The sequence below is a fragment of the Oncorhynchus keta genome, unplaced genomic scaffold (assembly GCF_023373465.1).
Source record: "Oncorhynchus keta strain PuntledgeMale-10-30-2019 unplaced genomic scaffold, Oket_V2 Un_contig_4240_pilon_pilon, whole genome shotgun sequence".
Classification (NCBI taxonomy): domain Eukaryota; kingdom Metazoa; phylum Chordata; class Actinopteri; order Salmoniformes; family Salmonidae; genus Oncorhynchus; species Oncorhynchus keta.
The window spans coordinates 16,330-86,321 of record NW_026287663.1 but is presented as its reverse complement, the minus strand read 5'-3'; the positions used below and the strand labels follow the sequence as shown (position 1 = coordinate 86,321).

The 69,992-nt window shown below is 45.6% G+C and overlaps 2 protein-coding genes and 2 long non-coding RNA genes across 5 annotated transcripts in view; 2 read left to right on the top strand and 2 right to left on the bottom strand.

The window, feature by feature from the left end:
• Nucleotides 1-17,507: 17,507 nt before the first annotated feature.
• On the top strand, nucleotides 17,508-46,810 carry LOC127924534 (UPF0606 protein KIAA1549L-like). The gene is made up of 7 exons (XM_052509234.1): nucleotides 17,508-17,652; nucleotides 19,417-19,547; nucleotides 20,569-20,801; nucleotides 24,260-24,392; nucleotides 42,455-42,846; nucleotides 43,784-43,950; nucleotides 46,542-46,810. The coding sequence occupies exons 1-7, from the start codon at nucleotides 17,508-17,510 to the stop codon at nucleotides 46,808-46,810; spliced, it is 1,470 nt and encodes a 489-aa protein (XP_052365194.1).
• Nucleotides 46,811-47,829: 1,019 nt separating this feature from the next.
• LOC127924532 (uncharacterized) lies at nucleotides 47,830-50,161 on the top strand. 2 transcript variants are annotated; one of them, XR_008118117.1, is made up of 3 exons: nucleotides 47,830-49,289; nucleotides 49,589-49,699; nucleotides 49,767-50,161. It is a non-coding gene; the product is annotated as an uncharacterized LOC127924532 (long non-coding RNA). The 2 variants fall into 2 exon arrangements; XR_008118116.1 differs by having other exon boundaries at nucleotides 49,488-49,699; nucleotides 49,767-50,151.
• A 2,899-nt stretch (nucleotides 50,162-53,060) lies between these two features.
• LOC127924533 (uncharacterized) lies at nucleotides 53,061-53,516 on the bottom strand. Its single transcript, XR_008118118.1, has 2 exons — nucleotides 53,394-53,516; nucleotides 53,061-53,127 (listed from the first exon to the last, which is right to left on the bottom strand). It is a non-coding gene; the product is annotated as an uncharacterized LOC127924533 (long non-coding RNA).
• A 16,321-nt stretch (nucleotides 53,517-69,837) lies between these two features.
• The window catches only part of si:dkey-7i4.24 (uncharacterized), an 8,638-nt gene continuing 8,483 nt past the window's right edge, over nucleotides 69,838-69,992 (bottom strand). The window contains exon 6 of the mRNA XM_052509232.1: nucleotides 69,838-69,992. This exon is cut by the window's right edge and continues 702 nt beyond it. The gene's annotated coding sequence lies outside the window, so the exon portion shown is untranslated.

Here is a 69,992-nt window from a genome sequence, read left to right as displayed (position 1 = left end):
ACTGTTACAGGACAGCACTGTCTGTCTCTATTATGACTGTTACAGGACAGCACTGTCTGTCTCTATTATGACTGTTACAGGACAGCACTGTCTGTCTCTGTTATGACTGTTACAGGACAGCACTGTCTGTCTCTATTATGACTGTTACAGGACAGCACTGTCTGTCTCTATGATTATTACAGGACAGCACTTACAGGACAGCACTGTCTGTCTCTGTTATGAGCACTGTTACAGGACAGCACTGTCTGTCTCTATGATTATTACAGGACAGCACTGTCTGTCTCTATGATTATTACAGGACAGCACTGTCTGTCTCTATTATGACTGTTACAGGACAGCACTGTCTGTCTCTATGATTATTACAGGACAGCACTGTCTGTCTCTATTATGATTGTTACAGGACAGCACTGTCTGTCTCTATTATGACTGTTACAGGACAGCACTGTCTGTCTCTATTATGACTGTTACAGGACAGCACTGTCTGTCTCTATTATGACAGCACTGTCTGTTACAGGACAGCACTGTCTGTCTCTATTATGACTGTTACAGGACAGCACTGTCTGTCTCTATTTGACTGATTATTACAGGACAGCACTGTCTGTCTCTGTTATGACTATTACAGGACAGCACTGTCTGTCTCTATGATTATTACAGGACAGCACTGTCTGTCTCTATGATTATTACAGGACAGCACTGTCTGTCTCTGTTATGATTATTACAGGACAGCACTGTCTGTCTCTATGATTATTACAGGACAGCACTGTCTGTCTCTATGACTGTTACAGGACAGCACTGTCTGTCTCTGACTATTACAGGACAGCACTGTCTGTCTCTATTATGATTATTACAGGACAGCACTGTCTGTCTCTGTTATGACTGTTACAGGACAGCACTGTCTGTCTCTATTATGACTGTTACAGGACAGCACTGTCTGTCTCTGTTATGACTGTTACAGGACAGCACTGTGTCTGTCTCTATGATGACTTACAGGACAGCACTGTCTGTCTCTATTATGACTGTTACAGGACAGCACTGTCTGTCTCTATTATGACTGTTACAGGACAGCACTGTCTGTCTCTATTATGACTGTTACAGGACAGCACTGTCTGTCTCTATTATGACTGTTACAGGACAGCACTGTCTGTCTCTATTATGACTGTTACAGGACAGCACTGTCTGTCTCTATGATTATTACAGGACAGCACTGTCTGTCTCTATTATGACTGTTACAGGACAGCACTGTCTGTCTCTATGATTATTACAGGACAGCACTGTCTGTCTCTATGATTGTTACAGGACAGCACTGTCTGTCTCTGTTATGACTGTTACAGGACAGCACTGTCTGTCTCTATGATTATTACAGGACAGCACTGTCTGTCTCTATGACTGTTACAGGACAGCACTGCCTGTCTCTGTTATGACTGTTACAGGACAGCACTGTCTGTCTATGTTATGACTGTTACAGGACAGCACTGTCTGTCTCTGTTATGACTGTTACAGGACAGCACTGTCTGTCTCTGTTATGACTGTTACAGGACAGCACTGTCTGTCTCTATTATGACTGTTACAGGACAGCACTGTCTGTCTCTGTTATGACTGTTACAGGACAGCACTGTCTGTCTCTGTTATGACTGTTACAGGACAGCACTGTCTGTCTCTGTTATGACTGTTACAGGACAGCACTGTCTGTCTCTATTATGATTATACAGGACAGCACTGTCTGTCTGTCTCTATTATGATTATTACAGGACAGCACTGTCTGTCTCTATTATGATTACAGGACAGCACTGTCTGTCTCTATTATGACTGTTACAGGACAGCACTGTCTGTCTCTATGATTATTACAGGACAGCACTGTCTGTCTCTATGATTATTACAGGACAGCACTGTCTGTCTATGATTATTACAGGACAGCACTGTCTGTCTCTATTATGATTGTTACAGGACAGCACTGTCTGTCTCTATGATTATTACAGGACAGCACTGTCTGTCTCTATGATTATTACAGGACAGCACTGTCTGTCTCTATTATGACTGTTACAGGACTGCACTGCCTGTCTCTATTATGACTGTTACAGGACAGCACTGTCTGTCTCTATTATGACTGTTACAAGACAGCACTGTCTGTCTATGATTATTACAGGACAGCACTGTCTGTCTCTATGATTATTACAGGACAGCACTGTCTGTCTCTATGACTGTTACAGGACAGCACTGTCTGTCTCTATGACTGTTACAGGACAGCACTGTCTGTCTCTGTTATGACTGTTACAGGACAGCACTGTCTGTCTCTATTATGACTGTTACAGGACAGCACTGTCTGTCTCTATTATGACTGTTACAGGACAGCACTGTCTGTCTCTATGATTATTACAGGACAGCACTGTCTGTCTCTATGATTATTACAGGACAGCACTGTCTGTCTCTATGATTATTACAGGACAGCACTGTCTGTCTCTATGATTATTACAGGACAGCACTGTCTGTCTCTATGATTATTACAGGACAGCACTGCCTGTCTCTATTATGATTATTACAGGACAGCACTGTCTGTCTCTATGACTGTTACAGGACAGCACTGTCTGTCTCTGTTATGACTGTTACAGGACAGCACTGTCTGTCTCTATTATGACTGTTACAGGACAGGACAGCACTGTCTGTCTCTATTATGACTGTTACAGGACAGCACTGTCTGTCTCTATTATGACTGTTACAGGACAGCACTGTCTGTCTCTATTATGACTGTTACAGGACAGCACTGTCTGTCTCTATTATGACTGTTACAGGACAGCACTGTCTGTCTCTATGATTATTACAGGACAGCACTGTCTGTCTCTATTATGACTGTTACAGGACAGCACTGTCTGTCTCTATGATTATTACAGGACAGCACTGTCTGTCTCTATGATTATTACAGGACAGCACTGTCTGTCTCTATTATGACTGTTACAGGACAGCACTGTCTGTCTCTATGATTATTACAGGACAGCACTGCCTGTCTCTACAGGACAGCACTGTCTGTCTCTATTATGATTATTACAGGACAGCACTGTCTGTCTCTATGATTATTACAGGACAGCACTGTCTGTCTCTATTATGACTGTTACAGGACAGCACTGTCTGTCTCTATTATGATTATTACAGGACAGCACTGTCTGTCTCTATTATGACTGTTACAGGACAGCACTGTCTGTCTCTATTATGACTGTTACAGGACAGCACTGTCTGTCTCTATTATGACTGTTACAGGACAGCACTGTCTGTCTCTATTATGATTATTACAGGACAGCACTGTCTGTCTCTATTTTGATTATTACAGGACAGCACTGTCTGTCTCTATTATGATTATTACAGGACAGCACTGTCTGTCTCTATTATGATTATTACAGGACAGCACTGTCTGTCTCTATTATGATTATTACAGGACAGCACTGTCTGTCTCTGATTATTACAGGACAGCACTGTCTGTCTCTGATTATTACAGGACAGCACTGCATGTCTCTATGATTATTACAGGACAGCACTGTCTGTCTCTATTATGACTGTTACAGGATGCACTGTCTGTCTCTATTATGATTATTACAGGACAGCACTGTCTGTCTCTGATTATTACAGGACAGCACTGTCTGTCTCTATTATGATTATTACAGGACAGCACTGTCTGTCTCTATTATGATTATTACAGGACAGCACTGTCTGTCTCTATGATTATTACAGGACAGCACTGCCTGTCTCTATGATTATTACAGGACAGCACTGTCTGTCTCTATGATTATTACAGGACAGCACTGCCTGTCTCTATGATTATTACAGGACAGCACTGCCTGTCTCTATTATGATTATTACAGGACAGCACTGTCTGTCTCTATGACTGTTACAGGACAGCACTGTCTGTCTCTGTTATGACTGTTACAGGACAGCACTGTCTGTCTCTATGATTATTACAGGACAGCACTGTCTGTCTCTATGACTGTTACAGGACAGCACTGTCTGTCTCTGTTATGACTGTTACAGGACAGCACTGTCTGTCTCTGTTATGACTGTTACAGGACAGCACTGTCTGTCTCTGTTATGACTGTTACAGGACAGCACTGTCTGTCTCTGTTATGACTGTTACAGGACAGCACTGTCTGTCTCTGTTATGACTGTTACAGGACAGCACTGTCTGTCTCTGTTATGACTGTTACAGGACAGCACTGTCTGTCTCTATTATGACTGTTACAGGACAGCACTGTCTGTCTCTATGATTATTACAGGACAGCACTGTCTGTCTCTGATTATTACAGGACAGCACTGTCTGTCTATGATTATTACAGGACAGCACTGTCTGTCTCTATGATTATTACAGGACAGCACTGTCTGTCTCTATGATTATTACAGGACAGCACTGTCTGTCTCTATGATTATTACAGGACAGCACTGTCTGTCTCTATGATTATTACAGGACAGCACTGTCTGTCTCTATTATGACTGTTACAGGACAGCACTGCCTGTCTCTATTATGACTGTTACAGGACAGCACTGTCTGTCTCTATTATGACTGTTACAAGACAGCACTGTCTGTCTCTATTATGACTGTTACAGGACAGCACTGTCTGTCTCTATTATGACTGTTACAGGACAGCACTGTCTGTCTCTATTATGACTGTTACAGGACAGCACTGCCTGTCTCTATTATGACTGTTACAGGACAGCACTGTCTGTCTCTATTATGACTGTTACAGGACAGCACTGTCTGTCTCTATGATTATTACAGGACAGCACTGTCTGTCTCTGTTATGACTGTTACAGGACAGCACTGTCTGTCTCTATGATTATTACAGGACAGCACTGTCTGTCTCTATGACTGTTACAGGACAGCACTGTCTGTCTCTGTTATGACTGTTACAGGACAGCACTGTCTGTCTCTATGATTATTACAGGACAGCACTGTCTGTCTCTATTATGACTGTTACAGGACAGCACTGTCTGTCTCTATTATGACTGTTACAGGACAGCACTGTCTGTCTCTATTATGACTGTTACAGGACAGTACTGCCTGTCTCTATTATGACTGTTACAGGACAGCACTGTCTGTCTCTATTATGACTGTTACAGGACAGCACTGCCTGTCTCTATTATGACTGTTACAGGACAGCACTGTCTGTCTCTATGATTATTACAGGACAGCACTGTCTGTCTCTATTATGACTGTTACAGGACAGCACTGTCTGTCTCTATTATGACTGTTACAGGACAGCACTGTCTGTCTCTATTATGACTGTTACAGGACAGCACTGTCTGTCTCTATTATGACTGTTACAGGACAGCACTGTCTGTCTCTATTATGACTGTTACAGGACAGCACTGTACAGGACAGCACTGTCTGTCTCTATTATGACTGTTACAGGACAGCACTGTCTGTCTCTATGACAGGACAGCACTGTCTGTCTCTATTATGACTGTTACAGGACAGCACTGTCTGTCTCTATGATTATTACAGGACAGCACTGTCTGTCTCTATTATTATTACAGGACAGCACTGTCTGTCTCTATGATGACAGCACTGTTACAGGACAGCACTGTCTGTCTCTATTATTATTACAGGACAGCACTGTCTGTCTCTATTATGACTGTTACAGGACAGCACTGTCTGTCTCTATTGATTATTACAGGACAGGACAGCACTGTCTGTCTCTATTATGATTATTACAGGACAGCACTGTCTGTCTCTATGATTATTACAGGACAGCACTGTCTGTCTCTATTATGACTGTTACAGGACAGCACTGTCTGTCTCTATTATGATTATTACAGGACAGCACTGTCTGTCTCTATTATGACTGTTACAGGACAGCACTGTCTGTCTCTATTATGATTGTTACAGGACAGCACTGCCTGTCTCTATTATGACTGTTACAGGACAGCACTGTCTGTCTCTATTATGATTATTACAGGACAGCACTGTCTGTCTCTATTATGATTATTACAGGACAGCACTGTCTGTCTCTATTATGATTATTACAGGCACTGTCTGTCTCTATTATGATTACAGGACAGCACTGTCTGTCTCTATTATGATTATTACAGGACAGCACTGTCTGTCTCTGATTATGATTATTACAGGACAGCACTGTCTGTCTCTATTATGATTATTACAGGACAGCACTGTCTGTCTCTGATTATTACAGGACAGCACTGTCTGTCTCTATTATGATTATTACAGGACAGCACTGTCTGTCTGTCTCTATTATGATTATTACAGGACAGCACTGTCTGTCTCTATTATGATTATTACAGGACAGCACTGTCTGTCTCTATTATGATTATTACAGGACAGCACTGTCTGTCTCTATTATGATTATTACAAGACAGCACTGTCTGTCTCTATTATGACTGTTACAGGACAGCACTGTCTGTCTCTATTATGACTGTTACAGGACAGCACTGTCTGTCTCTATTATGACTGTTACAGGACAGCACTGTCTGTCTCTATTATGACTGTTACAGGACAGCACTGTCTGTCTCTATTATGACTGTTACAGGACAGCACTGTCTGTCTCTATTATGACTGTTACAGGACAGCACTGTCTGTCTCTATTATGATTATTACAGGACAGCACTGTCTGTCTCTATGATATTACAGGACAGCACTGTCTGTCTCTGTTATGACTGTTACAGGACAGCACTGTCTGTCTCTATGATTATTACAGGACAGCACTGTCTGTCTCTATGACTGTTACAGGACAGCACTGTCTGTCTCTGTTATGACTGTTACAGGACAGCACTGTCTGTCTCTATGATTATTACAGGACAGCACTGTCTGTCTCTATTATGACTGTTACAGGACAGCACTGTCTGTCTCTATTATGACTGTTACAGGACAGCACTGTCTGTCTCTATTATGACTGTTACAGGACAGTACTGCCTGTCTCTATTATGACTGTTACAGGACAGCACTGTCTGTCTCTATTATGACTGTTACAGGACAGCACTGTCTGTCTCTATGATTATTACAGGACAGCACTGTCTGTCTCTGTTATGACTGTTACAGGACAGCACTGTCTGTCTCTATGATTATTACAGGACAGCACTGTCTGTCTCTATGACTGTTACAGGACAGCACTGTCTGTCTCTGTTATGACTGTTACAGGACAGCACTGTCTGTCTCTATGATTATTACAGGACAGCACTGTCTGTCTCTATGACTGTTACAGGACAGCACTGCCTGTCTCTGTTATGACTGTTACAGGACAGCACTGTCTGTCTATGTGACTATTACAGGACAGCACTGTTATGACTGTTACAGGACAGCACTGTCTGTCTCTGTTATGACTGTTACAGGACAGCACTGTCTGTCTCTGTTATGACTGTTACAGGACAGCACTGTCTGTCTCTATGACTGTTACAGGACAGCACTGTCTGTCTCTGTTATGACTGTTACAGGACAGCACTGTCTGTCTCTGTTATGACTGTTACAGGACAGCACTGTCTGTCTCTATTATGACTGTTACAGGACAGCACTGTCTGTCTCTATGATTATTACAGGACAGCACTGTCTGTCTCTATTATGATTATTACAGGACAGCACTGTCTGTCTCTATTATGACTGTTACAGGACAGCACTGTCTGTCTCTATTATGACTGTTACAGGACAGCACTGTCTGTCTCTATGATTGGACAGCACTGTCTGTCTCTATGATTATTACAGGACAGCACTGTCTGTCTCTGATTATTACAGGACAGCACTGTCTGTCTCTATGATATGATGATTATTACAGGACAGCACTGTCTGTCTCTATGATTATTACAGGACAGCACTGTCTGTCTCTATTATGATTATTACAGGACAGCACTGCCTGTCTCTATTATGACTGTTACAGGACAGCACTGTCTGTCTCTATTATGACTGTTACAGGACAGCACTGTCTGTCTCTATTATGACTGTTACAGGACAGCACTGTCTGTCTCTATTATGACTGTTACAGGACAGCACTGTCTGTCTCTATTATGACTTTACAGGACAGCACTGTCTGTCTCTATTATGACTGTTACAGGACAGCACTGTCTGTCTCTATTATGACTGTTACAGGACAGCACTGTCTGTCTCTATTATGACTGTTACAGGACAGCACTGTCTGTCTCTATTATGATTGTTACAGGACAGCACTGTCTGTCTCTATGATGACTATTACAGGACAGCACTGTCTGTCTCTATTATGACTGTTACAGGACAGCACTGTCTGTCTCTATTATGATTATTACAGGACAGCACTGTCTGTCTCTATTTTGATTATTACAGGACAGCACTGTCTGTCTCTATTATGATTATTACAGGACAGCACTGTCTGTCTCTATTATGATTATTACAGGACAGCACTGTCTGTCTCTATGATTATTACAGGACAGCACTGTCTGTCTCTATTATGACTGTTACAGGACAGCACTGTCTGTCTCTATTATGATTATTACAGGACAGCACTGTCTGTCTCTATTATGACTGTTACAGGACAGCACTGTCTGTCTCTATTATGACTGTTACAGGACAGCTCTGTCTCTATTATGACTGTTACAGGACAGCACTGTCTGTCTCTATTATGATTATTACAGGACAGCACTGTCTGTCTCTATTATGATTATTACAGGACAGCACTGTCTGTCTCTATTATGATTATTACAGGACAGCACTGTCTGTCTCTATTATGATTATTACAGGACAGCACTGTCTGTCTCTATTATGATTATTACAGGACAGCACTGTCTGTCTCTATGATTACAGCACTGTCTGTCTCTACAGGACAGCACTGTCTGTCTCTATTTGATTTACAGGACAGCACTGTCTGTCTCTATTATGATTATTACAGGACAGCACTGTCTGTCTCTATGATTATTACAGGACAGCACTGTCTGTCTGTCTCTATTATGATTATTACAGGACAGCACTGTCTGTCTCTATTATGACTGTTACAGGACAGCACTGTCTGTCTCTATTATGATTATTACAGGACAGCACTGGACAGCTGTCTCTCTATTATGATTATTACAGGACAGCACTGTCTGTCTCTATTATGATTATTACAGGACAGCACTGTCTGTCTCTATTATGATTATTACAGGACAGCACTGTCTGTCTCTATTATGATTATTACAGGACAGCACTGTCTGTCTCTATGATTATTACAGGACAGCACTGTCTGTCTCTATGATTATCTGTCTGTCTCTATGATTATTACAGGACAGCACTGTCTGTCTCTATGATTATTACAGGACAGCACTGTCTGTCTCTATGATTATGACTACAGGACAGCACTGTCTGTCTCTATTATGATTATTACAGGACAGCACTGTCTGTCTCTATTATGATTATTACAGGACAGCACTGTCTGTCTCTGATTATTACAGGACAGCACTGTCTGTCTCTATTATGATTATTACAGGACAGCACTGTCTGTCTCTATTATGATTACAGGACAGCACTGTCTGTCTCTGACAGGACAGCACTGTCTGTCTCTATTATGACTGTTACAGGACAGCACTGTCTGTCTCTATTATGATTGTTACAGGACAGCACTGTCTGTCTCTATTATGATTATTACAGGACAGCACTGTCTGTCTCTATTATGATTATTACAGGACAGCACTGTCTGTCTCTATGATTATTACAGGACAGCACTGTCTGTCTCTATGACTTATTACAGGACAGCACTGTCTGTCTCTATGATTATTACAGGACAGCACTGTCTGTCTCTATTATGACTGATTATTACAGACAGCACTGTCTGTCTCTATGATTATTACAGGACAGCACTGTCTGTCTCTATTATGATTATTACAGGACAGCACTGTCTGTCTCTATTATTATTACAGGACAGCACTGTCTGTCTCTATGATGTTACAGGACAGCACTGTCTGTCTCTATGATTATTACAGGACAGCACTGTCTGTCTCTATGATTATTACAGGACAGCACTGTCTGTCTCTATTATGATTACACAGGACAGCACTGTCTGTCTCTATTATGATTGTTACAGGACAGCACTGTCTGTCTCTATTATTACTGTACAGGACAGCACTGTCTGTCTCTATTATGACTGTTACAGGACAGCACTGTCTGTCTCTATTATGATTATTACAGGACAGCACTGTCTGTCTCTATGATTATTACAGGACAGCACTGTCTGTCTCTATGATTATTACAGGACAGCACTGTCTGTCTCTATGATATTACAGGACAGCACTGTCTGTCTCTACAGGACAGCACTGTCTGTCTCTATCTCTATTATGGACAGCACTGTCTGTCTCTACAGGACAGCACTGTCTGTCTCTATTATGACTGTTACAGGACAGCACTGTCTGTCTCTATGATTTACAGGACAGCACTACAGGACAGCACTGTCTGTCTCTATTATGACTGTTACAGGACAGCACTGTCTGTCTCTATGATTATTACAGGACAGCACTGTCTGTCTCTATGACACAGGACAGCACTGTCTGTCTCTGTCTATGACTGTTACAGGACAGCACTGTCTGTCTCTATTATGATGTTACAGGACAGCACTGTCTGTCTCTATTATGACTGTTACAGGACAGCACTGTCTGTCTCTATTATGACTGTTACAGGACAGCACTGTCTGTCTCTATTATGACTGTTACAGGACAGCACTGTCTGTCTCTATTATGACTGTTACAGGACAGCACTGTCTGTCTCTATTATGACTGTTACAGGACAGCACTGTCTGTCTCTATTATGATTATTACAGGACAGCACTGTCTGTCTCTATGTCTGTCTGTCTCTATTATGACTGTTACAGGACAGCACTGTCTGTCTCTATTATGACTGTTACAGGACAGCACTGTCTGTCTCTATTATGACTGTTACAGGACAGCACTGTCTGTCTCTATTATGACTGTTACAGGACAGCACTGTCTGTCTCTATTATGACTGTTACAGGACAGCACTGTCTGTCTCTATTATGACTGTTACAGGACAGCACTGTCTGTCTCTATTATGACTGTTACAGGACAGCACTGTCTGTCTCTATGATTATTACAGGACAGCACTGTCTGTCTCTATTATGACTGTTACAGGACAGCACTGTCTGTCTCTATGATTATTACAGGACAGCACTGTCTGTCTCTATGATTATTACAGGACAGCACTGTCTGTCTCTATTATGACTGTTACAGGACAGCACTGTCTGTCTCTATGATTATTACAGGACAGCACTGCCTGTCTCTATTATGATTATTACAGGACAGCACTGTCTGTCTCTATTATGATTATTACAGGACAGCACTGTCTGTCTCTATGATTATTACAGGACAGCACTGTCTGTCTCTATTATGACTGTTACAGGACAGCACTGTCTGTCTCTATTATGATTATTACAGGACAGCACTGTCTGTCTCTATTATGACTGTTACAGGACAGCACTGTCTGTCTCTATTATGATTGTTACAGGACAGCACTGCCTGTCTCTATTATGACTGTTACAGGACAGCACTGTCTGTCTCTATTATGATTATTACAGGACAGCACTGTCTGTCTCTATTTTGATTATTACAGGACAGCACTGTCTGTCTCTATTATGATTATTACAGGACAGCACTGTCTGTCTCTATTATGATTATTACAGGACAGCACTGTCTGTCTCTATTATGATTATTACAGGACAGCACTGTCTGTCTCTGATTATTACAGGACAGCACTGCATGTCTCTATGATTATTACAGGACAGCACTGTCTGTCTCTATTATGACTGTTACAGGATGCACTGTCTGTCTCTATTATGATTGTCTGCACTCTGTCTGATTATTACAGGACAGCACTGTCTGTCTCTATTATTATTACATTGTCTGTCTCTATTATTACAGGACAGCACTGTCTGTCTGTCTCTATTATGATTATTACAGGACAGCACTGTCTGTCTCTATTATGATTATTACAGGACAGCACTGTCTGTCTCTATTATGATTATTACAGGACAGCACTGTCTGTCTCTATTATGATTATTACAAGACAGCACTGTCTGTCTCTATTATGACTGTTACAGGACAGCACTGTCTGTCTCTATTATGACTGTTACAGGACAGCACTGTCTGTCTCTATTATGACTGTTACAGGACAGTACTGCCTGTCTCTATTATGACTGTTACAGGACAGCACTGTCTGTCTCTATTATGACTGTTACAGGACAGCACTGTCTGTCTCTATGATTATTACAGGACAGCACTGTCTGTCTCTGTTATGACTGTTACAGGACAGCACTGTCTGTCTCTATGATTATTACAGGACAGCACTGTCTGTCTCTATGACAGGACAGCACTGTCTGTCTCTATTATGACTCTGTTATGACTGTTACAGGACAGCACTGTCTGTCTCTATGATTATTACAGGACAGCACTGTCTGTCTCTATTATGACTGTTACAGGACAGCACTGTCTGTCTCTATTATGACTGTTACAGGACAGCACTGTCTGTCTCTATTATGACTGTTACAGGACAGTACTGCCTGTCTCTATTATGACTGTTACAGGACAGCACTGTCTGTCTCTATTATGACTGTTACAGGACAGCACTGTCTGTCTCTATGATTATTACAGGACAGCACTGTCTGTCTCTGTTATGATTATTACAGGACAGCACTGTCTGTCTCTATGATTATTACAGGACAGCACTGTCTGTCTCTATGACTGTTACAGGACAGCACTGTCTGTCTCTGTTATGACTGTTACAGGACAGCACTGTCTGTCTCTATGATTATTACAGGACAGCACTGTCTGTCTCTATGACTGTTACAGGACAGCACTGCCTGTCTCTGTTATGACTGTTACAGGACAGCACTGTCTGTCTATGTTATGACTGTTACAGGACAGCACTGTCTGTCTCTGTTATGACTGTTACAGGACAGCACTGTCTGTCTCTGTTATGACTGTTACAGGACAGCACTGTCTGTCTCTATTATGACTGTTACAGGACAGCACTGTCTGTCTCTGTTATGACTGTTACAGGACAGCACTGTCTGTCTCTGTTATGACTGTTACAGGACAGCACTGTCTGTCTCTGTTATGACTGTTACAGGACAGCACTGTCTGTCTCTATGATTATTACAGGACAGCACTGCCTGTCTCTATTATGATTATTACAGGACAGCACTGTCTGTCTCTATTATGACTGTTACAGGACAGCACTGTCTGTCTCTATTATGACTGTTACAGGACAGCACTGTCTGTCTCTATGATTATTACAGGACAGCACTGTCTGTCTCTATGATTATTACAGGACAGCACTGTCTGTCTATGATTATTACAGGACAGCACTGTCTGTCTCTATGATTATTACAGGACAGCACTGTCTGTCTCTATGATTATTACAGGACAGCACTGTCTGTCTCTATGATTATTACAGGACAGCACTGTCTGTCTCTATTATGACTGTTACAGGACTGCACTGCCTGTCTCTATTATGACTGTTACAGGACAGCACTGTCTGTCTCTATTATGACTGTTACAGGACAGCACTGTCTGTCTCTATTATGACTGTTACAGGACAGCACTGTCTGTCTCTATTATGACTGTTACAGGACAGCACTGTCTGTCTCTATTATGACTGTTACAGGACAGCACTGTCTGTCTCTATTATGACTGTTACAGGACAGCACTGTCTGTCTCTATGATTATTACAGGACATCACTGTCTGTCTCTGATTATTACAGGACAGCACTGCCTGTCTCTATTATGATTATTACAGGACAGCACTGTCTGTCTCTATGATTATTACAGGACAGCACTGTCTGTCTCTATTATGACTGTTACAGGACAGCACTGTCTGTCTCTATTATGACTGTTACAGGACAGCACTGTCTGTCTCTATGATTATTACAGGACAGCACTGTCTGTCTCTATTATGATTATTACAGGACAGCACTGTCTGTCTCTATTATGATTATTACAGGACAGCACTGTCTGTCTCTATGATTATTACAGGACAGCACTGTCTGTCTCTATTATGACTGTTACAGGACAGCACTGTCTGTCTCTATTATGATTATTACAGGACAGCACTGTCTGTCTCTATTATGACTGTTACAGGACAGCACTGTCTGTCTCTATTATGACTGTTACAGGACAGCACTGCCTGTCTCTATTATGACTGTTACAGGACAGCACTGTCTGTCTCTATTATGATTATTACAGGACAGCACTGTCTGTCTCTATTCTCTATTATGATTATTACAGGACAGCACTGTCTGTCTCTATTATGATTATTACAGGACAGCACTGTCTGTCTCTATTATGATTATTACAGGACAGCACTGTCTGTCTCTATTATGATTATTACAGGACAGCACTGTCTGTCTCTATGATTATTACAGGACAGCACTGCATGTCTCTATGATTATTACAGGACAGCACTGTCTGTCTCTATTATGACTGTTACAGGACAGCACTGTCTGTCTCTATTATGATTTACAGACAGCACTGTCTGTCTCTGATTATTACAGGACAGCACTGTCAGGACAGCACTGTCTGTCTCTATTATGATTATTACAGGACAGCACTGTCTGTCTGTCTCTATTATGATTATTACAGGACAGCACTGTCTGTCTCTATTATGATTATTACAGGACAGCACTGTCTGTCTCTATGATTATTACAGGACAGCACTGCCTGTCTCTATGATTATTACAGGACAGCACTGTCTGTCTCTATGATTATTACAGGACAGCACTGCCTGTCTCTATGATTATTACAGGACAGCACTGCCTGTCTCTATTATGATTATTACAGGACAGCACTGTCTGTCTCTATGATTATTACAGGACAGCACTGTCTGTCTCTGATTATTACAGGACAGCACTGTCTGTCTCTATGATTATTACAGGACAGCACTGTCTGTCTCTATGATTATTACAGGACAGGACAGCACTGTCTGTCTCTATGATTATTACAGGACAGCACTGTCTGTCTCTATGATTATTACAGGACAGTCTGTCTCTATTATGATTATTACACTGTCTGTCTCTATTATGATTATTACAGGACAGCACTGTCTGTCTCTGATTATTACAGGACAGCACTGTCTGTCTCTATTACAGGACAGCACTGTCTGTCTCTATTATGATTATTACAGGACAGCACTGTCTGTCTCTATGATTCTTACAGGACATCACTGTCTGTCTCTGATTATTACAGGACAGCACTGCCTGTCTCTATTATGATTATTACAGGACAGCACTGTCTGTCTCTATGATTATTACAGGACAGCACGGTCTGTCTCTATGATTATTACAGGACAGCACTGTCTGTCTCTATGATTATTACAGGACAGCACTGTCTGTCTCTATGATTATTACAGGACAGCACTGTCTGTCTCTATGATTCTTACAGGACAGCACTGTCTGTCTCTATGATTCTTACAGGACAGCACGGTCTGTCTCTATGATTATTACAGGACAGCACTGTCTGTCTCTGATTATTACAGGACAGCACTGTCTGTCTCTATGATTATTACAGGACAGCACTGTCTGTCTCTATGATTATTACAGGACAGCACTGTCTGTCTCTATGATTATTACAGGACAGCACTGTCTGTCTCTATGATTATTACAGGACAGCACTGTCTGTCTCTGATTATTACAGGACAGCACTGTCTGTCTCTATTATGATTATTACAGGACAGCACTGTCTGTCTCTATGATTCTTACAGGACATCACTGTCTGTCTCTGATTATTACAGGACAGCACTGCCTGTCTCTATTATGATTATTACAGGACAGCACTGTCTGTCTCTATGATTATTACAGGACAGCACTGTCTGTCTCTATGATTATTACAGGACAGCACTGTCTGTCTCTGATTATTACAGGACAGCACTGTCTGTCTCTATGATTATTACAGGACAGCACTGTCTGTCTCTATGATTATTACAGGACAGCACTGTCTGTCTCTATGATTATTACAGGACAGCACTGTCTGTCTCTGATTATTATAGGACAGCACTGTTGTCTCTATTATGATTATTACAGGACAGCACTGTCTGTCTCTATGATTCTTACAGGACAGCACTGTCTGTCTCTATGATTCTTACAGGACATCACTGTCTGTCTCTGATTATTACAGGACAGCACTGTCTGTCTCTATTATGACTGTTACAGGACAGCACTGTCTGTCTCTATTATGACTGTTACAGGACAGCACTGTCTGTCTCTATGATTATTACAGGACAGCACTGTCTGTCTCTATTATGACTGTTACAGGACAGCACTGTCTGTCTCTATTATGACTGTTACAGGACAGCACTGTCTGTCTCTATGATTATTACAGGACAGGACACTGTCTGTCTCTATTATGATTATTACAGGACAGCACTGTCTGTCTCTATGATTATTACAGGACAGCACTGTCTGTCTCTATGATTATTACAGGACAGCACTGTCTGTCTCTATGATTATTACAGGACAGCACTGTCTGTCTCTGATTTTAAACAGGCAGCACTGTCTGTCTCTATGAGGACAGCACTGTCTGTCTCTATTATGATTATTACAGGACAGCACTGTCTGTCTCTATGATTCTTAATAGCAGGACAGCACTGTCTGTCTCTATGAATATTACAGGACAGCACTGTCTGTCTCTGATTATTACAGGACAGCACTGTCTGTCTCTATTATGATTATTACAGGACAGCACTGTCTGTCTCTATTATGACTATTACAGGACAGCACTGTCTGTCTCTGAATATGACTTTTACAGGACAGCACTGTCTGTCTCTATTATGAGCTTATTACAGGACAGCACTGTCTGTCTCTATGAGATTTTACAGGACAGCACTTCTGTCTCTATTAAACAGGCTCTAATATCTGTCTCTGAATATGAGCTTTTAAACAGGCACTGTCTGTCTCTATGATTATTACAGAGCTTTTAAACAGGCTCTAATATCCTCTGAATGGCAGAGCTTTTAAACAGGCTCTAATACCCTCTGAATGGCAGAGCTTTTAAACAGGCTCTAATATCCTCTGAATGGCAGAGCTTTTAAACAGGCTCTAATATCCTCTGAATGGCAGAGCTTTTAAACAGGCTCTAATACCCTCTGAATGGCAGAGCTTTTAAACAGGCTCTAATACTCCTCTGAATGGCAGAGCTTTTAAACAGGCTCTAATATCCTCTGAATGGCAGAGCTTTTAAACAGGCTCTAATACTCCTCTGAATGGCAGAGCTTTTAAACAGGCTCTAATATCCTCTGAATAGCAGAGCTTTTAAACATGCTCTAATATCCTCTGAATAGCAGAGCTTTTAAACAGGCTCTAATATCCTCTGAATAGCAGAGCTTTTAAACAGGCTCTAATATCCTCTGAATGGCAGAGATTTTAAACATGTGGAGGGATGGGAAGGGGTGAGGAGAGGAGAGAAGGGAGGGTTGGGATGGGAAGGGAGGGGTGGGATGGGGAGGGGTGGGATGGGGACGGGCGGGATGGGATAACTGTTCTCCAAGCCAAACAATCGCAGAATTCACAGCCGCTCCTGTTGCTATGGTTACCTGCAGCAGGTTGCCGAGCGAGGACGGTTCCGTCATCAGCAACGAATCAGAGAAGCTCAACTCTGGTCGGGGCTCGGCGGCTCAGAAAGTCACAGCACAGCAGAAATTGACAAAGGAGGAGACACGCAAGAAGAACGGTGAGACCAGTACACACACACACACACATACACACACACATGCACATTTATGCAGACTCCCCTGTCTGCATACATACTCTCCTGTCTGCATACATACTCTCCTGTCTGCATACATACCTTCCTGTCTGCATAAACACTCTCCTGTCTGCATACATACCTTCCTGTTTGCATACACCCTCTCCTGTCTGCATACACACTCTTCTGTCTGCATACATACTCTCCTGTCTGCATGCACACTCTCCTGTCTGCATGCACACTCTCCTGTCTGCATGCACACTCTCCTGTCTGCATGCACACTCTCCTGTCTGCATGCACACTCTCCTGTCTGCATACATACCTTCCTGTTTGCATACACCCTCTCCTGTCTGCATACACACTCTTCTGTCTGCATACATACTCTCCTGTCTGCATGCACACTCTCCTGTCTGCATGCACACTCTCCTGTCTGCATGCACACTCTCCTGTCTGCATGCACACTCTCCTGTCTGCATGCACACTCTCCTGTCTGCATGCACACTCTCCTGTCTGCATGCACACTGACAGAAGTGTAATATTAGACCATGTTAGCTGTACTTTACATCACAGATTCACCTGTACCCTCTCTCTCGCTCTCGCTCTCTCCACTCTCTCTTCATTCTCTCTCTCTCACACACACTCCCTCTCTTTTTAAAGCAGTAAAGGTATCCACTCAGCAGTAACAAGAGAGATGGACCTGATGAATATGTATGAGATGCTCTGCTGACATGATACAGTCTGTCAGTGGCTCAGTCACACACACACACACACACACACACACACACACACACACACACACACACACACACACACACACACACACACACACACACACACACACACACACACACACACACACACACACACACACACAGAGAGAGAGAGAGAGAGACACACACACACAGAGAGAGAGACACACACACACACAGAGAGAGAGAGACACACACACAGAGAGAGAGAGAGCGAGACATACACACACAGAGAGAGAGACATACACACACAGAGAGAGAGAGAGAGAGACACACACACAGAGAGAGAGAGAGACACACACACACACAGAGAGAGAGACACACACACATACACAGAGAGACAGATACATATAGGTCATGCTCCAAACGTCTCTGGTTCCTCTCTCACCTGACGAGCATGTCTCACCCTACTGCAGTTTGACTGCTCTGCCTCACAATACATTTTGTTTATGGCTCAAAGGAAAGAAAAGGTCTGATATGTTGATTGCCTGTCCATTAGTCCACTGTGGCTGATGTTTTCAGAATACATTTTGTCTTCAGTGATGTTACAGAACAGTTGAATCAGTTATCTACAGTAGTCTTGGAAGGTCATGTTAATCGGATTAAAATACAGCCACTTATGAATTGGCCTGGACTTTCTAGATTAGTATTATCTTAATGGAATGATCTGAATAATTTAGCAGCTAAGTTAAAAGCTGGAATTGAATGGACTTCTCCTGATGTTGGATAAGGAGAGAATGCCCAGAGTCAGTCAGTCTTCATCTATCACAGAGACGTGATTCCTGTTCCTCTCCGTCTCAGTGATGGACTGCTTCTGTCTGCAAGTTGGTCTGTGACAAACGTCACAATGTAACCCGTAGCCAGGCAAGGTGACTGCTGTCCTTGGAGGTGTGTGTGTATGTGAGAGAGAGGGAAGGTGTGTGTGCTTATGGCCCATTAGGCGAGAGTCCAGAGACTTTTTCTTTGTGGTGAGTGTATTAACTCCTTGTTCTTTGTTCAGATCCCTACGACACCTCGTTTGGTTCCCTGCAGCTTATTTCCATAAAGCCCATGACTGCTCCGCCCACCTATTCACACCCCGCCTCCTCTGACCGCAGCCAAGACTCAGCCATCCTCAATGGAAATGGAGAGGTGAGACACACACACACGCGCACTCGCGTACACACACACACACACACACTTTTTACATGTCTGTGCTTTCCCTCCCTCCCTCCCTCCCTCCCTCCCTCCCTCCCTCCCTCCCTCCCTCCCTCCCTCCCTCCCTCCCTCCCTCCCTCCCTCCCTCCCTCCCTCCCTCCCTCCCTCCCTCCCTCCCTCCCTGCCTGCCTGCCTGCCTGCCTGCCTGCCTGCCTGCCTGCCTGCCTCCCTCCCTCCCTCCCTCCCTCCCCTGCCTGCCTGCCTGCCTGCCTGCCTGCCTGCCTGCCTGCCTGCCTGCCTGCCTGCCTGCCTCCCTCCCTCCCTCCCTCCCTCCCTGCCTGCCTGCCTGCCTGCCTGCCTGCCTGCCTCCCTCCCTCCCTCCCTCCCTCCCTCCTGCCTGCCTGCCTGCCTGCCTGCCTGCCTGCCTGCCTGCCTGCCTGCCTGCCTGCCTCCCTCCCTCCCTCCCTCCCTCCCTCCCTCCCTCCCTCCCTCCCTCCCTGCCTGCCTGCCTGCCTGCCTGCCTGCCTGCCCTCCCTCCCTCCCTCCTCCCTCCCTCCCTCCCTCCTCCCTCCTCCCCCCTCCCTGCCTGCCTGCCTGCCTGCCTGCCTGCCTGCCTGCCTCCCTCCTCCCTCCCTCCCTCCCTCCCTCCCTCCCTCCCCTCCCTGCCTGCCTGCCTGCCTGCCTGCCTGCCTGCCTGCCTCCCTCCCTCCCTCCCTCCCTCCCTCCCTCCCTCCTGCCTGCCCTCCTCCCTGCCTGCCTGCCTGCCTGCCTGCCTGCCTGCCTGCCTGCCTGCCTCCTGCCTGCCTCCCTCCCTCCCTCCCTCCCTCCCTCCCTCCCTCCCTCCCTCCCTCCCTCCCTCCCTGCCTGCCTGCCTGCCTGCCTGCCTGCCTCCCTGCCTGCCTGCCTGCCTGCCTGCCTGCCTCCTCCTGCCCTGCCTGCCTGCCTGCCTGCCTGCCTGCCTGCCTGCCTGCCTCCCTCCCTCCCTGCCTCCCTCCCTCCCTCCTCCCTTCTCCAGGTGAACCTAGCTCTGAAGCAGAAGTCCGACATAGAGCACTACAGGAACAAGCTGAGGCTGAAGGCCAAGAGGAAAGGGTACTATGACTTCCCCTCAGCGGACGGCAGCGGGAGGGGTAGCAGGGCGCTGGCAGAGAGGCAGAGACACGGACATGAGAGGGCACCTGGTGAGCATGGCCCACCACTGGAGCCTGATGAAGACCGAGCATCCACCTACGTCAAGTCTAGCAGGAGGTGAGATGGGGGAGGGTGTGAGGGGAAAGAGGAGGGGATGGGGATATATGTTGAGTTGTAGGTGGGTAGTTTGATAGTCCCTCCTCCAAAGCTTTTCAAGGACATTGATTGGCACTCTGAATCTGTCTGTCACGCAGCCTCATTGACCAGTTGTCTGTCTGCAGTTCCATGCCCTCATCTAACCCTCCCTCTCTATAAATGCTCCCTCAGCACAGCAGTCTGTCTGTCTAATTGTTTCATTATCATCTTTCTGTGATCCAGAGGAGGGTCTCATCAGGCCTCTTTAATCAGACTAATCCCCTCCTGTCTCTGGGATTGTGCTGGGCTCTGGCCCCTGGTCCTCTGGTTTTCTGCTCCTCCAGTCTGGAGATAAGAGGATTTGGTGTACTTGTCTCAGAGCAGGGGAGCCCATAAGGGGCTCCCCATTGGGACGGCTCTGCCCTGCTCTGTCGTGCCATCATTTGCTACTGATGTAGACAGAGAGAGAATAGTTGTGGTTTGTTATGGATGCCGATGAGGGAAAAACACATATGCGTACATAACACACAGACACGCACACAGACACGCACACAGACACGCACACAGACACACACACACACACACACACACACACACACACACACACACACACACACACACACACACACACACACACACACACACACACACACACACACACACACACACACACACACACACACACACACACACACACACACACACACACACACACTGTACAGGAGGAGAAAGGAAAGGCAGATGTTGGTTGTTTAGGTGATGGTTTTGTGATTTTCATTGCTCTGTTTCTCTGGAGAACCAAACTTCATATTCACTGCTTGTTACCCTCCTCGTCCTGTCTCCTCTCTCCTGTGTCCTGTCTCCTCTCTCCTGTGTCCTGTCTCCTCTCTCCTGTCTCCTCTCTCCTGTGTCCTGTCTCCTCTCTCCTGTGTCCTGTCTCCTCTCTCCTGTCTCTTCTCTCCTGTGTCCTGTCTCCTCTCTCCTCTCTCCTCTCTCCTGTCTCCTGTGTCCTGTCTCCTCTCTCCTGTGTCCTGTCTCCTCTCTCCTGTCTCCTCTCTCCTCCCCCTGTGTCCTCTCTCCTGTGTCCTGTCTCCTCTCTCCTGTCTCCTCTCTCCTGTCTGCTCTTTTCTGTCTCATCTCTTCTGTCTCCTCTCTTCTGTCTCCTCTCTTCTGTCTCCTCTCATCTCTTCTGTCTCCTCTCTTCTGTCTGCTCTCTTCTGTCTCCTCTCTTCTGTCTCCTCTCTTCTGTCTCCTCTCTTCTGTCTCCTCTCTTCTGTCTGCTCTCTCCTGTCTGCTCTCTCCTGTCTGCTCTCTCCTGTCTGCTCTCTTCTGTCTCCTCTCTTCTGTCTCCTCTCTTCTGTCTCCTCTCTCCTGTCTGCTCTCTCCTGTCTGCTCTCTCCTGTCTCCTCTCTTCTGTCTGCTCTCTCCTGTCTGCTCTCTCCTGTCTGCTCTCTTCTGTCTCCTCTCTTCTGTCTCCTCTCTTCTGTCTCCTCTCTTCTGTCTCCTCTCTTCTGTCTCCTCTCTTCTGTCTGCTCTCTCCTGTCTGCTCTCTCCTGTCTGCTCTCTCCTGTCTGCTCTTTCCTGTCTCTATCATCTTTGGTTCTGGTGAAGTTTCCCATAGAGACATGTTTGACAGACTCTCCAGTCATGGTCAGCCTGCTGATAGGACTGTGATGAGTGATGAGATAGCACTCCCAGAGCATGTTCACTGATCTGCATCACTGCATCTTGTTCAACAGAATGAAAAATATGTATCAATATTATCATACATATTACCTCCTCTCTAAGACGTCCTCAGTATGATGCCGTTTTAGGAGTTTCAGCATTGGCTGGCAGGGATAAGTGATTGAAAAACACACAATTATGTCAAATCAATCTGACAGAGGAGATATTATGTTCAGGAGATATTATATTCAGACTTACACTACCGTTCAAAAGATGGGGTCACTTAGAAATGTCCTTGTTTTCCATGAAAACATACAGTACATGAAATGAGTTGCAAAATGAATAGGAAATATAGTCAAGATGTTGACAAGGGCTTCTTCCCTAAATAGTTCTTGCATAGTTTGGACCTGTGCTTTAGGTCATTGTCCTGTTGTAGGAGGAAATTGGCTCCAATTAAGCACCGTCCACAGGGTATGGCATGGAGTTGCAAAATGGAATGATATACCATTCCTTCTTCAAGAACCCTTTAACCCTGAACAGATCTCCCACTTTATCAGCACCAAAACACCCCCAGACCATCACATTGCCTCCAGCATCCTTTCATTTTTTCTACGTCTCTCGAATATTCTTCTTTGTGATCTGAACAACTCAAACTTAGATTCGTCTGTCCATAACACTTTTTTTTCTCCAATATTCCTCTGTCTAGTGTCTGTGTTCTTTTGACCATCTTAATCTTTTCGTTTTATTGGCCAGTCTGAGATATGTTTATTTCCTTTGCAACTCTGCCTAGAAGGCCAGCATCCCAGAGTCACCTCTTCACTGTTGACGTTGAGACTGGTGTTTTGTGGGTACTATTTAATGAAGCTGCCAGTTGAGGACGTGTGAGGCGTCTGTTTCTCAAACTAGACAATCTAATGAACTTGTCGTCTTGCTCAGTTGTGCACCGGGGCCTCCCACTCCTCTTTCTATTCTGGTTAGAGCCAGTTTGCACTGTTCTGTGAAGGGAGTAGTACACAGCGTTGTATGAGTTGTATCAGTTTCTTGGCAATTTCTCGCATGGAATAGCCTTCATTTTTCAGAACAAGAATAGACTGACGAGTTTCAGAAGAAAGTTATTTGTTTCTGGCCATTTTGAGCCTGTAATCGAACCCACAAATGCTGACGCTCCAGATACTCAACTAGATACTCAACTAGTCTAAAGAAGGCCAGTTTTATTGCTTCTTTAATCAGAACAACAGTTAACAACAACATAATTGCAAAAGGGGTTTCTAATGATTAATTAGCCTTTTAAAATGATAAACTTGGATTAGCTAACACAATGTGCCATTGGAACACAGGAGTGATGGTTGCTGATAATGGGCCTATGTAGATATTATGTAGATATTCCATAAAAAATCTGCCGTAATAGTCATTTACAACATTAACCATGTCTACACTGTATTTCTGATCAATTTGATGTTATTTTAATGGAACGAAAAATGTGCTTTCCTTTCAAAAACAAGGACATTTCTAAGTGACCCCAGACTGTTGAACGGTAGTGTGGCTGGAAAGGCCTATAGAATATAATATTGAATTGATTCATGATGACATTGTTGCTGCTGATGATGGTGAGGTTGATGGCGAAGAAGACGATGACCACGACGATGATAATGAAACCAGGAGTTTCTCCTAGTTAACTGTATTGTCTAAGGCGGTTTGTTGCACTCATTTGATTAACACATTCCTCTTCTTATTGGCTGATTGATTTGAGCTCTGTAACACTCTGTGATTGGCAGACACTCTCAGGTGAGGCAGCGGACCTATCGGAGCAGGCAGAGCCTGAACAGCCCGAGTACCGGAGGAACAGAGATGGACCTGCTGGTTATGAGGGAGAGACCCAGGAGAGGCATCAGGAACAGTGGCTATGACGTGAGTCCCACTCCCCTGACCCTGGTCCTGACCCTGGTCCTGACCCTGGTCCTGACCCTGGTCCTGACCCTGGTCCTTACCCTGGTCCTGACCCTGGTCCTTGGTCCCGACCCTGGTCCTGACCCTGGTCCTGGTCCTGACCTGGTCCCGACCCTGGTCCCGGTCCTGACCCTGGTCCCGACCCTGGTCCTGACCCTGGTCCTTACCCTGGTCCTGACCCTGGTCCTGACCCTGGTCCTGACCCTGGTCCTTACCCTGGTCCTGACCCTGGTCCTGACCCTGGTCCTGACCCTGGTCCTTACCCTGGTCCTGACCCTGGTCCTGACCCTGGTCCTTTCCCACTGGCCCTATCTGAACTGGTGTTCTGGGTCTCAGAAGCAGACTGGGGTTCAAACACTATTTCAAATCTTTCAGTTACTTTGAGCATTTGCTCTAGCATGATGGGTTTGGAGTGGCAGATGGGAGGAGTTTGGAATGGCAGATGGGAGGAGTTCGGAATGGCAGATGGGAGGAGTTTGGAATGGCAGATCGGTGAGGTAAGGAATTGCAGAAGGTTGGGGTTTGGAATTGCAGATGGGTGGGGTTGGAATGGCAGATGGGTGAGGTTTGGAATGGCAGATGGGTGGGGTTGGAATGGCAGATGGGTGAGGTTTGGAATGGCAGATGGGTGAGGTTTGGAATGGCAGATGGGTGAGGTTTGGAATGGCAGATGGGTGAGGTTTGGAATGGCAGATGGGTGGGGTTGGAATGGCAGATGGGTGAGGTAAGGAATTGCAGAAGGTTGGGGTTTGGAATTGCAGATGGGTAGGGTTGGAATGGCAGATGGGAGGAGTTTGGAATGGCAGATCGGTGAGGTAAGGAATTGCAGATGGGTGGGGTTGGAATGGCAGATGGGTGAGGTAAGGAATTGCAGAAGGTTGGGGTTTGGAATTGCAGATGGGTGGGGTTGGAATGGCAGATGGGAGGAGTTTGGAATGGCAGATCGGTGAGGTAAGGAATTGCAGATGGGTGGGGTTGGAATGGCAGATGGGTGAGGTAAGGAATTGCAGATGGGTGGGGTTGGAATGGCAGATCGGTGAGGTAAGGAATTGCAGATGGGTGGGGTTGGAATGGCAGATGGGAGGAGTTTGGAATGGCAGATGGGAGGAGTTTGGAATGGCAGATGGGTGGGGTTGGAATGGCAGATGGGAGGAGTTTGGAATGGCAGATGGGAGGAGTTTGGAATGGCAGATGGGTGGGGTTGGAATGGCAGATGGGAGGAGTTTGGAATGGCAGATGGGTGGGGTTTGGAATGGCAGATGGGTGGGGTTGGAATGGCAGATGGGTGAGGTAAGGAATTGCAGATGGGTGGGGTTGGAATGGCAGATGGGAGGAGTTTGGAATGGCAGATGGGAGGAGTTTGGAATGGCAGATGGGTGGGGTTGGAATGGCAGATGGGTGAGGTAAGGAATTGCAGATGGGTGGGGTTGGAATGGCAGATGGGAGGAGTTTGGAATGGCAGATGGGAGGAGTTTGGAATGGCAGATGGGTGGGGTTGGAATGGCAGATGGGTGAGGTAAGGAATTGCAGATGGGTGGGGTTGGAATGGCAGATGGGAGGGGTTTGGAATGGCAGATGGGAGGAGTTTGGAATGGCAGATGGGTGGGGTTGGAATGGCAGATGGGTGGGGTTGGAATGGCAGATGGTTGGGGTTTGGAATTGCAGATGGGTGGGGTTGGAATGGCAGATGGGAGGAGTTTGGAATGGCAGATGGGTGAGGTTGGAATGGCAGATGGGTGGGGTTTGGAATGGCAGATGGGAGGGTTTGGAATGGCAGATGGGTGGGGTTGGAATGGCAGATGGGAGAGGTTGGAATGGCAGATGGGTGTGGTTGGAATGGCAGATGGGAGGGGTTTGGAATGGCAGATGGGAGGAGTTTGGAATGGCAGATGGGTGGGGTTGGAATGGCAGATGGGAGGGGTTTGGAATGGCAGATGGGAGGAGTTTGGAATGGCAGATGGGTGGGGTTGGAATGGCAGATGGGAGGAGTTTGGAATGGCAGATGGGTGGGGTTTGGAATGGCAGATGGGTGGGGTTGAAATGGCAGATGGGTGAGGTAAGGAATTGCAGATGGGTGGGGTTGGAATGGCAGATGGGAGGAGTTTGGAATGGCAGATGGGAGGAGTTTGGAATGGCAGATGGGTGGGGTTGGAATGGCAGATGGGTGGGGTTTGGAATTGCAGATGGGTGGGGTTGGAATGGCAGATGGGTGGAGGTTTGGAATGGCAGATGGGTGGAGTTTGGAATGGCAGATGGGTGAGGTTTGGAATGGCAGATGGGTGGGGTTTGGAATGGCAGATGGGTGGGGTTGGAATGGCAGATGGGTGAGGTTTGCAGAATGGGGTTTGGAATTGCAGATGGGTGGGGTTGGAATGGCAGATGGGTGAGGTTTGGAATGGCAGATGGGTGAGGTTTGGAATGGCAGATGGGTGGGGTTGGAATGGCAGATGGGTGAGGTAAGGAATTGCAGAAGGTTGGGGTTTGGAATTGCAGATGGGTGGGGTTGGAATGGCAGATGGGAGGAGTTTGGAATGGCAGATCGGTGAGGTAAGGAATTGCAGATGGGTGGGGTTGGAATGGCAGATCGGTGAGGTAAGGAATTGCAGATGGGCAGGGTTTGGAATGGCAGATGGGAGAGGTTTGGAATGGCAGATGGGCAGGGTTTGGAATGGCAGATGGGAGAGGTTTGGAATTGCAGATGGGAAGTGTTGGAATGGCAGATGGGTGGGGTTTAGAGTGGCAGATGGGCGAGGTTGGAATGGCAGATGGATTGGGTTTGAAACAATGTTATTGATTCCATTGTGTCAGCCAGCTAAAGTATTTGAAATGATTTCAAATAGTATTTGAACCCAGGACTGTGCCAGATACAGGCTTGTGAAAAACTATTGCCCCTTACGAATTTTCTCTTGGACTTGAAACCCACAAATGTTGCTGAGTTAAAGCAGTCCTGCATGCAACTATGTTTATTTTGTTATTTGTAAACTCAGGTTCCCTTTATCGAACATTAGTTTTTTGCTGAAGATCTGACAACATTCAGTATCAAAAATATGCAAAAATAGAGAAAATGTAAAAGGGGGCAAATCCTTTTTCCTGCCACTGTCTCTGTAGCTTACATGTCAACAGTCGTTAAAACCACTCATCTTACAGGTCATTTACTATCCAAACATAGCTAACATCCCCAGGTGACTGGAGACAACAGCTTCCTGTTGCAAACAAACAAACAAACATATGTACCTGCACGCTCCAAATGTGTTGTATGGTGCTGCATGTTTCACAACAGACACATCACTGGGTAGTGAACTGTCTGTTTGTAGTACCTCTGGCAGGGTACTGTTGCAGTCAAGGCAGTTTTCTTAAGGTGTAGAGGTGAGTTCCATTCAACATCACAACATATTGCAATCCTGAATGCACCCCTAATAGAGGTCTCCAGGGGTCAAAGTCTCAGATAGGAACTGGACTGTCCACATACAGGTGTGGTTGAAGTTAAGCACATCAGACTGCAGTGGTGGAGTTGCTTAATGGTTGATAGTGGTAGATTCATAAGGTGTTCTTTATAGTTGTGGTTTACCTTTCAGACATGTTCCTCTCCTCTCCTCTCCTCTCCTCTCCTCTCCTCTCCTCTCCTCTCCTCTCCTCCTCTCCTCTCCTCTCCTCTCCTCTCCTCTCCCTCTCCTCTCCTCTCCTGTGATACTGTGGTGTGATACTGTTGCTGCTAAAGAGCAGCTCCCTGCAGTCATGTTTCAGATCACTACTTAACAAACACCACAAAGAGAACGAGGTAGTTTTACAGTAAGCTCCTACTTTACAAACAGAACAGCATAGTGTCTTTCTCTCATTTACTTTATCTAATCATCTCAGACATTGGTTTTAACAATAACCACATATTACAGCTAATAGAATATGTATCACATTTACCACAGACAGTTGGACTCTTTGAGTCTATTGTCAATATCCTCTACATAGAGAAGCATCATTTCCTCCCAAGCAACCTGTCTTCATACTTCTCTTCCTCTAGTCCTCCCTCCACTGTTCTGCTCCCTGTCTTCCTCCACCTCCTCCCTCCACTGTTCTGCTCCCTGTCTTCCACCTCCCTCCCTCCACTGTTCTGCTCCCTGTCTTCCTCCACCTCCTCCCTCCACTGTTCTGCTCCCTGTCTTCCTCCACCTCCCCTCCACTGTTCTGCTCCCTGTCTTCCTCTATGTCCTCCCTCCATTGTTCTGCTCCCTGTCTTCCTCCACCTCCTCCCTCCACTGTTCTGCTCCCTGTCTTCCTCTATGTCCTCCCTCCACTGTTCTGCTCCCTGTCTTCCTCTATGTCCTCCCTCCACTGTTCTGCTCCCTGTCTTCCTCTATGTCCTCCCTCCACTGTTCTGCTCCCTGTCTTCCTCCACCTCCTCCCTCCACTGTTCTGCTCCCTGTCTTCCTCTATGTCCTCCCTCCACTGTTCTGCTCCCTGTCTTCCTCTATGTCCTCCCTCCACTGTTCTGCTCCCTGTCTTCCTCCACCTCCTCCCTCCACTGTTCTGCTCCCTGTCTTCCTCTATGTCCTCCCTCCATTGTTCTGCTCCCTGTCTTCCTCCACCTCCTCCCTCCACTGTTCTGCTCCCTGTCTTCCTCTATGTCCTCCCTCCATTGTTCTGCTCCCTGTCTTCCTCTATGTCCTCCCTCCACTGTTCTGCTCCCTGTCTTCCTCTATGTCCTCCCTCCACTGTTCTGCTCCCTGTCTTCCTCCACCTCCTCCCTCCATTGTTCTGCTCCCTGTCTTCCTCTATGTCCTCCCTCCACTGTTCTGCTCCCTGTCTTCCTCCACCTCCTCCCTCCACTGTTCTGCTCCCTGTCTTCCTCTATGTCCTCCCTCCACTGTTCTGCTCCCTGTCTTCCTCCACCTCCTCCCTCCACTGTTCTGCTCCCTGTCTTCCTCTATGTCCTCCCTCCACTGTTCTGCTCCCTGTCTTCCTCCACCTCCTCCCTCCACTGTTCTGCTCCCTGTCTTCCTCCACCTCCTCCCTCCACTGTTCTGCTCCCTGTCTTCCTCTATGTCCTCCCTCCACTGTTCTGCTCCCTGTCTTCCTCTACCTCCTCCCTCCACTGTTCTGCTCCCTGTCTTCCTCTATGTCCTCCCTCCACTGTTCTGCTCCCTGTCTTCCTCCACCTCCTCCCTCCACTGTTCTGCTCCCTGTCTTCCTCTATGTCCTCCCTCCACTGTTCTGCTCCCTGTCTTCCTCCACCTCCTCCCTCCACTGTTCTGCTCCCTGTCTTCCTCCACCTCCTCCCTCCACTGTTCTGCTCCCTGTCTTCCTCTATGTCCTCCCTCCACTGTTCTGCTCCCTGTCTTCCTCTATGTCCTCCCTCCACTGTTCTGCTCCCTGTCTTCCTCCACCTCCTCCCTCCACTGTTCTGCTCCCTGTCTTCCTCCACCTCCTCCCTCCACTGTTCTGCTCCCTGTCTTCCTCCACCTCCTCCCTCCACTGTTCTGCTCCCTGTCTTCCTCTATGTCCTCCCTCCACTGTTCTGCTCCTGTCTTCCTCCACCTCCCTCCACTGTTCTGCTCCTGTCTTCCTCTATGTCCTCCCTCCACTGTTCTGCTCCCTGTCTTCCTCTAGTCCTCCCTCCACTGTTCTGCTCCCTGTCTTCCTCTATGTCCTCCCTCCACTGTTCTGCTCCCTGTCTTCCTCCACCTCCTCCCTCCACTGTTCTGCTCCCTGTCTTCCTCCACCTCCTCCCTCCACTGTTCTGCCCCTCTTCCTCCACTGTTCTGCTCCCTGTCTTCCTCCATGTCCTCCCTCCACTGTTCTGCTCCCTGTCTTCCTCTATGTCCTCCCTCCACTGTTCTGCTCCCTGTCTTCCTCTATGTCCTCCCTCCATTGTTCTGCTCCCTGTCTTCCTCCACCTCCTCCCTCCACTGTTCTGCTCCCTGTCTTCCTCTATGTCCTCCCTCCACTGTTCTGCTCCCTGTCTTCCTCTATGTCCTCCCTCCACTGTTCTGCTCCCTGTCTTCCTCTATGTCCTCCCTCCACTGTTCTGCTCCCTGTCTTCCTCTATGTCCTCCCTCCACTGTTCTGCTCCCTGTCTTCCTCTATGTCCTCCCTCCACTGTTCTGCTCCCTGTCTTCCTCTATGTCCTCCCTCCACTGTTCTGCTCCCTGTCTTCCTCTATGTCCTCCCTCCACTGTTCTGCTCCCTGTCTTCCTCTATGTCCTCCCTCCACTGTTCTGCTCCCTGTCTTCCTCTATGTCCTCCCTCCATTGTTCTGCTCCCTGTCTTCCTCTATGTCCTCCCTCCATTGTTCTGCTCCCTGTCTTCCTCTATGTCCTCCCTCCACTGTTCTGCTCCCTGTCTTCCTCTATGTCCTCCCTCCACTGTTCTGCTCCCTGTCTTCCTCCATGTCCTCCCTCCACTGTTCTGCTCCCTGTCTTCCTCCACCTCCTCCCTCCACTGTTCTGCTCCCTGTCTTCCTCTATGTCCTCCCTCCACTGTTCTGCTCCCTGTCTTCCTCTACCTGTCCTCCCTCCACTGTTCCTCCTCCCTCCACTGTTCTGCTCCCTGTCTTCCTCTATGTCCTCCCCCTCCACTGTTCTGCTCCCTGTCTTCCTCCATGTCCTCCTCCCTCCACTGTTCTGCTCCCTGTCTTCCTCTATGTCCTCCCTCCACTGTTCTGCTCCCTGTCTTCCTCTATGTCCTCCCTCCACTGTTCTGCTCCCTGTCTTCCTCCATGTCCTCCCTCCACTGTTCTGCTCCCCTGTCTTCCTCTATGTCCTCCCTCCACTGTTCTGCTCCCTGTCTTCCTCCACCTCCTCCCTCCACTGTTCTGCTCCCTGTCTTCCTCCTGTCCTCCCTCCACTGTTCTGCTCCCTGTCTTCCTCTATGTCCTCCCTCCACTGTTCTGCTCCCTGTCTTCCTCTATGTCCTCCCTCCACTGTTCTGCTCCCTGTCTTCCTCTATGTCCTCCCTCCACTGTTCTGCTCCCTGTCTTCCTCCACCTCCTCCCTCCACTGTTCTGCTCCCTGTCTTCCTCCACCTCCTCCCTCCACTGTTCTGCTCCCTGTCTTCCTCTATGTCCTCCCTCCACTGTTCTGCTCCCTGTCTTCCTCCACCTCCTCCCTCCACTGTTCTGCTCCCTGTCTTCCTCCACCTCCTCCCTCCACTGTTCTGCTCCCTGTCTTCCTCCACCTCCTCCCTCCACTGTTCTGCTCCCTGTCTTCCTCTATGTCCTCCCTCCACTGTTCTGCTCCCTGTCTTCCTCTACCTCCTCCCTCCACTGTTCTGCTCCCTGTCTTCCTCTATGTCCTCCCTCCATTGTTCTGCTCCCTGTCTTCCTCCCTCCTCCCTCCACTGTTCTGCTCCCTGTCTTCCTCCACCTCCTCCCTCCACTGTTCTGCTCCCTGTCTTCCTCCACCTCCTCCCTCCACTGTTCTGCTCCCTGTCTTCCTCTATGTCCTCCCTCCACTGTTCTGCTCCCTGTCTTCCTCCACCTCCTCCCTCCATTGTTCTGCTCCCTGTCTTCCTCTATGTCCTCCCTCCACTGTTCTGCTCCCTGTCTTCCTCTAGTCCTCCCTCCATGTTCTGCTCCCTGTCTTCCTCCACCTCCTCCCTCCACTGTTCTGCTCCCTGTCTTCCTCTATGTCCTCCCTCCACTGTTCTGCTCCCTGTCTTCCTCCACCTCCTCCCTCCACTGTTCTGCTCCCTGTCTTCCTCCACCTCCTCCCTCCACTGTTCTGCTCCCTGTCTTCCTCTATGTCCTCCCTCCACTGTTCTGCTCCCTGTCTTCCTCTATGTCCTCCCTCCACTGTTCTGCTCCCTGTCTTCCTCCTGTCCTCCCTCCACTGTTCTGCTCCCTGTCTTCCTCCACCTCCTCCCTCCATTGTTCTGCTCCCTGTCTTCCTCCACCTCCTCCCCCTCCACTGTTCTGCTCCCTGTCTTCCTCTATGTCCTCCCTCCACTGTTCTGCTCCCTGTCTTCCTCCACCTCCTCCCTCCACTGTTCTGCTCCCTATGTCCTCCCTCCACCTCCTCCCTCCACTGTTCTGCTCCCTGTCTTCCTCCACCTCCTCCCTCCACTGTTCTGCTCCCTGTCTTCCTCCACCTCCTCCCTCCACTGTTCTGCTCCCTGTCTTCCTCCACCTCCTCCCTCCACTGTTCTGCTCCCTGTCTTCCTCTATGTCCTCCCTCCACTGTTCTGCTCCCTGTCTTCCTCTATGTCCTCCCTCCACTGTTCTGCTCCCTGTCTTCCTCTATGTCCTCCCTCCACTGTTCTGCTCCCTGTCTTCCTCTATGTCCTCCCTCCACTGTTCTGCTCCCTGTCTTCCTCTATGTCCTCCCTCCACTGTTCTGCTCCCTGTCTTCCTCCACCTCCTCCCTCCACTGTTCTGCTCCCTGTCTTCCTCTATGTCCTCCCTCCACTGTTCTGCTCCCTGTCTTCCTCTATGTCCTCCCTCCACTGTTCTGCTCCCTGTCTTCCTCCACCTCCTCCCTCCACTGTTCTGCTCCCTGTCTTCCTCCATGTCCTCCCTCCACTGTTCTGCTCCCTGTCTTCCTCTATGTCCTCCCTCCACTGTTCTCCACCCTGTCTTGCTCCCCTCCCTCCACTGTTCTGCTCCCTGTCTTCCTCCACCTCCTCCCTCCACTGTTCTGCTCCCTGTCTTCCTCCACCTCCTCCCTCCACTGTTCTGCTCCCTGTCTTCCTCCACCTCCTCCCTCCACTGTTCTGCTCCCTGTCTTCCTCCACCTCCTCCCTCCACTGTTCTGCTCCCTGTCTTCCTCTATGTCCTCCCTCCACTGTTCTGCTCCCTGTCTTCCTCTATGTCCTCCCTCCACTGTTCTGCTCCCTGTCTTCCTCTATGTCCTCCCTCCACTGTTCTGCTCCCTGTCTTCCTCTATGTCCTCCCTCCACTGTTCTGCTCCCTGTCTTCCTCTATGTCCTCCCTCCATTGTTCTGCTCCCTGTCTTCCTCCACCTCCTCCCTCCACTGTTCTGCTCCCTGTCTTCCTCTATGTCCTCCCTCCACTGTTCTGCTCCCTGTCTTCCTCTATGTCCTCCCTCCATTGTTCTGCTCCCTGTCTTCCTCTATGTCCTCCCTCCACTGTTCTGCTCCCTGTCTTCCTCTATGTCCTCCCTCCACTGTTCTGCTCCCTGTCTTCCTCTATGTCCTCCCTCCACTGTTCTGCTCCCTGTCTTCCTCTATGTCCTCCCTCCATTGTTCTCCCTGTTTCTCTATGTCCTCCCTGTCTGCTCCCTGTCTTCCTCTATGTCCTCCCTCCACTGTTCTGCTCCCTGTCTTCCTCTATGTCCTCCCTCCACTGTTCTGCTCCCTGTCTTCCTCTATGTCCTCCCTCCATTGTTCTGCTCCCTGTCTTCCTCTATGTCCTCCCTCCACTGTTCTGCTCCCTGTCATACTCCACCTCCTGCCTCCACTGTTCTGCCCCTTCTCTACCTCCCGTGGGAGTGAAACATAGCCTCCCTGCAGTAACCGTAACAACCGTGTCAACCTGCAAAAAATCTGGTGCTAGAGTGTTCGGTCAGCTCCTTGCAGAAGGACTGGCTCTATTGATTACAGTGGGAACGCTTGCTCTGCGGGCCATATCACTGCGGAACAGTGGGTACGCTTGCTCTGCGGGCCATATCACTGTGGATCAGTGGGAACGCTTGCTCTGCGGGCCATATCACTGTGGATCAGTGGGAATGCTTGCTCTACGGGCCATATCACTGTGGATCAGTGGGAACGCTTGCTCTGCGGGCCATATCACTGCGGAACAGTGGGAACGCTTGCTCTGCGGGCCATATCACTGCGGATCAGTGGGAGCGCTTGCTCTGCGGGCCATATCACTGCGGAACAGTGGGAACGCTTTTCTGCGGGCCATATCACTGCGGAACAGTGGGAACACTTGCTCTGCGGGCCATATCACTGTGGATCAGTGGGAGCGCTTGCTCTGCGGGCCATATCACTGCGGAACAGTGGGAACGCTGCTCTGCGGGCCATATCACTGTGGAACAGTGGGAACGCTTGCTCTGCGGGCCATATCACTGCGGAACAGTGGGAACGCTTGCTCTGCGGGCCATATCACTGCGGAACAGTGGGAACGCTTGCTCTGCGGGCCATATCACTGTGGATCAGTGGGAACGCTTGCTCTGCGGGCCATATCACTGCGGAACAGTGGGAACGCTTGCTCTGCGGGCCATATCACTGCGGAACAGTGGGAACGCTTGCTCTGCGGGCCATATCACTGTGGATCAGTGGGAACGCTTGCTCTGCGGGCCATATCACTGCGGAACATTGGGAACGCTTGCTCTGCGGGCCATATCACTGTGGATCAGTGGGAACGCTTGCTCTACGGGCCATATCACTGCGGAACAGTGGGAACGCTTGCTCTGCGGGCCATATCACTGTGGAACAGTGGGAACACTTGCTCTGCGGGCCATATCACTGCGGAACAGTGGGAACGCTTGCTCTGCGGGCCATATCACTGTGGAACAGTGGGAACGCTTGCTCTGCGGGCCATATCACTGTGGATCAGTGGGAACGCTTGCTCTGCGGGCCATATCACTGTGGATCAGTGGGAACGCTTGCTCTGCGGGCCATATCACTGTGGATCAGTGGGAACGCTTGCTCTGCGGGCCATATCACTGTGGAACAGTGGGAACGCTTGCTCTGCAGGCCATATCACTGCGGAACAGTGGGAACGCTTGCTCTGCGGGCCATATCACTGCGGATCCACGTCTCCGCCTGTCCGTGTTGCTCGGGAACTGATTTATGAGGCGGCTGCGCCAGGTCTCCTGTGGCTGCTGCCTTCCATTCGCACAGGAAGTAGGGCACCCTCAGATCCAACTCATTTATCACCCTGAGAGAGAGTGGGATGGAGGAAGAGAGAGGCTGGAGGGAGAAAGCAAGGAGGGGAGAGGTGGATATAGAGAGAGCAGAGCGAGCACAGAACGGGAGTGAGAGAGAGAGAGAGAGAGAGAGAGAGAGAGAGAGAGAGAGAGAGAGAGAGAGAGAGAGAGAGAGAGAGAGAGAGAGAGAGAGAGAGAGAGAGAGAGAGAGAGAGAGAGAGAGAGAGAGAGAGAGATAGAGAGAGATATATATATATATATATATATATATATATATATATATATATATATATATATATATATTTATATATTCACTTTGTATGTTGACTACCTCACTTGCTTTGGCAATGTTAACACATGCTTCCCATGCCAATAAAGCCCTTGAATTGAATTGAATTGAATTGAGAGAGAGATAACAGTAGGCTAACACACAGACCTCCAGTAGTTTACCGCAGTGCTTAATTACTTCTACAGTGATTTGCCGGATTGTTTATCGCCACAATGAATCTACGGGGGCGGGACAAGGAGAGGGAAGGAGGAGATGGAGAGATAAACAGAAACGCAACTCACACTCCGTACAAAACTGTCCTGGTAGCACTCTACCCTGCAGAGACCAACCAGAGAGAGAGCAGTTCCACTGGAGGAATACTGAACACCTATTCATGTGAGATATTACAGGACTACAGTGTACCATCAAGCAGCTCTGGCTAATTTAGTCAGCATCTTGTCAACAACAACGCACAGCCAGGATGAGTCACTAGTACAGCTTCCTGAATCGTTAAAGTCACTTTCTCATCTGACCATCTCTGGTTGAGTCAGTGGCATTCCACCAAGCTATCAGGGGACTGTTCATTTGCCGTTGTAGCACTGTGCTCGTAAATCATGAAATGGGGGGCTTGCAAATGCATTGTGGGATAGTCCTTCAGTGCTGTAAAGAGAAAGTACTTGGCACGAGTGTCTTTGGGGTTGTGGTGTGTTTCTGTGTAAAGGACATGTCTCCCTAAACCGGGGCAGCATCACCAGTTTGCAGGGTGCTAATAAAGTAAATGAAGAGTTTTTAATTGAGCCTCAGAGAGCACTAAAATTACGCTCTACTCTGATAGGTCTGGGAGACAATGACACTCTACTCTGAAAGGTCTGGGAGACAATGACACTACTCTGATAGGTCTGGGAGACAATGACACTCTACTCTGATAGGTATGGGAGACAATGACACTCTACTCTGAAAGGTCTGGGAGACAATGACACTACTCTGATAGGTCTGGGAGACAATGACACTCTACTCTGATAGGTCTGGGAGACAATGACACTCTACTCTGATAGGTCTGGGAGACAATGACACTCTACTCTGATAGGTCTGGGAGACAATGGCACTCTACTCTGATAGGTCTGGGAGACAATGACACTCTACTCTGAAAGGTCTGGGAGGCAATGACACTCTACTCTGATAGGTCTGGGAGACAATGACACTCTACTCTGAAAGGTCTGGGAGACAATGACACTACTCTGATAGGTCTGGGAGGCAATGACACTCTACTCTGATAGGTCTGGGAGACAATGACACTACTCTGAAAGGTCTGGGAGACAATGACACTCTACTCTGTTAGGTCTGGGAGGCAATGACACTCTACTCTGAAAGGTCTGGGAGACAATGACACTCTACTCTGAAAGGTCTGGGAGACAATGACACAATACTCTGATAGGTCTGGGAGGCAATGACTCTCTACTCTGATAGGTCTGGGAGACAATGACACTCTACTCTGAAAGGTCTGGGAGACAATGACACAATACTCTGAAAGGTCTGGGAGACAATGACACAATACTCTGAAAGGTCTGGGAGACAATGACTCTCTACTCTGATAGGTCTGGGAGACAATGACACTCTGATAGGTCTGGGAGACAATGACACTCTACTCTGAAAGGTCTGGGAGACAATGACACTACTCTGATAGGTCTGGGAGACAATGACACTCTACTCTGATAGGTCTGGGAGACAATGACACTCTACTCTGATAGGTCTGGGAGACAATGACACTCTACTCTGATAGGTCTGGGAGACAATGACACTCTACTCTGATAGGTCTGGGAGACAATGACACTCTACTCTGATAGGTCTGGGAGACAATGACACTCTACTCTGATAGGTCTGGGAGAGACAATGACAATGACTCTACTCTGATAGGTCTGGGAGACAATGACACTCTAATCTGATAGGTCTGGGAGACAATGACACTCTACTCTGATAGGTCTGGGAGACAATGACACTCTACTCTGATAGGTCTGGGAGACAATGACACTCTACTCTGAAAGGTCTGGGAGACAATGACACTCTACTCTGAAAGGTCTGGGAGACAATGACACTCTACTCTGAAAGGTCTGGGAGACAATGACACTCTACTCTGAAAGGTCTGGGAGACAATGACACTCTACTCTGAAAGGTCTGGGAGACAATGACACAATACTCTGATAGGTCTGGGAGACAATGACACTCTAATTTGAAAGGTCTGGGAGACAATGGCACTAACTACTCTGATAGGTCTGGGAGACAATGACACTCTACTCTGAAAGGTCTGGGAGACAATGACACTCTACTCTGATAGGTCTGGGAGACAATGACACTCTACTCTGATAGGTCTGGGAGACAATGACACTCTACTCTGAAAGGTCTGGGAGACAATGACACTCTACTCTGAAAGGTCTGGGAGACAATGACACAATACTCTGAAAGGTCTGGGAGACAATGACACTACTCTGATAGGTCTGGGAGACAATGACTCTCTACTCTGATAGGTCTGGGAGACAATGACACTCTACTCTGATAGGTCTGGGAGGCAATGACACTCTGATAGGTCTGGGAGACAATGACACTCTACTCTGAAAGGTCTGGGAGACAATGACACTCTACTCTGATAGGTCTGGGAGACAATGACACTCTACTCTGTTAGGTCTGGGAGGCAATGACACTCTACTCTGAAAGGTCTGGGAGACAATGACACTACTCTGATAGGTCTGGGAGACAATGACACTCTACTCTGATAGGTCTGGGAGACAATGACACTCTACTCTGATAGGTCTGGGAGACAATGACACTCTACTCTGATAGGTCTGGGAGACAATGACACTCTACTCTGATAGGTCTGGGAGACAATGACACTCTACTCTGAAAGGTCTGGGAGACAATGACACTCTACTCTGATAGGTCTGGGAGACAATGACACTCTACTCTGTTAGGTCTGGGAGGCAATGACACTCTACTCTGATAGGTCTGGGAGACAATGACACTCTACTCTGATAGGTCTGGGAGACAATGACACTCTACTCTGATAGGTCTGGGAGACAATGACACTCTACTCTGAAAGGTCTGGGAGACAATGACACTCTACTCTGATAGGTCTGGGAGACAATGACACTCTACTCTGAAAGGTCTGGGAGACAATGACACTCTACTCTGAAAGGTCTGGGAGACAATGACACTCTACTCTGAAAGGTCTGGGAGACAATGACACTCTACTCTGAAAGGTCTGGGAGAGACAATGACACTCTACTCTGAAAGGTCTGGGAGACAATGACACTCTACTCTGAAAGGTCTGGGAGACAATGACACTACTCTGAAGGTCTGGGAGACAATGACACTACTCTGAAAGGTCTGGGAGACAATGACACTCTACTCTGATAGGTCTGGGAGACAATGACACAATACTCTGATAGGTCTGGGAGACAATGACACTCTACTCTGAAGGTCTGGGAGACAATGACACTCTACTCTGAAAGGTCTGGGAGACAATGACACAATACTCTGAAAGGTCTGGGAGACAATGACACTCTACTCTGAAAGGTCTGGGAGACAATGACACTCTACTCTGAAAGGTCTGGGAGACAATGACACAATACTCTGAAAGGTCTGGGAGACAATGACACTCTACTCTGAAAGGTCTGGGAGACAATGACACTCTACTCTGAAAGGTCTGGGAGACAATGACACTCTACTCTGATAGGTCTGGGAGACAATGACACTACTCTGATAGGTCTGGGAGACAATGACTCTCTACTCTGATAGGTCTGGGAGACAATGACACTCTACTCTGAAAGGTCTGGGAGACAATGACACTACTCTGAAAGGTCTGGGAGACAATGACACTCTACTCTGAAAGGTCTGGGAGACAATGACACTCTACTCTGAAAGGTCTGGGAGACAATGACACTCTACTCTGATAGGTCTGGGAGGCAATGACACTCTACTCTGAAAGGTCTGGGAGACAATGACACTCTACTCTGTACTAGGTCTGGGAGACAATGACACAGTGTACTCTGATAGGTCTGGGAGACAATGACTCTCTACTCTGATAGGTCTGGGAGACAATGACACAATACTCTGATAGGTCTGGGAGACAATGACACTCTACTCTGAAAGGTCATTAGACAATGACTGGGTCTGTGTGACAATGACACTACCCTGTATGTCTGGGAGGCAATGACATCTACTCTGATAGGTCTGGGAGACAATGACACTCTGTGTGTAGGTCTGGAGACAATGACAGTGTACAGTGGAAAGGTCTGTGTGAGGTGACACAATGTCTGATGGTGTGTGTGTGTGTGTTTGAGGCAATGACACAATTCCTCTGATTCTCTCTGTGAGACAATGACTCCTACTCTGATAGGTCTGGGAGACAATGACACTCTATCTGATTGGTCTGGGAGACAATGACACTCTACTCTGAAAGGTCTGGGAGACAATGACACTACTCTGATAGGTCTGGGAGACAATGACACTCTGATAGGTCTGGGAGACAATGACACTCTGATAGGTCTGGGAGACAATGACACTCTCTACTCTGAAAGGTCTGGGGAGACAATGACACTCTTTTTCTCTGTTAGGTCTGGGAGGCAATGACACTCTACTCTGAAAGGTCTGGAGGGTTATGACTGCTCTGAGGTCAAAAGGTCACAATGAGACCTCTACGTTGAGCTCCCAGCCGTCCATCGGAGACAATGACACTCTGCTCTGATAGGTCTGGCCTCAATGACACTCCTCCACAGGTCTGGAGACAATGACCACTCCCATCATCCCCACCACGGTTACCACCACGGCCACTACAGCCCCGGACCTCCAGACAATGCCCTACTCTACGTGGTGACCAGGTCTGGGAGACCATGAGCACTGGCCTGGGAGGAGGGCTCTGGGAGGCAATGACACTCAGACATGTAGGTCTGGGAGCAATGACCAAACCTGTGGTGGGTGGAAGGATCTACATCTGGGAATGGTTATGTTTGGAGACAAAATGACACTGTACTGGTTCTAGAAAGGTCTGGGAGACAATGACACTCTACTCTGAAAGGTCTGGGATACAATGACACTACTCTGATAGGTCTGGGAGAAACACTCTGATAGGTGGGATCAATGACATCTACCACTGTATAGGTCTGTGTGTGACAATGACAGGCCTTTACTCTGAAGAGGTCTGACAGACAATGACCTCTCCTCCACCCCCTATTCCCCTGGGAGGCACACCCCCTCCAGGGACCTCTGACAAGGACACACACACACACACACACACACACACACACAGACACACACACACACACACACACACTGGGACACACACACACACACTCTTTCCCAATGAATCAAAGCTGCAACACCTCACTCTCACCCAGACAATGAATCACTGAACTCCCCAACATTCACATGGTAATATTCTGGGAGAAATGACAGTCTGGCCAGACTGATCTCAGGTCTGGGAGACATTGACACAGAATCAGTGCAGAGGAAGATGACATGAATAGACAATGAGAATCTACTCTGTGGGGTCTTATGTGGAGGCAACTGACCTCTTGTGGTGAAGGTCTGTGTTGACATGGTGACACTCTACTCTGATAGGTCTGGGAGCAATGACACTCTCTCTGACTAGGTCTGACCTGGGGACAATGACACTCTATCTGAGAGTCTGGGACCAATGACACATGCAGACCCAGCATAATGACAAGGCCCTACTCTCTGGGATACAGAGACACTCCCCTCAGTCCCCCTCTCCAGAGCAGCACTCTACTCTGTCCCCGTCTCCCAGGCAGCACTGACACTCAGTCCCAGTCTCCAGAGACAATGACACTCCCCTCTGTCCCCGTCTGGGAGAGCAATGCACTACCTGAGTCCCCCTGGGAGACAATGACTCCCTACTCAGTCCCCCTCTGGGAGACAATGACACTCTACTCTGAAAGGTCTGGGAGACAATGACACAATACTCTGAAAGGTCTGGGAGACAATGACACTCTACTCTGAAAGGTCTGGGAGACAATGACACTCTACTCTGAAAGGTCTGGGAGACAATGACACAATACTCTGACCTACTCTGAAGGTCTGGGAGACAATGACACTCTAGGTTGATAGGTCTGGGAGACAATGACTTTGGGTCTGGGTTTGGGATACAGTTACTCTGATTTGGTCTGGGAGGCAATGTTTAGGTTTAGGGAACTGACACTGATAGGTCTGGGAGAACAATGACATTCTTCTAGTAATGATAGGTCTGGGAGTATTTCCCCTGTACACTCTATCCCATAGGTCCCCAGACAATGACGCCATCCCAGCCTGAAAGGTCTGAGGACGAGACAATGACACTATACTCTGGACTGGGAGACAATGAACTCTGATAGGTCTGGGAGACACTCACTGACTGGGAGACAATGACACTCTATCACAATACGCTGGTCTGGGAGACAATGAGACAATACTCTGAAAGGTCTGGGAGACAGAGCCTGAGAAAGGTCTGGGAGACAATGACACTACTCTGATAGGTCTGGGAGGCAATGACTCTCTGGTCTGAACTGTTATTAGCTCTACTAGTACTAATTAGAAATGAAGTGTGAACAGTGTATCAGGCTGGAGGTTGCTGAGGTCAGGACGGCTACATAATGATGGCTGGAGGTTGCTGAGGGAGCGCTCAATGGAGCCATGTGTTTCATGTGTTTGATACCATTCCACTGATTCTGCTCCAGTCATTACCACAAATTAAGGTGCCACCAACCTCCTGGGCTGTGTGTGTTTGTATGTGTGTGTGTGTGTGTGTGTGTGTGTGTGTGTGTGTGTGTGTGTGTGTGTGTGTGTGTGTGTGTGTGTGTGTGTGTGTGTGAACCACTGTGTGTGTGTGTGTGTGTGTGACAGTGTGTGTGTGTTTGTAACCAATTCCCCTCTTTTTCTCTGTGTTTCAGACTGAACCGGAGCTGATTGAGGAGACCAACGTGGATCGTCTGATTGGCCCGCGGGGGGGTTATGTCTGCCCCAGAGGGGTCAAAGGTCACTCAGAGACCTCCACGTTGAGCTCCCAGCCGTCCATCGACGAGGTACGCCAGCAGATGCACCTGCTCTTGGAGGAGGCCTTCAGCCTGGCCTCAGGGGGACACTCCTCCACAGCCGGACGCCACCACCACTCCCATCATCCCCACCACGGTTACCACCACGGCCACTACAGCCCCGGACCTCCACCCCTGCCCTACTCTGACGTGGTGACCAGTGCCCCCCTCTCCATGAGCCGTTCCTGGGGAGGTTGCAGTGACTCATCAATGAATATGAAGACATGTATCAGTGCAGCCTCCCCAAACCTGTGAGTGGGTGGAAGGATACAACATCTGGGAATGGTTATGTTTGGTCAAAATGTACTACTGTACTGGTTCTAGTTGACTAAACCTTAACAAAATGTGACACTTTCTCCTATCAGAAAACATCAACCCACAGTATATTATTCATGTGTGTGTTGACTTGTCTTCTTCCAGGCCTTTAGGTTCAACCAGCTTCCTGACATGGTTATGACCTCTCCTCCACCCCTCTATTCCCCCTCGCACTGTTATTGACCATGTGCCCCCCTCTCCAGGGACCTCCTCTGTCAGACTGTTATTGACCATGTGACACACCACACACACACTGGCACACACACCACACACACACACACTGTTACACACCATGTGACACTCCCCTCTCCTCACACACACCTCACAGCCCCATAACACATTCTTTCCCCTCTGAATCAAAGCTGCAACACCTCACTGTCACCCAAAAATGAATCACTGAACTCCCCAACATTCACTGGTAATATTCCTCTGGGAAATGCAGTGTGGCCATGACCTGATCTCAGTCACTGGCCTTTACTCCATTTGAAAGCAGAATCAGTGCAGAGGAAGATGACATGAATAGCAATGAGAATCCAGTGTTACTGTGGGTCTTATGACCATGGAGCACCACTGTCCTCTTGTGGTGAAGAATATGTTATGTGAATGTGATTTTGCCATTATCTCTCTCTCTGACTGGCTCTTCGCCTGACCTGGGGTCCACGGCCAGAATCTCATTTCCTCTGGGACCTGTTATGACGGACATGCAGACCCAGCATAATGACAGCAGCGCCCCTATGTCTCTCTGTTAGACCAGCACTCCCCTCAGTCCCCCTTTCTCCAGATCTGCACTCCCCTCAGTCCCCTCTCCAGAGCAGCACTCCCCTCTGTCCCCGTCTCAGACCAGCACTCCCCTCTCTCAGTCCCCCTCTCCAGATCAGCACTCCCCAGTCCCCCCTCTCCAGAGCAGCACTCCCCTCAGTCCCCTCTCCAGAGCAGCACTCCCCTCAGTCCCCTGGTCTCTCCAGAGCAGCACTCCCCTCAGTCCCCCTCTCCAGAGGCACTCCCCTTCAAAGCAGAACAGCCGATGTCCACCTACTCAGGTCAGAACCTGTTTGTTATTTTTTATTTATGTTTTATTATCCTAGCGGGGTCTCTTCAGGGTTTTCCTTGGGGAAGGAGTTTGGGTATTGAGTTTGGGTGAGTTTGGGTAAGGAGTTTGGGTTTGGGTCAGGAGTTAGAATTAGGGTTAGGATTTAGGTTTAGGTTAACTTTGTTGTTTTTCCTCCTCTGTCAGAACAACTTGATTATTCTTCTAGTAATGGTAGTTGTCATTGTAGTATTTCCCCTGTATAACGACCTCCTGACCCCCCAGGAAACCCCATCACAGCGGTGTTCCCAGCCTCTGTCAGATCTGGTTACTCTGACCATTTGCCTCCACGCCTCCTCCTCTTACCACCTCCCATCCTGGATGTCCTACCCCCGAGCCTCAGGACTTTCCTCCTCTGTGGGCTGACTCTGTAAGAACCCCCTGACTTTCCACACTCACCGTCAGGTGGTCTTTCCTCCCACTGTAAGAATCTGTTAAAGATAAATGACACAACTCAGAGACAGAGGATGAGAGGTCAAAAGGACAGATCAATGTTAATAATGATGAAGGGAAATAGTGTTTTTTCTGTTATAGGGAATTATTGCTCAATGGTTCGAGACATGGGAGAATATGTCTTCTGAAATAGGATACTTGTTATTTGGCCATTGGCTAGTTTTATTGCAAGGAATTCTTTGGTCAACCACAGGCTAGGGCTGGGTTATAAAACTACATGCTGTCCCTTTGTTCTGGGGAGAGAACCACTGGAGAGAATCACTGAGGACAGGGGAGAATGACCATCTACCTCTCAGCATAACATCTATGATTTGGCCTCTTTGAATAAACCTATTTTCCTCCCCCTGACTTGCTTTGGGGTTTGTGTTATTGAAGAGTAACATAAATTGCATAAATTGCTAATTGCACTGATCCTGGAACAGATCTGTTATTTATGGTAAAGTTAGGATGGGGTGGAATATTCTGATCAAATCTGTACTTGACCATGGTATGTTTTCCTCACTGGTCTTTCACAACCTCTGTCACACACTGGGAATGCCCAATCCTGCCCCAGGTCTTAGAGTTGTTATGTAAACTAATGGAAAGTTACAGAGCTCAATGTGTTTTCCTGGATGTTTATAAGACACCAAAATGTGACTCATCAATGAATATGAAGACATTTTCATGACAGCCTCTGCAGAGAGCCTTATCGGCGATTGACAGTACGCTCATTCCTCATCTACCACTAAGCAAAATGTGGTTCCTAATTTTCTATTGTACAATACTCTCTGTCTCTCTCTGTCTGTTAAACATGAAACGGGTTCCATTTCCCCCTCTGTCAGATCTGTTATTGACCATGTGACCTCCCCTCTCCTCACTGGCCTTTCCTCCTCTGTCAGATCTGTTATTGACCATGTGACCTCCCCTCTCCTCACTGGCCTTTCCTCCTCTGTCAGATCTGTTATTGACCATGTGACCTCCCCTCTCCTCACTGGCCTTTCCTCCTCTGTCAGATCTGTTATTGACCATGTGACCTCCCCTCTCCTCACTGGCCTTTCCTCTTCTGTCAGATCTGTTATTGACCATGTGACCTCCCCTCCTCCCTCACTGGCCTTTCCTCCTCTGTCAGATCTGTTATTGACCATGGCCTTTCCTCCTCTGTCAGATCTGTTATTGACCATGTGACCTCCCCTCTCCTCACTGGCCTTTCCTCCTCTGTCAGATCTGTTATTGATCATGTGACCTCCCCTCTCCTCACTGGCCTTTCCTCCTCTGTCAGATCTGTTATTGATCATGTGACCTCCCCTCTCCTCACTGGCCTTTCCTCCTCTGTCAGATCTGTTATTGATCATGTGACCTCCCCTCTCCTCACTGGTCTTTCCTCCTCTGTCAGATCTGTTATTGACCATGTGACCTCCCCTCTCCTCACTGGCCTTTCCTCCTCTGTCAGATCTGTTACTGACCATTTGATCTCCCCTCTCCTCACTGGCCTTTCCTCTTCTGTATGGAATGTTCTTTGTATCCCTGTTTGTCTGCCTGTTTCAACCAGATGTCTTCACGCAGTGTCTTTTTGCAGAACCAGTGTCATATAGAAACCATTTGCTGAACTGAATGTATGGCTGGCGTTGAGTGGACACAGCAAAATACCAGGGTAGTTGAGCACATTTCCTAAATGAACACCTCTTTTCTTTTTTTCTTTTGGGTATTTCAATTATTAGTTGTGTGTAGAGTCAGACACATCTCATGTCCACATTCTAAACTAACCCATAAGTGGAGTTCAAATGCTTGGTTTGAATCGAAAGTCAATTTTTAAAAGTCACAGATATTTTAATCGCCGTTTTAATTTTTACTTCTTAATTTATTTTATCGTGTGAGTTTCATCCAAGTGTGCTTGTGTATATTTTCCCTTGTTTTCAGCCATTTGAATATATGTGTAATACATGTGGAAGAGAGACAATTTTCACCCAGCAAACTGATCCAATAAGGATAATATGTTTTTGAATTTGAAAAATAAAAATGAAAACAAAGCATCAGCTGTATTTCCTATCATTTAGGTGGGTATCAAACCCTGTGTGGTAGTTTTGGTGACACCTGGCCTACCATCTCTTCCAGGTGGCTCTCCCGGGGTACGTGGAGGCCTTCCCTCATCCCCGCTACCCTCAAGGCAGCTCCCCCAGACTCCCCCTACACTATGGCCAGGCCATGGAGCCACCCCCCACCCCGACCACCGCCGCGTCCCAGCAGAGCCTGCCCGATGCGGGGGAGCCCAGAGACAGAGTCCCCTCAGCAGTCTCTCCACATCCGCCCTGGTCCAGGCCATCCGCCAGGAGGTGGCAAAGCTGGCCAAGAAGCAGACAGACATGTTTGAGTTCCAGGTGTAATCCCTCTAGTGGCTGGGAGGTGGAATTGCAGCACTCTCTTTTCTGAACATGCTGTAACACTAGAGACAAAACAAACTCTCAAACTAAACTTTTTGACATTTGTATATTAAGACTGATAAAAGCCTCTTTCTTTCTATTTCTCTCTCTCTCCCACCTCTCTCAAAGTGGGAAAATCCCACGTTTCTCTGACGTGTTTCATCACCATGCTGTTATTTTGGAGTTACTGAAGAGTGAAAGTGTTCTATCTCAAACTGTCAGTCATCTCTTCTTAACGATGTCTCTATAGTTACATTACCTGTTCCTTTACATTGTACATATGTCATCCCCACATCTAAAGACCTGGAATAATGAAAGATGAGTGTTTCACTAACCAGGACAGTAACCTTAGCAACCCACGAAGTCGAGGGCAGGCAGACCGTGGCACTAAATCCTCCAAACACCGGTTTCGAGGGCATCACTTTTATACAATGTGTTACCAACATATTCAAATAATGATTGACATATTTTCATTATTATTATTTTTTTAAATTAATTTATTCACACTAATACATCCTTCTACAAGGTATAGTCCCGACACAAATCTAGCCAGCTTGTCGTTCGTTCTATCAGTTCGGTTGCTACAGTAGAGAAGCGACACAGAGTCTTTTTGTTCTGTATTTATGGATGCGACCCAGTCATTTGTTCTAAATGTTCCGTTTCCATGCTGGCTGGCAACGTTCTTATCCCTTTCTTTCCTGTTAGCCAACTAAGGCTAACTTACAGCTAGAATAACAGCAGTAGTTGCATTTGCATTTGTTTTAGCTGTTTTCTAGAGATATTTATTTGGATAAATCCATAACAATGAGCTAATGAGGCTCGATTTGTCCTGGCATACAAAATGTGCTCACTTGTCAGGACACTGTTGTTCAGAGAGGCTAACCAACAACACAGCTAACACAATCACTTCAAACTGAAGCTGGAAAGACTGCAAACTAGCTGCACTTCATTTCATTTGACCTTTTTCAATTGACATTTCTTTGTATATATCCATAAAAACGATACCAGCTGATTCATGATGTTGACTTGTTGAGAAACGCTGCCTGCCTGTCTTGTCCCGACTCCTGACATGTTCATTACTATGGGACAGCTGGACGTTGAATTTGAATATTGAAACAATGTTGCAAATGTTGGAGAGACAGACAGCAAGGTTTATACAAATCTCCGCTGTTGCAAACGTAATGTTAGTCTAAAGGAAATGTGAGATAATGTCTAGATGCTTTTTATAGTGGAGATTAAGTTTATAAATTGCTTGGCTGGGATGATGAGGCAGTGGATTGCACAGTCATATGGAACAGAGTAAATAGACAATTTAACATCATAGATTTAGCCGGTGGTAACTTGTGGAATAGACACTGACTGGAATGCGGTTTTAACCAATCAGCATTCAGGATTAGACCCACCCGTTGTATAATGTGTATATATAAGCATGTAAAGGGATGCCATGTATCTTAGCTCTTTTTATAGAACAAGTCCATTTCAACTAAAAGAGAGACTTCTGTTCTGTTGTCATCTGCAATGGCCCTGAGTATTCCATCCTCTGACTGAGAGGGGATTTAGCTTATGTTCTTCAATGACAATTGAGAACTGAGTCAGATTCCCTTTCCCTGTGCTCAGCCATGTCTTCTAAGTATCATTTCAAGCAGTTTGAAAACAATTGGACCACAAATTAGGCACAATTGAAGTCAGTAGATTTAAAGAAGGGTGTTGATTGTCTCCTATGAAAAGGAGGTGCTGGTATTGTATATGAATGGAAATGAACAGTGAGTTGAGATCTGACAACATGTTTGGAAGACACCTGTCAGAACACATGTGCCTCATAAACTGTGATTATTGTGTCGACAAACACTTGAATCTGAAGGATGCCAACAACAATTTCACTTGTTTCTTGACGATGCCTCCAAACTGCCTTTCACAACGTGAACATGATCAGAAATCCAGTACTGTAGCCCTTTTCTTGGACACTGTAAAGTTGGACTGGGTTTAACACAACTGTAAATGTGATGTGTTTCTTAACAGAAAGGAGAGAGGTCACTTTAAATGCTGACACAGCGCTCAGTTAGATTTATCTTTTCTTTAGAAATCAAATAAATCATAAATTGGCCACAGAATCCACTCAGTAAATGTTAAATGTTAGAGAAAGTATGTATTGCACTGTAATGATTCTATATAACAGAGTGTCATATCTGTGTTCTACACAATACATTTCTACATTCTGTAATGTTTTTTCTTCTAGTAATGATCAGATAAGACAAAAAGCAGACTGACTCTTTGACATTTTAGGACTGGAGATGTGCATCTCTGGTTTAATGCACAAAATCCCCAGGATTGATGGCACAAGGTCCTCTAGTAGGTATAATGATACTATACAGTTCCATATGGACAGTGGTGGACTGGGACACTGTTAACTACATAGATATTAGTTTGACCTTTGAAGACCAAGGTCCTCTAGTAGTTATAATGATACTATACAGTCCATATGGACAGTGGTGGACTGGGACACTGTTAACTATATAGATATTAGACCTTTGACCAAGGTTTAGTAATAATGATACTATATGGACTATACAGTTCATATGGACAGTGGTGGACTGGGACACTGTTAACTATATAGATATTAGTTTGACCTTTGAAGACCAAGGTCCTCTAGTAGGTATAATGATACTATACAGTTCATATGGACAGTGGTGGACTGGGACACTGTTAACTATATAGATATTAGTTTGACCTTTGAAGACCAAGGTCCTCTAGTAGTTATAATGATACTATACAGTTCCATATGGACAGTGGTGGACTGGGACACTGTTAACTACATAGATATTAGTTTGACCTTTGAAGACCAAGGTCCTCTAGGTATAATGATACTATACAGTCCATATGACAGTGGTGGATTGTTAACTATAGATATTATTTTGACTAGTAGGTATAATGATACTATACAGTTCATATGGACAGTGGTGGACTGGGACACTGTTAACTACATAGATATTATTTTGACCTTTGAAGACCAAGGTCCTCTAGTAGTTATAATGATACTATACAGTTCATATGGACAGTGGTGGACTGGGACACTGTTAACTATATAGATATTAGTTTGACCTTTGAAGACCAAGGTCCTCTAGTAGGTATAATGATACTATACAGTTCATATGGACAGTGGTGGACTGGGACACTGTTAACTACATAGATATTAGTTTGACCTTTGAAGACCAAGGTCCTCTAGTAGGTATAATGATACTATACAGTTCCATATGGACAGTGGTGGACTGGGACACTGTTAACTACATAGATATTAGTTTGACCTTTGAAGACCAAGGTCCTCTGTCAGTTCATATGGACAGTGCATTCTTTACATCATATATAATGAATGTTCGATCCCAATGACTTTGATCTCCTTGATGATTGTACTGTAACTTTATTTTTAACGAGAACCAGCTCAAATGCACTTTATCCTATAGGTATATGTCTGTTATGTTAACTGTTGCTGGACATGAAGGTGAAAAGGTTAGGGCAGCTCCCAGTCCTAAGTTTGGTCCTCTACATGGAGTCTGGCTTTTATTCTCTCGTTCCCAGTGAGTGAACACACCTTGTCTGAAGGTCCTTGTCTTTTTACAGTATTCATTTATCAGTGGCCCTTATGTATTCTAATGGGTGGACGTGACATGCATGAGTCTGGCTTTTATTCTCTCGTTCCCAGTGAAACCAAGGCTGAGATGAGCCTGGTTTGATTATATTTGATAAGAGGAACAGGTGATTATATTTGAGGGGGAAGAGTGTAATCGTTTTGGTCACAGTAAACCAAAGGATGGGTGGAAGAGCATATCAACTCACACATCATCGGTGGTATTGCAACACAAAAATAAACTGTTCAAATGAATTGTCCCAAAAATGTCACATATTTTCTCCTTCTGTGTTTATCATGATGACAAATTATTGCATTATTTCAGATGTAGGTCATAGTTTTCACCCTGATTTCCTTTTTACTGACCCCCTGTACAGTAGAGTTTCTGTTTTCAGATGCACCCTGGGAGATTGTGTTTTCCAGCCCGTCCTGTGTGTCTGAGTGTAAATAGGAGAGGAATACTCTCTGTTACTGTAACTCCAAACCAGAACTCTGTTGCTTTTCTGTTTCCAGCATCTATTTTGCTGATGGACTGACAAAACTCATGGTTGAGGATGGACGGTTATGTTATCATATAGCTGCAGTATTGTAAAGTGAAACCCTTTCTGTCTGTTCTGTAGATGCTGACCAGTTTTGTGATGAAATGAACACTTTTCACATTTGAATGCTGATACATCAGTCTGAAGAGAGAAACAGGATGGCAGATTATGTGATCTGAATCTTTGTAGATTAACTCAATAAAAGGGATGACAGATTGGCTGTTTGATGAAGAATGTGGTTTGTGACTTTAATATATGATTTATTTATGAACATAAATAGTTGTTAGTCAAGGTAATTCTGATGAGATACAATCATAGTTTTTTCCCTGATTTGAATCCTTCTCTTCTCAGTTGTTGGATGACAGATGTATGAAGGTTGCTTAGGAAGTAATCTATAATGGGAGGGAAAGAGAATCATTCAATTTATAAAAGTGTTGGCACTAATTCTCCATAGAAGTCTAACATTGTAATAGACAACAGCATCAGACACCCCAAACTGTCTGTCTGTCACATAGACCTACTAGGTCTACAATACGAAACAGCGCGCTGGAAGTCAGATTGTCAAATGAAAAAAATAGCATTGTATTTTACATCTCCCGTGATCTAAAGGCTCTCCCATCTGCTCTCCCAACTCCAACTCCATCATCAGGATAGCCAGCTCGTTGACTTCGTCCATGTCGCTCCTCCTGGCCACATGGATACCGGTCGGAGGACTAAACACCTCCAGAGGTTGGTAGTTGTTCACCACTAGGATGCCCGTGTCAGGCCACCGCTCAGTGTCTCTAACAGGCTGCTGCTGCTTCTGCTGCGCATTGCAATGATTATGGTCCTGCAAAATGGAGGTCCAAATATCCCCGCATGCGTTGGACTGGTCATAGAGAGAGGGAAGAATCTGGATTTGTTGGCATTCATCTTGTTTTCAATTTTCAGTAGGTCATGAATTCAGATTTGTTTGGATTCGAAAGATGAATGCACCTGGTGGTTCTGGAACCATTACCTCAAGTTCATGTTCTAAACCTTTTGTTGCATTGTCATTTGCGCAGTAGGCTAAGCCAATAGGGATAAGCCTGATGCTAAAAGGAAACATTTAATCAATACATTAATTCACCCACCCTAATTCACTTTAGGGCAAAATAATAAAGTAAGAAAATATAATAAACATATATATATATATATATATGGGGGATTGGAAATGGTGCAGATAATTACATTGATACAGGCCACAATCTCTCTGCAATTTTAAATATGATCTACTCTCTAAAACAAGATGTATATCTAAATAAAATAAAAACATCTTAGTACATACTCTGCTGTTCTATTGTGTGGGTAATAATGTTGAATGATGTCTGATGATTTTGTCTTTGTTGTTGGAATTCATGTCTTTGTTGTAAATCGCAAACTGAAGTGGCAGTTTCACCTCTATGGATTCCAAGGTTCAGGTCAGGGTCAGAAGGAGACATGAATGTGGTACTGGATGGACAGGTTGAGACATGACTAGAGGAGGGGTGTGGTCTGTGGAGGAGGAAAGATACTGTTCCTAGTAATATGTATTCTGTAGAACTCTGATAGTTTATCATTTTACACCTTAATAATGAACTGGGTACTGGATGGACAGGTTGAGACATGACTAGAGGAGGGGTGTGGTCTGTGGAGGAGGAAAGATACTGTTCCTAGTAATATGTATTCTGTAGAACTCTGATAGGTTCATCATTTTACACCTTAATAATGAACTGGGTACTGGATGGACAGGTTGAGACATGACTAGAGGAGGGGTGTGGTCTGTGGAGGAGGAAAGATACTGTTCCTAGTAATATGTATTCTGTAGAACTCTGATAGGTTCATCATTTTACACCTTAATAATGAACTGGGTACTGGATGGACAGGTTGAGACATGACTAGAGGAGGGGTGTGGTCTGTGGAGGAGGAAAGATACTGTTCCTAGTAATATGTATTCTGTAGAACTCTGATAGGTTCATCATTTTACACCTTAATAATGAACTGGGTACTGGATGGACAGGTTGAGACATGACTAGAGGAGGGGTGTGGTCTGTGGAGGAGGAAAGATACTGTTCCTAGTAATATGTATTCTGTAGAACTCTGATAGGTTCATCATTTTACACCTTAATAATGAACTGGGTACTGAATGGACAGGTTGAGACATGACTAGAGGAGGGGTGTGGTCTGTGGAGGAGGAAAGATACTGTTCCTAGTAATATGTATTCTGTAGAACTCTGATAGTTTATCATTTTACACCTTAATAATGAACTGGGTACTGAATGGACAGGTTGAGACATGACTAGAGGAGGGGTGTGGTCTGTGGAGGAGGAAAGATACAGTTCCTAGTAATATGTATTCTGTAGAACTCTGATAGTTTAACATTTTACACCTTAATAATGAACTGGGTACTGGATGGACAGGTTGAGACATGACTAGAGGAGGGGTGTGGTCTGTGGAGGAGGAAAGATACAGTTCCTAGTAATATGTATTCTGTAGAACTCTGATAGGTTCAATAATGAACTGGGTACTGGACGGACAGGTTGAGACATGACTAGAGGAGGGGTGTGGTCTGTGGAGGAGGAAAGATACAGTTCCTAGTAATATGTATTCTGTAGAACTCTGATAGGTTCGTCATTTTACACCTTAATAATGAACTGGGTACTGGATGGACAGGTTGAGACATGACTAGAGGAGGGGTGTGGTCTGTGGAGGAGGAAAGATACTGTTCCTAGTAATATGTATTCTGTAGAACTCTGATAGTTTATCATTTTACACCTTAATAATGAACTGGGTACTGGATGGACAGGTTGAGACATGACTAGAGGAGGGGTGTGGTCTGTGGAGGAGGAAAGATACTGTTCCTAGTAATATGTATTCTGTAGAACTCTGATAGGTTCATCATTTTACACCTTAATAATGAACTGGGTACTGAATGGACAGGTTGAGACATGACTAGAGGAGGGGTGTGGTCTGTGGAGGAGGAAAGATACTGTTCCTAGTAATATGTATTCTGTAGAACTCTGATAGGTTCATCATTTTACACCTTAATAATGAACTGGGTACTGAATGGACAGGTTGAGACATGACTAGAGGAGGGGTGTGGTCTGTGGAGGAGGAAAGATACTGTTCCTAGTAATATGTATTCTGTAGAACTCTGATAGGTTCATCATTTTACACCTTAATAATGAACTGGGTACTGGATGGACAGGTTGAGACATGACTAGAGGAGGGGTGTGGTCTGTTAAATGAATGTGAATAAGGTACACAACCCAACCGGACCAAACATCTCCAATCAATAACACGGAGTAAAAGACAAAAATAAAAACTCTTACAATAAACCAATATACTGTGAAGAAGCAATGAGCATGTAGTATGCCCACACATCCAGAATCTATCAGCTAAACCTTCATTTCAACAGATAATGTTACTTGAGTTATATGTGATTTTTGTGATTCACAATCATTCCTTTGTCAAATGTACTAACTCCTGCAGTTTCTAACAGCCAAATAGTTGAACAATTAACTATAGTGTTTCCCACATCCATCCCATTATCTCCATAGCTGTAGAAACATTCATATGTACTTTTACAATAGTAAACCTACTATTATGAGGAGGACCATTCCATTCAGTTCATATGTTGCACATTCATGTTCTCCCAACATATTTTTATTTAATTCACTTCTGCCTTTAGTGTTACCTAATGCCAACCTGCATTCTATGTTACACAAAGGAATGTAGTATTTTCTCTGAATACATTGAACATTTTCCATTTAACACATTCTTCAAATGATGCAAGTTCAGGTACTATTAAAAGATCAGACAAAGGTGATTTACTACACAAAATACAATTGTCCATTCTATGTTTAGCTGTTGTGTACTTAGCCCACTTATACAAGTCATTCTTTATTGCTTTCCTACATTTTGGACAATGTTTGATTCTGGGGTAGTTTCTTCATTATGGCTACCCCAGTTAATTAACAGATGTCCAGATTGTCTTAGTTGGTGCACTAGTCTCTAGTGGGAGGTGATTTTACAACTTCTTCTCTTCCTGCTTTCACCATACTGCTTGATTGTGTCTGAGTCTGTTGTTTCTGTACCAGTGTTCACTGTTGCTCTTGTCATGTCAATGGCATTATTCTTTTGTTGTTCTAATTTCAACTGTCTGTTTAGGGGACCATTCCAGAGCTGAAAAGTCAATTGTTGGGAAATCCCCCTCTTCTTCAGCCTGCAATACTTTTCCTTCTCCTTGTGGGGCCTCCCCTTCTGTTCCTTCCCCTGAGGTTTCCTCCTCAGGCCGGACTGGGCTTCCATCTGGAAAGTATTGATTTCAGGGAAGAGTCGTTCCCATTCTGTAGGTGGTACTTCGGGGTCCCACTGCAGAAGGCTTCCATCAGGGAGGTCTGCCACACCAGGTATGTCATTAGGAGTAGCAGGCATGTTACTCTCCCCCAACCCCGGACTCTCTGGATATTCAGGAGAGAATGTTGGTTGTTTTCAGGTTTTTTCTCCAGCATTGTCTCTCTTTCGTCCTCTTCTGGGTGCATCAGGCAGTGCATCTGTCGTATCCTGGTTTCCACTTGGTCTGCTGATTTCTTGGCTCCTCCCCGGCGCCTCGATCTCCTCTGTTCCCGTTCCCTTTGGACACCCACCTGGTGTATCAGAATTCTCTGCGTTTTCATGACCTCGCGGTTGTCTCTTCCTTTCTGACGGGACTTTGGTACAGTGGTTTAGATAGTACCAAGTGTTGCTTCCTTTCACCTGGACAACAGTTAACGTTGTTCTGGCCACCTCGTAGGGTCCTTCTCTCCTCGGTTGATCCCACTTCCTCCGGAACACTCGAACGTAGACTTCCCCTTTCGGCCCCAGGTTCTGAGAGGTGTTCCCAAATCATGTCATAATTTTTTACTTAGTTTCCCATCTGCTCCATTTCAACTGATAAGCATGTGCATAACCTTAATCAACATTATTTCTTATTGAAGTAATTCAACTCTGTATATGCTTTCACATAAATGCCTTCGACATGTTGTTTAGAGTACAATTACCCTAAGATGTATCCTTTTTCACATGATGCATTAACAAAGAAAACAAGGAGCTCCCAAACCAAACCCAGTATGTCTACAGTGGAATATAGTCTTTCTCTCTCTCTTTGGTTCCTCTGTCATGGTGTTTTCAAGCTCACCCATTATTCAGCTGGACCTTACTTTTTGTGAGAATTATTCACCCACCGAAGAGAGCCATAGCGATCTTTACCACTGCAGGTGCTGTATGGTATACCCCCAGCCTGGTGTATCTTGATGTACACTCAGTCTCCAGAATTCAGCCCATGGTTAATTCTGTTTTTTCTTTAGGACATACACACTAACACATGTGTTATTTCCTGACAACAGACTTTCTTCTTATAGCAAGATCACAAATGTGTAATATTTAAATAAAAGCCCTATGTAAACATTCTGTCTCAAATACCTTGCCTCCTGCCATTGATATAGTTATACATAATGATGGTCCCTACAGCAACTGCTGTAAGAATAACATGTAATCAGTCAAGTGTCTTCCAGTTGGAAGAATATTCAATCCTAACAAAACTCAGTCATAAGTTTCTTAAACTTTTGCTATGGTGTTCAAAATTCCACCAATTATCACTTTTACCATAATCTAGGTATGTGTAATGTTCAATTTACTTTAGAATTGTCCCTATATTTTATATCTCTACCTTTTACACAGCCAGCTGTCCTTCCTTTTCAACTGTTCTGCCTTACTATTATTCAACCATGCTGGTCATTTATGAACATTTGAACATCTTGGCCACGTTCTGTTATAATCTCCACCCGGCACAGCCAGAAGAGGACTGGCCACCCCACATATGCTCTCTCTAATTCTCTCTTTCTTTCTCTCTCTCGGAGGACCTGAGCCCTAGGACCGTGCCCCAGGACTACCTGACATGATGGCTCCTTGCTGTCCCCAGTCCACCTGACTGTGCTGCTGCTCCAGTTTCAACTGTTCTGCCTTATTATTATTCGACCATGCTGGTCATTTATGAACATTTGAACATCTTGGTCATGTTCTGTTATAATCTCTACCCGGCACAGCCAGAAGAGGACTGGCCACCCCACATAGCCCGGTTCCTCTCTAGGTTTCTTCCTAGGTTTTGGCCTTTCTAGGGAGTTTTTCCTAGCCACCGTGCTTTTACACCTGCATTGTTTGCTGTTTGGGGTTTTAGGCTGGGTTTCTGTACAGCACTTTGAGATATCAGCTGATGTACGAAGGGCTATATAAATCAATTTGATTTGATTTGATTTGATTTGAGGTATCTCCTCTAATAATATACATAGTCTCTAGAAATAACACCCCTCCACTACCATAACCTTCATTTATGAGCCCCCTCAGATCCCCAATGCAGTTCCCATAATACATAAGTCACTACTCCTAATTTCCTTCCATAGTTTGATACATACTAAAACATTCTCAACTCAATTTTAGTCAATTTAATACAGTCCCTCCTCAGGAACAATATACACACTTATGTTCCTCAAAACAAAAATAAATTGACCAACCAAGAAAAAAGAGACAAATAAATGATAATAACTGCATATTTGCAATAAATTACCACTACTCGTAATGTAACTAAACCCAGGGAAAACGTCCATCCGTTTAGTTCTATGCCCATGTTATGTTGGTCCCTTTCTTCTCCATCCTTGGGTGTTATCGCAAAACAGACTATAAACCTTTTATTCAATTAATTATATCAATACAATTTAACATTAAAATGCTAATGACATAATAAAACAAAAGTAACAAAACCTTTAATCTAATATTCTGTCAATTCTGTCAACCTCCCTGTCTAAGGATTAGTTTCCAGAGCTTCCGTAGGCCTAGTAAATTTAAACAGTTCTATATCCAAATCATAACAAAAAAGGTGTATAAATTGTCCAACCCAAATTCAGAATAACAGTCCTTAGTGCTTACTTTAACTCAAATTCAACCTTCTTAATTCAACACACATCATTCCAGCATGTCTATTTCAGATATAGTTCACAGGCCATCAGACACAGTTATCCCTCACTCTTCAGCCAGTAGGGTGCGTTTGAGCTTCACACACACTTGTTGTGATAAAAATATCTCTCCCATGCATTAAAGCATCCTGACGTCACCTACCATGATAATTCCCTTATTCTACAGGCAATCTCTCAGACGAGTTACAGATTATGTAGTTATCAACATAACCCTCGCAGAAACCCACACTCCAATATTCCAATGATGTCACAGAGGGGCTTGCGCATTCCTTTCCCTGACCAGTTGGCGCGCGCACGCACGCACACACACACACACACACACACACACACACACACACACACACACACACACACACACACACACACACACACACACACACACACACACACACACACACACACACACACACACACACACACACACTATTTTTCACAATTCGTTTACTCACACTTGTTCATTCACACACTATGTTTTACCTAAAACGACCTATGATTTCTTACCTACCAACTTAATTCAGTTCCTCAACTTAAGCCGGTCTTTATCCTATAGGTTTTATCACGGTATGACAGGACTACTGCCTAATCGGGTCAGCCTGTCTTCATACCCTATTCACCCATCCAATGCAGACTCTGTTGCTTTTATTTAGTTTTATTTAATTTAATTTAAGTTTTGTATTTTTTTCTCAGAGCTGTATTATGGCGTGACCTGCTCATTTAGAGACCCCTGTTCAGACAGAAGGAGCGTTCTATCCGCAGGATTTGTTTTGCAGTTCAACCCTGGGGTCACCAGGGTGAATGTATCCGACAACCATGAGCAGGATTTCAGTCTACAGCAGCGTGGTTTCTCCGTGGTGAATGTTAACCTCAACGAGGGAACATCTGGTCGGCCAGTGTTTGTCTGGCTCAAGAAAGATGGATCTCTCCCTATCAAGGCCTTGACTATTACATCCAACCTCATGGCAGGTTTCCATTTCATGGTCTTCATTGAAAGAAGCATGAATTCTGGCAACAACGGTGCGCCCCTCTTCCTCTGGTATGGCAAGTAAAAACCTGAGGTGGAGAGGCAGTCAGGGTAAAATGTGCCAGATGCTTTTGCATAGCAATTTCTCTGTCTATTTTCTGTTTAATTTTGTATTATCTTTCTGAAAAAAAATGTGTACTTACGTTAAACTGACTGTTAGCTTTTATGTCATCAAGTCACTGTCATAGATCATTTAGACATTTTTTAAAGTTGACTTTAATGTTCTTTCCAATGAGTTCACAGTTGAATTATGGTATTCAATTTGAGTATTGTCACAGCCGTCAAAGGAAGTGGACATGAGCGTACATATTCCTTTATTTAGGTGACGCCAACAAAAACAATAAACAACACAAGACGACACGACAAGACAAGCCAAGCCACTTAAGTGCTATGTGCCACAAACAAAGTTAACTTCCCACACAGAAAGGAGGGAAAAGGGCTACCTAAGTATGGTTCCCAATCAGAGACAACAATAGACAGCTGTCCCTGATTGAGAACCATACCAGGCCAAAACAAAGAAATACCAAAACATAGAAAATAGAACATAGTATGCCCACCCAAATCACACCCTGACCAAACCAAAATAGAGACATAAAAGCTCTCTAAGGTCAGGGCGTACATTTTAGCAGCAGATTTATATTTTTTCGGACTATTTCAACGGCTTATAAGGTATTATATCTCATTGTGTCAAATGTGATTTAGAAAAACTTTAGTACAGTAATATGAATAAAGTCAAATGATGAATGATTTCTGTGTAACACTGAGAATCCCAGTCTGTTCATCAATAATGGGGCGGCAGGGTAGCCTAGTGGTTAGAGCCTTGGGCTAGTAACCGCAAGTTCGAATCCCCGAGCTGACAGGGTACAAATCTGTCGTTCTGCCCCTGAACAGGCAGTTAACCCACTGTTCCTAGGCCGTCATTGAAAATTAGAATTTGTTCTTAACTGACTTGCCTAGTAAAATAAAGGTAAAATAAATAAAAAATGAAAGCTTTACAAATCTGAATGTTGGACCTTTTTAAATAACTGCCCAGTCAAAATCTCACTTTTAAAAGTTCATTTTCTCATGTCCAAATAATGTTGTTGACTCGTCTTATACTCATATTTGTGGCCAAAGAGAGAGTTTTTAAGACGGTGGGTGTCAGAGGTCACAAGAGTGGAAGGTCATGGGACGGTGTATTAAGGGGTAGGGTGTGCCCCTAGACACTGATCTTGGATCAGTTTTGCACTTACGATTGGGGAAGGGGAAGCTGATCCTAGATCTGTAGCTAGGGGAAACTTCACAACTTCAGCAAAATGACCACCTCTATCAGGAGGATGGTGGGGTCATATGCTGGTTGGAGCGGGATACAGGGGTGCAGGGAATGGTGGTTAGAAGCACTTCCTGTGGACGATAGAAGCTCTAGCCTCCTTGTATTCATCCTTACTGATCCACATTCGCTGGAAGGTGGACAGGGAGGAAAAGATGGATCCACCGACCCAGACTGAGCACTTATTCTCAGGGGGGTCAATCATCTACACGAGGGGGAGGTTTAGAGAGCAGAGTTCCATATGTATGAAAGTTCTCTCTATTTTACATGTCCTTTCTTCAGTTTCATTCTTTCATGTAGTTTTGTAATCATAAGAAATAGCTCAAATGTCATAACACCCTACTGTAAAGAAATGGTGGTGGATCAGTTATGTTTTGGGGCTATTCTGCTTCCACTGGTTTTGTGCTCTGGGCAATTCCATTGTTCCTTCTCAAGCCAAACAAATGTTAAGGAGTTGGCATGATGCCACAGACCGTCACTCAGGCTACATATTTCCTAGTATTAGTATGACATTCTCTCACTACCTCCCATGCTAAATATGAAACAGCTAGTAGGTTTTTCTGACCATGCAACTTGACCAGGACAAAGTCTAGGTTCCAGTTATATCCTATTACTAGGGCCCAGATAGATCTTATTACTAGGGTCCAGTTAGATCCTATTACTAGGGTCCAGTTAGATCCTATTACTAGGGTCCAGATAGATCCTATTACTAGGGTCCAGATAGATCTTATTACTAGGGTCCAGATAGATCCTATTACTAGGGGCCAGTTAGATCCTATTACTAGGGTCCAGTTAGATCCTATTACTAGGGTCCAGATAGATCCTATTACTAGGGGCCAGTTAGATCCTATTACTAGGGTCCAGTTAGATCCTATTACTAGGGTCCAGATAGATCCTATTACTAGGGTCCAGATAGATCTTATTACTAGGGTCCAGTTAGATCCTATTACTAGGGTCCAGTTAGATCCTATTACTAGGGTCCAGATAGATCCTATTACTAGGGTCCAGATAGATCTTATTACTAGGGTCCAGATAGATCCTATTACTAGGGGCCAGTTAGATCCTATTACTAGGGTCCAGTTAGATCCTATTACTAGGGTCCAGATAGATCCTATTACTAGGGTCCAGTTAGATCCTATTACTAGGGTCCAGTTAGATCCTATTACTAGGGTCCAGTTAGATCCTATTACTAGGGTCCAGATAGATCCTATTACTAGGGTCCAGATAGATCTTAATACTAGGGTCCAGATAGATCCTATTACTAGAGGCCAGTTAGATCCTATTACTAGGGGCCAGTTAGATCCTATTACTAGGGCCCAGATAGATCTTATTACTAGGGTCCAGTTAGATCCTATTACTAGGGTCCAGATAGATCCTATTACTAGGGTCCAGTTAGATCCTATTACTAGGGTCCAGTTAGATCCTATTACTAGGGTCCAGTTAGATCCTATTACTAGGGTCCAGTTAGATCCTATTACTAGGGTCCAGTTAGATCCTATTACTAGGGTCCAGTTAGATCCTATTACTAGGGTCCAGTTAGATCCTATTACTAGGGTCCAGTTAGATCCTATTACTAGGGGCCAGTTAGATCTTATTACTAGGGTCCAGTTAGATCCTATTACTAGGGTCCAGTTAGATCCTATTACTAGGGTCCAGTTAGATCCTATTACTAGGGTCCAGTTAGATCCTATTACTAGGGTCCAGTTAGATCCTATTACTAGGGTCCAGTTAGATCCTATTACTAGGGTCCAGTTAGATCCTATTACTAGGGTCCAGTTAGATCCTATTACTAGGGTCCAGATAGATCCTATTACTAGGGTCCAGATAGATCTTATTACTAGGGTCCAGATAGATCCTATTACTAGAGGCCAGTTAGATCCTATTACTAGGGGCCAGTTAGATCCTATTACTAGGGGCCAGTTAGATCCTATTACTAGGGCCCAGTTAGATCCTATTACTAGAGGCCAGTTAGATCCTATTACTAGGGGCCAGTTAGATCCTTTTACTCGAGGCCAGTTAGATCCTATTACTAGGGGCCAGTTAGATACACCTGCGCACACAAATGTGTTTCACACACACACACACACACACACACACACACACACACACACACACACACACACACACACACACACACACACACACACACACACACACACACACACACACACACACACACACACACACACACACACACGTCTTAGGCTGGCGTTCATGGTGAATGGAGAGGGATAGGAGAGGGAGGGGAGGAGAGGAGAGGGATAGGAGAAGGGGGGTGGAGAGGGATAGTAAAAGGAGGGGTGGAGAGGAATAGGAGAAGGAGGGGTAGGAGAGGGAGGGGTGGGTAGAGCTCAATGTATTTACATGGACTTTCACGCAAAAAAGTATCACTCATCAGTGAATATGAAGACATTTTCATGACAGCCTCTGCAGAGAGCCTTATCAGTGAATGACAGTGATCTGAAAAATAAACTCTTATTGCTCTTTCCTCATCTACCCTTGAGCAGGATCAGGTTCTAATGTCACGACTTCCGCCGAAGTCGGTCCTTCTCCTTGTTCGGGCGGCGTTTGGCGGTCGATGTCACCGTTCTTTTAGCCATCGCTGATCCACCTTTCATTTTCCATTTGTTTTGTCTTGTTTTCCCACACACCTGGTCATCATTCCCTCATTACATGTCGTGTATTTAACCTTCTGTTCCCCCCATGTCTGTGTGTGTAATTGTTTATTGTTGAGGTTGGCACTCTTCCAGCTGGTTTGCAACGGCTGGGGTCGAGGAGCGCGTCCGGAAGCACACGGCGATTATGGACCATGTCGTCCAGACGATGGACCACTGGGAGAGACAGAGTCCCTCCAGCGCCCTCCCCAGCGGCACCAGGGTCTCAACTACTCACCCCCTCCACACCAGGTTCCAGTGGGATTTGACTCGCAATTCTCAGGAAATACGACAGGACGGCTGCACGCTGCCAGGGTTTACTGTTATAGCTGGACCTTTACCTGGCAACCGTCCACCCGGCTCCTTCAGGCCGTGAGAAGGTGGCCGCCCTCGTCTCATACCTCTCGAGGAAAGTCCTGGAGTGGGCCAACGCCGTGTGGGGAGAAGGAGATACGGCCATTTCAAGGATTTTACCCGCCGCTTCCAGGCAGACTTTGACCACCCGACCGAGGGTAGAGCGGCGGGTGAACGTCTATTTCATCTGAGGCAGGGAATGAGGATAGCCCAGGAGTTCGCTATGACCCTGGCCGCCGGCGCGGGATAGAACGACAGGGCCCTGATCGACCACTATCGCTGCAGTTTGAGCGAGGACGTCCATCAGGAGTTGGTCTGCAGGGACACCACCCTCACCTTCGACCAGCTGGTGGACCTGTCCATTCTCCCAATACTCCCTAAAACACTTCAGCGAGCAGGCCTTTCTAATCGACCTGGCCCGGGTATCCTGGAAGGATATTGACCTCAGCCCGTCAGTAGAGGATGCCTGTTTTTTTTTAAGTGCCTTCCTCACCATCTTAAATAAGTATGCCCCGTTCAAAAAATGTAGAACCAGGAACAGATATAGCCCTTGGTTCTCTCCAGACCTGACTGCCCTTGACCAGGGGAAAAACATCCTGTGGCATTCTGCATTAGCATCGAATAGCCCCCGTGATATATAACTTTTCAGGGAAGTTAGGAACAAATATACACAGGCAGTTAGGAAAGCTAAGGCTAGCTTTTTCAAACAGAAATTTGCATCCTGTAGCACAAACTCAAAAACGTTCTGGGACACTGTAAAGTCCATGGAGAATAAGAGCACCTCCTCCCAGCTGCCCACTGCACTGAGGCTAGTAAACACTGTTACCACCGATAAATCCAATGTAATTTAGAATTTCAATAAGATTTTTCTACGGCTGGCCATGCTTTCCACCTGGCTACGCCTACCCAGGTCAACAGCCCTGCGCTCCCCACAGCAACTCGCCCAGACCCCCATTTCTCCTTCTCCCAAATCCAGTCAGCTGATGTTCTGAAAGAGCTGCCGAATCTGGACCCATACAAATCAGCCGGGCTAGACAATCTGGACCCTCTCTTTCTAAAATTATCTCCAGAAATTGTTGCAACCCCTATTACTAGTCTGTTCAACCTCTCTTTTGTATCGTCTGAGATTCCCAAAGATTGGAAAGCTGCCGCGGTCATCTCTTCAAAGGGGGAGACATTCTAGACCCAAACTACTACAGACCTATATCTATTCTACCCTGCCTTTCTAAGGTCTTCAAAAGCAAAGCTAACAAACAGATTACCGACCATTTTGAATCCGCTATGCAATCTGGTTTCAGAGCTGGTCATGGGTGCACCTCAGCCATGCTCAAGGTCCTAAACGATATCATAACCACCATCGTTAACAGACAATACTATGCAGCTTTATTCATTGACCTGTCCAAGGCTTTCGACTCTGTCAATCACCACATTCTTATTAGCAGACTCAACTGAATTGGTTTCTCAAATGATTGTGTCATGCCCTGACCTTAGAGAGCCATTTTATTTCTCTATTTGGTTAGGTCAGGGTGTGATTTGGGGTGGGCATTCTATGTTGTTTGTTTGTATGTTTTGGCCGGGTATGGTTCTCAATCAGGGACAGCTGTCTATCGTTGTCTCTGATTGGGAATCATACTTAGGCAGCCTTTTGTTCCTTTTGGTAGTTGTGGGTAGTTATCTTCGTTTGTGCATGTATAGCCTTACGGAGCTTCACGTTCGTTTTTGTTGTATTATTGATTTGTTGGCGACATTTGCAAATAAAGAAAAATGTACGCCTCACCTGGTTCACTAACTACTTCTCTGATAGAGTTCAGTATGTCAAATGGTAGGGCCTGTTGTCTGGACCTCTGGCAGTCTCTATGGGGGTGCCACAGGGTTCAATTCTCGGGCCGACTCTCTTCTCTGTATACATCAATGATGTCGCTCTTGCTGCTGGTGATTCTTTGATCCACTTCTACGCAGATGACACCATTCTGTATACCTCTGGCCCTTCTTTGGACACTATGTTAACTAACCTCCAGATGAGCTTCATTGCCATACAACTCTCCTTCCGTGGCCTCCAACTGCTCTTAAATGCAAGTAAAACTAAATGCATGCTCTTCAACAGATCGCTGCCTGCACCTGCTAACATGTTCAGCATCACTACTCTCTGACTTAGAATATGTGGACAACTACAAATACCTAGGTGTCTGGTTAGACTGTATGCTCTCCTTCTAGACTTACATTAAACATCTCCAATCCAAAATTAAATCTAGAATCGGCTTCCTATTTCACAAAGCATCCTTCACTCATGCTGCCAAACATACCCTCGTAAAACTGACCATCCTATCGATCTTCGACTTCGGCGATGTCATTTACAAAATAGCCTCCAACACTCTACACAACAAACTGGATGCAGTCTATCACAGTGCCATGTGTTCTGTCACCAAAGCCCCATATACTACCCACCACTGCGACCTGAACGCTCTCATTGGCTGGCCCTCGCTTCATACTCGTCGCCAAACCCACTGGCTCCAGGTCATCTACAAGTCTCTGCTAGGTAAAGCCCCGCCTTATCTCAGCTCACTGGTCACCATAACAGCACCCACCCATAGCACACGCTCCAGCAGGTATATCTCACTGGTCATTCCCAAAGCCAACTGTTAGGAAAATTATGATATAATGACTGAACAATCTTATTTTAAATGAAACTGTAACTAAGTAAACTTATACTCGGTTTTATTATATCTGATTAACAATATGAGTTCATAAGAAGGGATTGTGTCACACGGACAAGGAGTAATTAAATATATGCCATTTAGCAGACGCTTTTATCCAAAGCGACTTACGTGACTTATGCGACTTATGTGTGCATACATTCTACGTATGGGTGGGGGATCGAACCCACTACCCTGGCATTACAAGCGCCATGCTCTACCAACTGAGCTACAGAAGGACCATTAAAGTTAATGAACACTATTCCAACTAGGAAGAAAGGAATGGTTTGTGGATTAAATAAGCAGATAAGGTAGTTAACCTATGGTTGAACCGACGAAACTGAGCTCTGGGGTGTTTTAGATAAGGCTGTGAGTGCATTCCTAGCTTTTCTGTTAATTAGAACTGTCAGCTAAGTGGTGATCGATAATGGTGAGGAGTCAAAAGTTAATTCAGCTGTGTTGTGTGTCCTATGTATGTGCTAGTGGGTCAGAATGAACTCAGTTCCCTTTGTTTCGATCGGGAGGAGGGGATTCATTCTAGAAGCAATGAAATGACGTGATGTTATTGTATATAAACTGCTGCTCTTGGTAACGTGGCAACGCGTTCCGAGAATAAATTCTGTTACCTATTATTGATAAGACTGGTCTCCGTCTATTTTATGCAAACAAGAATCTTACTAATTCTCATAAAATAGATTAAGGGAATTCAATTAATGAAAACATATTGGTATAATTAAATTACAGTAACACCAACACCTACTTTGGCCGCATTCCCTTCAAGTTCTCTGCTGCCAATGCCTGGAATGAATTGCAAAAATCGCAGAAGTTGGAGACTTATATTTCCCTCACTAACTTTAAGCATCAGCTATCTGAGCAGCTTACCGATCGCTGCAGCTGTACACAGCCCATCTGTAAATAGCCCATCCAACTACCTACCTCATCCCCATTTAGTTTTTATTTACCTTTTTGCTCTTTTGCACACCAGTACTTCTACTTGCACAACATCTGCACATCTATTACTCCAGGGTTAGTTTGCTATATTGTAATTACTTCGCTATTATGGCCTATTTATTGCCTTACCTCCTTACTCCATTTGCACACACTGTATATAGATTTTTTTATTGTGTTTTTATTGTGTTATCCCACGTGGATCAGCACACTCTCAAATGTTGTTTTTTACCTTCATTGTAAGCCTGCCACACTATACGATACATTATTAAACATAAGAACGATTCCGGGTCATGGGAAGTGACAAAGAGCTCTTATAGGACCAGGGCACAAATAATAATAATAATCAATCATTTTGCTCTTTATTTAGTCATCGTACATGTAAAACTTTATTTGTTAATTGAAAATTGTCAATAACTCACCACAGGTTAATGAGAAGGGTGTGCTTGGAAGGATGCACATAACTCTGCAATGTTGGGTTGTATTGGGGAAAGTTTCAGTATTAAATAATTTTCCACACACAGGCTGTGCCTGTATTTAGTTTTCATGCTAGTGAGGGCCAAGAATCCCCTCTCACATAGGTACGTGGTTGCAATTTGCCAAGGCAGGATACTCTGAGCACAGACAAATCCAGAAATCTGCCAGTGGCTTCTGATTAAACAACATTTTCACAGAACCGCTCTGGAGGCAGGGCATGAAAGGGATAACGAATCCAGTTGTTTGTGTCATCCGTTTCAGGAAAGTACCTGCGTAACTGCGCACCCAACTCACTCAGGTGCTTCGCTATATCCCATTTGACATTGTCTGTAAGCTTGAGTTCATTTGCACACAAAAAAATCATACAATGATGGAAAGACCTGTATGTTGTCCTTGTTAATGCAGACAGAGAAGAGCTCCAACTTCTTAATCATAGCCTCAAGTGTGTCCCGCACATTGAATATAGTTGCGGAGAGTCCCTGTAATCCTAGATTCAGATCATTCAGGTGAGAAAAAACATCACCCAGATAGGCCAGTTGTGTGAGAAACTCGTCATCATGCAAGCAGTCAGACAAGTGAAAAGGATGGTCAGTAAAGAACTTTAAGCTCGTCTCTCAATTTTAAAAAACGTGTCAATACTTTACCCCTTGATAACCAGCGCACGTCTGTATGTTGTAAAAGCGTTACATGGTCGCTGCCCATATCATTGCATAGTGCAGAAAATACACGAGAGTTCAGGGGCCTTGCTTTAACAAAGTTAACCATTTTCATTGTAGTGTCCAAAGCGTTGTTCAAGCTGTCAGCCATTCCCTTGGCAGAAAGAGCCTCTCGGTGGATGCTGCAGTGTACCCAAGTGGCGTCGGGAGCAACTGCTTGTACGCGCGTTACCACTCCACTATGTCTCCCTGTCATGGCTTTTACGCCATCAGTATAGATACCAACACATCTTGACCACAAGTCCATTTGATGTCACAAAGCTGTCCAGTACTTTAAAAATATCCTCTCCTGTTGTCCTGTATTTCCAGTGGTTTGCAGAAGAGGATGTCTTCCTTAATTGACCCCCCATAAACGTAACGGACATATACCAGGAGCTGTACCAGGGCCGCGACGTCTGTTGACTCATGCAGCTGTAATGCATAGAATTCACTGGCTTGTATGCAAAGCAGTAATTGTTGAAACAAAACATGCCAATCTGAAAAATAAGCCACAGGAGTTTTTGGAGCGAGAATTACGACGACTTTCGAGTAGTAAGACATGTATAAAAGCAACAGATACCATTAAAAATAAGGGGCTAGAAGCATCTTATATGATGAGCTACCGAGTGGCTAGGACAGACAAGCCCTATACTATTGTGGAGGACTTTCGGTGTTCGGTGTTGTTCGGTGCTTTCCTGGGTAAAAGGGCAGTAGCTCTTCGGCTGCATCAGATTCACAACTGTCAGTGTCCATGTTAGCTGGGCTGACAACAAATGTATAATTACTGATGCTAGCATTGAATTGCTCGTGAAAGCAAAACAACTTGTGTTGTCGACAGGTGCAGGTTTAGTAGAGCTGTTATGTGCCTTGTGTTTTTGAACTATTTATCAATTATTTTGCAAATGGAATGAGCAGCAGCTACGTTTGGCTACATACGGACTGTTAGTGGAAGTCCCGCAAGAGAGTGACGGTTAATGTGATTGGATGTTAGTTATTTGACTAGGCTACCTGTATTTGACATTGTGTTGTTATTTAGCTGAACACTAGATTGTTTAATTTTATTTTTGGCAGTGAAACGAGGCTACTCAGACGCCCAAATATATAACCCCATTTGAAAATATAAATGCACTGTTTGAAAATGTGAATTTTTTGGATATATATTTTTTTATGAGAATCACATTTTTATTTGGCGTACCCCCAACGACATTGTGCGTACCACCAGTACCCCAGTCTGGGAATACCTGCTCTACAGGAATCAGAGTTGTTAGAAGCTATTTTTATCAAATAGGTAGCCCTCTTAGGCAAAGTGGTTATTATAAACACCACAAATGTCCATCTTATCTGTTATGGGACCAGAAGTTGTCATAACCTGCTGGGGTAATGAGAGGGTGGAGTTTTGTTTCAGAGATATTACTACCTTCCAGAACGCAGCAGGATTCCCACCATTCTCAGACACACAGTTCAAGAGGTACGTTGATTTTGCTTTTCTAGCCAGGGATAGACATCTATTTCTCAAGCATCTGAATGGCTGCCAGTCAGACGCAGAATCAGTAAGCCTTAGCACAAGCTACATTTCTCTCTAGAAGTTTCTCTGATATAGCTGATCCCTGGTCTACACAATGGGCCAAGGTCAGTCCTAGATCATCTTTGAGAACATATTAAGACACCATGGTTGCTCTTACTCAGATTTATTTAATAATAAACATGCATTAAAGAACATTGTAGTCTAATTTGATTTTGATTATATTTAGTTTAGTTTTTAGTACATATAGCCATTAAGACCCTCCTCTATGGCTCTAATCTCCTCCTCTATGGCTCTAAACTCCT

Coding starts and splice junctions, on each gene's coding strand:
- LOC127924534 (XM_052509234.1), top strand. CDS start 17,508: ATGGTTACCTGCAGCAGGTTGCCGAGCGAGGACGGTTCCGTCATCAGC. Junction 24,393..42,454: donor TCAGGAACAGTGGCTATGAC/GTGAGTCCCACT, acceptor TCTGTGTTTCAG/ACTGAACCGGAGCTGATTGA. Junction 43,951..46,541: donor GCCGATGTCCACCTACTCAG/GTCAGAACCTGT, acceptor CATCTCTTCCAG/GTGGCTCTCCCGGGGTACGT.